Raw genomic sequence first — 72,089 nt, 5'->3', positions numbered from 1 at the left:
TGATTCAAAGTTCCTAGAGTACTTACCTGCAATACCTTTCAAAAGAGCTATTACATGTAAAATTTGAACCTGTGGTTCTTAAAATAAACTAAGAAAATATATTTTTCTATAACAAAACCTATTGGCTGGATTTGTCTCTGAGTGTGTGTACCTCATTTATTGTCTAGGTGTATGTACAACAAATGCTTAACACTACTCCTTGGATAAGCCTACTGCTCGACCACACTACCACAAAATAGAGCATTAGTATTATCTCTTTTTACCACTATTTTACCTCTAAGGGGAACTCTTGGACTCTGTGCATGCTATTCCTTACTTTGAAATAGCACATACAGAGCCAACTTCCTACATTGGTGGATCAGCTGTGGGGTACAACACTTTGCATTTGCTGGACTACTCAGCCAATACCTGATCACACGACAAATTCCAAAATTGTCATTAGAAATTGATTTTTGCAATTTGAAAAGTTTTCTAAATTCTTTAAAGTCCTGCTAGGGCCTTGTGTTAGTCCGTGTTAGCATTTCTTTTAGAGTTTAAAAGTTTGTAAAAGTTTGAATTAGATTCTAGAACTAGTTTTAGATTCTTAAAAGCATTCCAACTTTTAGAAGAATAATGTCTAGTACAGATTTGAATGTGGTGGAACTCGACACCACACCTTACCTCCATCTCCAGATGAAAGAGCTAAGGTCACTCTGTACAATAAGAAAAATAACAATGGGCTCCAGACCTTCCAAACTACAGCTCCAGGAGCTGTTGGCAGAGTATGATAGAGCCAACCCATCTGTAAGTGGCAACACAGATGATGATGATAGTGACTTGGAGGTTGATTCCCCACCACCAGTCCTATCTAGGGAGAACAGGGCCTCTCAAGCCCTGACTCCAAAAATAATAGTCAGAGATGCTGGCTCCCTCACAGGAGGGTCCAGCCTCTCTGAAATCACTGAGGATAACTCCAGTGAAGAGGACATCCAGTTAGCCAGGATGGCCAAAAGATTGGCTTTGGAAAAACAGATCCTAGCCATAGAAAGGGAAAGACAAGAGATGGGCCTAGGACCCATCAATGGTGGCAGCAACATAACTAGGGTCAGAGATTCTCCTGACATTTTGAAAATCCCCAAAGGGATTGTAACTAAATATGAAGATGGTGATGACATCACCAAATGGTTCACAGCTTTTGAGAGGGCTTGCAAAACCAGAAAAGTGAACAAATCTCACTGGGGTGCTCTCCTTTGGGAAATGTTCACAGGAAAGTGTAGGGATAGACTCCTCACACTCTCTAAAAAAGATGCAGAATCTTATGACCTCATGAAGGGTACCCTGATTGAGGGCTTTGGATTCTCCACTGAGGAGTATAGAATTAGATTCAGGGGGGCTCAAAAATCCTCGAGCCAGACCTGGGTTGATTATGTTGACTACTCAGTGAAAACACTGGATGGTTGGGTAACTGGAAATGAAGTGCATGACTATGTTGGGCTTTATAATTTGTTTATGAAAGAACACATTTTAAGTAACTGCTTCAATGAAAAGTTGCATCAGTATCTGGTAGACCTAGGTCCAATTTCTCCCCAAGAATTGGGAAAGAAGGCAGATCACTGGGTCAAGACTAGGGTAACCAAAACTTCCACTGGGGGTGACCAAAAGAAAGTGGTTACAAAGCCTTCCCAGGAGAAAGTGGGTGACACTAGAAACAAAGAAAAAGAGTCCTCTGTAGGCCCCCAAAAACCAGACCAGGTGGGTGGGCCCCGAGACACAACCCAAAACAAAGGTGGGTACCAGGGTAAGAGCTGGGATGCCACTAAGGCATGGTGCCATAACTGTAAACAGACAGGGCACCACACCAAGGACACTTCTTGTCCCAAAAACAAACCCCCTAGCAAAATCCCAGGGGTGACCAGTGTAGCCATTGGGGATGACTCCTCAGATGAGGAGGTCTTCATAGCCTTCAACTGGAAAAAGGGTCCAACAGGTGAGTTGGAGATTCCAGAGGGAAGTAGACACTTCCACCACCTACTGGTTAATGGAATCCCAGCCACTGCCCTGAGAGACACTTGTGCCAGTCACACTATTGTGCACGACAGGCTGGTGTTCTCAAACCAATACATCCCAGGTGAGATGGCCAGAGTAAGAGTTAGCCCAGACAGGGTCACTAATAGGCCTGTGGCTTTTGTGCCCATAGAAGTGGGTGGAACTTTTAGCTGGAGAAGGGTGGTAGTCAGTACAGACCTCCCCCTTGATTGTCTCCTTGGAAATGACTACCCAGAGGTTAGTCAGAGCCTAAGAGAAGAACTGGTCCAGGGCCAGTCCTCTCCCAAGGATTCTGGAGGTGCTACCCCTGCAGTAAATGCAAGTAAGCCCCAGAAGAAAAAGAAAAGAAAACAGAGTAGGAAGGGTGGACAACCTTTAGCCAAGGTTCCAGCAAGCCAGGGAGATTCTGCTCCAGTAGGGGAGAACTCCAAAAATGGCCCTGTTAAAGTCCAACCTGACCCACAAGAAGTCCTGGCTAGTCAGGCAACTGTTAAACCTGAGTGGGTGGCTCCTCAGCTAACAGAAGAAAGAGTGGAAGAAGGGTGTTTACTACAAGATGTGGTAACCCCCCACTCTAATACAGCAGACAGGCACCCTGAACCCAAAGAAGCCTGTAACTTAGCCCCTTCCCTTGTAGGTGAAGAGCTAAAGGTGTGGTTCTGGGCACTGACAGCTGTCAGTGGCCTCTGCTGGGTGTTAGCCTTTATGGCTGCACTATCCTTGGCATGGTGGTCAGACCCCATGCCAAATAGCAAGTTAGGCCCCCTGACCCTCTTGGTCATGGTGGGGTTACTCCAGCTCTGGGTAACCTCTTTGGGTAAGCTAGGGGTGACCCTGGCTAAAATAAGATTAGCAGAGGTGGATACCTCTAACCCCAAAATAGAGAGAAGGGGTGAAGACATAAAAAGCACAGACAAGAGGCAGTTCAGATTAGGTCCTATTACTGTGGAAGTGGGTCAGTTCCCCAGAGGGAATGACCTGAACAGGAGGATGTAAGGCAGAGTAGGCCCTGCAACAAACCAGCCTATTTCCTCTACTCTTCCTCGCCTGACAGACTAGGAAGACTCTCCCAGCTTTGGCTGAGTCTCCTGGCCTGTGGGCTGGGGGGGGGCTTGTGTAAAGAAATGGCTCCCTGTTGCAGTTACCCCCCACTTTTTGCCTGATACTGATGCTGACTTGACTGAGAAGTGTGCTGGGACCCTGCTAACCAGGCCCCAGCACCAGTGTTCTTTCACCTAAAATGTACCATTGTCTCCACAATTGCCACAACCGTGGCACACAGATAAGTCCCTTGTAACTGGTACCCCTGGTACCAAGGGCCCTGATGCCAGGGAAGGTCTCTAAGGGCTGCAGCATGTCTTATGCCACCCTATGGACCCCTCACTCAGCACAGACACACTGCTTGCCAGCTTGTGTGTGCTGGTGGGGAGAAAATGACTAAGTCGACATGGCACTCCCCTCAGGGTGCCATGCCAACCTCACACTGCCTGTGGCATAGGTAAGTCACCCCTCTAGTAGGCCTTACAGCCCTAAGGCAGGGTGCACTATACCACAGGTGAGGGCATATGTGCATGAGCACTATGCCCCTACAGTGTCTAAGCAAAACCTTAGACATTGTAAGTGCAGGGTAGCCATAAGAGCATATGGGCTGAGAGTCTGTCAAAAACGAACTCCACAGCTCCATAATGGCTACACTGAAAACTGGGAAGTTTGGTATCAAACTTCTCACAATAATAAACCCACACTGATGCCAGTGTTGGATTTATTAAAAAATGCACACAGAGGGCATCTTAGAGATGCCCCCTGTATTTTACCCAATTGTTCAGTGCAGGACTGACTGGTCTCTGCCAGCCTGCCGCTGAGAGACGAGTTTCTGACCCCATGTGGTGAGGCCCTTTGTGCTCTCTGGGGACAGAAACAAAAGCCTGCTCTGGGTGGAGGTGCTTCACACCTCCCCCCTGCAGGAACTGTAACACCTAGCAGTGAGCTTCAAAGGCTCAAGCTTCGTGTTACAATGCCCCAGGGCACTCCAGCTAGTGAAGATGCCCGCCCCCTGGACCCAGCCCCCACTTTTGGCGGTAAGTCCAGGAGAGATAATGAGAAAAACAAGGAGGAGTCACTGGCCAGTCAGGACAGCCCCTAAGGTGTCCTGAGCTGAGGTGACTCTGACTTTTAGAAATCCTCCATCTTGTAGAAGGAGGATTCCCCCAATAGGGATAGGAATGTGACCCCCCTCCCCTTGGGAGGAGGCACAAAGAGGGTGTACCCACCCTCAGGGCTAGTAGCCATTGGCTACTAACCCCCCAGACCTAAACACGCCCTTAAATTTAGTATTTAAGGGCTCCCCTGAACCTAAGAATTTAGATTCCTGCAACTACAAGAAGAAGGACTGCCGAGCTGAAAGACCCCTGCAGAGGAAGACCAGAAGACACCAACTGCCTTGGCCCCAGACTTACCGGCCTGTCTCCTGCCTTCCAAAGAACCCTGCTCCAGCGACGCTTTCCAAGGGACCAGCGACCTCTGAATCCTCTGAGGACTGCCCTGCTTCGAAAAAGACAAGAAACTCCCGAGGACAGCGGCACTGCTCCAAAAGAACTGCAACTTTGTTACAAGGAGCAGATTTAAAGACCCCTGCAATTCCCCGCAAGAAGCGTGAGACTTGCAACACTGCACCCGGCGACCCCGACTCGACTGGTGGAGAACAACCAACTCAGGGAGGACCCTCCGGCGACTCTACGACTGTGAGTAACCAAAGTTGTCCCCCCTGAGCCCCCACAGCGACGCCTGCAGAGGGAATCCCCAGGCTCCCCCTGACCGCGACTGTCTGAACTCCATTTCCCGACGGCTGGAAAAGACCCTGCACCCGCAGCCCCCAGCCCCTAAAGAAACGGAACTTCTGTGCGGGAGTGACCCCCAGGAGGCCCTCTCCCTTGCCCAGGTGGTGGCTACCCCGAGGAGCCCCCCCCCTTGCCTGCCTGCATCGCTGAAGAGACCCCTTGGTCTCCCATTGAAAACTGAAGGAAACCCGACGCATGTTTGCACACTGCACCCGGCCGCCCCCGCGCTGCTGAGGGTGTACTTTCTGTGCTACTTTGTGTCCCCCCCGGTGCCCTACAAAACCCCCCTGGTCTGCCCTCCGAAGACGCGGGTACTTACCTGCTGGCAGACTGGAACCGGGGCACCCCCTTCTCTCCATTATAGCCTATGTGTTTTGGGCACCTCTTTGACCTTTGCACCTGACCGGCCCTGAGCTGCTGGTGTGATAACTTTGGGGTTGCTCTGAACCCCCAACGGTGGGCTACCTTGGACCAAAAACTGAAACCTGTAAGTGCCTTACTTACCTGTTGAAACTAACAATAACTTACCTCCCCCAGGAACTGTGAAAATTGCACTGTGTCCACTTTTAAAACAGCTTATTGTGTTTTATGTGAAAAGTATACATGCTAAAGTAATGATTCAAAGTTCCTAGAGTACTTACCTGCAATACCTTTCAAAAGAGCTATTACATGTAAAATTTGAACCTGTGGTTCTTAAAATAAACTAAGAAAAGATATTTTTCTATAACAAAACCTATTGGCTGGATTTGTCTCTGAGTGTGTGTACCTCATTTATTGTCTAGGTGTATGTACAACAAATGCTTAACACTACTCCTTGGATAAGCCTACTGCTCGACCACACTACCACAAAATAGAGCATTAGTATTATCTCTTTTTACCACTATTTTACCTCTAAGGGGAACGCTTGGACTCTGTGCATGCTATTCCTTACTTTGAAATAGCACATACAGAGCCAACTTCCTACAGTGAGGAGCTGTACCTTTTCTTTTGTCTTTGCTTCTGACCTGGCAAAAAGGCGTATGATGGAAAAGCCCAACCTAAACTTCATAAGTTGACATAATGCAATGCCATGAATAGAGCACTACGTTACCTAATGTAGGGGCCCCTCTCACCGCCGTTGCATCACATTTTGTGAAGCAACTGTGGTGCGAACCTCTAAATCATGGTCTACATTTATGGGGAATTGGCATAGAGTAATGCCGCAAGTCTTTTTGCTGCGCTACCCTACGCCAATGAGAAAGGACAGGAATGCACCGTATTTATGAAATTTGGTGCAGTCCTTTCCTTTCCCACTGTGCTGATGCACAATTGGCTGCCTAGTGCCAATCCAGGCACTCTTGCACCTTGGCGGAAGGGCGCCTGAATTGCATGCAGGATTGTCTTTGTGCAGGAAGGCCACCTTCCTGCACAAAAACAATTCTGAGAGGTGATTTCCTCTTTCATTTGAAAGAGGAAAAAATGAAGAGAAATGAAAATATTTCTCCTCTTAACGCCTGCTCTGGGGAGCCATAAGTTTATGCGATTAAGTAAATCTGGAGGAGCGTCAAAATCAATGGCTATTGCGTGGGCAAACCCACCGCAATGTCCATGGAACGCCGCCCTGGTGCAGACTAAGGCCACACAGCGACTTACGCTGCTTTCTCTTCCTCCATATCGATGAGGCCATGGAAAGCCATGCAAAGTGGATTTGCGTGGCCTCACAATATGGTTGAGAGGCTTGTGCCACCAAAGTGTCAAGAAAAGTGAGTCACCTGTGGCGCAAGCCTCTCATAAGTATGCCGCCATATTTATGAGGCCACGTAATGCCACTTTGCTTGGCTTTGAATGCCCTCATAGATATGGAGTAAGGTAAGGCAACGCAATTCGCAGTGTTGCCTTACTCTGCATTAGGGAGGCGTTCCATGGGCATTACGGTTAGTGATTACACGCAACACCCATGGCTTTTGACACATCCCCAGATTACAAGACCATGTAAAACTGGGGATTCACTAAAACCTTACGCCTCCCCAGGGGAGGCGCAACGAGGAGAAATATCATTATTTCTGCTCAGTTTTTCCTTTTTCTATGTGTGCTGCATTCTGCAAACAGGAATGTGCTGTATGCCATAGATAGGCGCATCACTGCCTTTTGACGCAAGCTGCGCTAACCTGCGCCAAATCCCCAGAAATATGCCCAGTGGAGTGAAAGGGTGAGTGTGCGAAAGAGCCGCAGCCTGAAACTTGTGCATTGCACAACTCAAACAGTGGAGCCCTCGTCAGCTATCTATGTGTTAATGCAACCTTACATGTAAACAGCTTATCATACAGAATTGTTTGTTTTCAGGTAAAAGCCACCCCCTAAAACGTGCATTGCGCAAATCAACCAGTGGAGCCCTCTTCAGCTGTCTATATAATATTGCAACTTTATATGTAATAAAATGATCGTTTAGAATTGTTTGTTTTCAGGTAAAAACAGTAATACTTCAAGGCAATAAATCAAGGGTGAAGCAGGTTATTTTCATCGGCCGACCCCCTTGCGTCCATATTGATGAGGCGCCCCTGCTGCAGGCTCCCACATATAAGGATATTGCAAGTAACCTTGGATTTGCAAGATCTTAAAGAATTCGACTCTGGCCTTGGTTCTTTCCATGATCATGGAAGTCCTTCGTGATTCCCAATATCCTTATAATTTTTAACATGCAGCGATTTTACTGGGACTTTGTCGGATAAACCCACAGCACATGTTAGTAGAATTGCAGGGGCATATTTATACTCTGTTTGCGCCGGATTTGCATCGTTTTTTTTTACGCAAATCCGACGCGAAACTAACTCCATATTTATACTTTGGCGTTAGACCCGTCTAGCGCCAAAGATCTTGGAGTTTGCGCCATTTTTTAGCGTGGACGCCTTCCTTGCGTTAATGATATGCAAGGTAGGCGTTCCCTTCTAAAAAATGACTCCGAGGCATGTGCGCCGTATTTACACTCCCGGGCAAAAATGACGCCCGGGAGTGGGCGGGTCAAAAAAAATTACGTCCAACCACTTTAGCGTCATTTTTTAACGCCTGGTCAGGGCAGGCGTTAGGGGACCTGTGGGCTCGGAAGGAGCCCAGAGGTGCCCTCCCATGCCCCCAGGGATACCCCCTGCCACCCTTGCCCACCCCAGGGGGACGCCCGAGGATGGAGGGACCCATCCCAGCGAACTTAAGGTAAGTTCAGGTAAGTATTATTTTTTTTTTTTTTGGGTGGCATAGGGGAGCCTGATTTGTGCCCCCCTACATGCCACTATGCCCAATGACCATGCCCAGGGGACATAAGTCCCCTGGGCATGGCCATTGGGCAAGGGGGCATGACTCCTGTCTTTGCTAAGACAGGAGTCATTTAAATGGGGGTTGGGAGTAAAAATAAATGGCGCAAATCGGGTTGAGGCGAAAATTTTGCCTTAGCCTGACTTGCCCCATTTTTTTACGCCAAAGCTCCATTTTCCCCTACGCCGGCGCTGCCTGGTGTAAGTAATTTTTTTTTACGCACACCAGGCAGCTCCGCCGGCTAACATCATTCCATAAATAAGGCGCCCGCATGGCGCTTTGGAATGGCGTTAGCCGGCGTTACATTTTTTGATGCACAACTGCGTTGGCGCAGTTGTGTGCCAAAAAGTATAAATACGGCCCGCAGTCTTTAATCTTTCAGCGTTCCCCAGGCAGGCCACCGTAAAGAAGCGTTGGCAAAGCCATCATACCCATAATGCACCGCTTGGAGGCAAAACCCCACTAATTACAGCAAAAGACAGTTACCACGAATCTATGAATATTAAGGGGCATATTTATACTCTGTTTGCGCCGGAATTGCGTTGTTTTTTTTTTACGCAATTCCGACGCAAAACTAACTCCATATTTAAACTTTGGCGTTAGATGCGTCTAGCGCCAAAGTCCATGGAGTTTTCGTCATTTTTTAGCGCGGACACCTACTTTGCGTTAATGATATGCAAAAATTGACTCCGAGGCATGTGCGCCGTATTTAGACTCCTGGGCAAAATTCACGCCCAGGAGTGGGCGGGTCAAATAAAATGACGTCCGGCCGCTTTTGTGCCGTTTTTTAGCGCCTGGTCAGGGCAGGCGTTAAGGGACCTGTGGGCTCGGAAGGAGCCCAGAGGTGCCCTCCCAAGCCCCCAGGGACACCCCCTGCCACCCTTGCCAACCCCAGGAGGACACCCAAGGCTGGAGGGACCCATCCCAGGGACATTAAGGTAAGTTCAGGTAAGTTTTTTATTTTTATTTTTTTGTGGCATAGGGGGGCCTGATTTGTGCCCCCCTACATGCCACTATGCCCAATGACCATGCCCAGGGGACACAAGTCCCCTGGGCATGGCCATTGGGCAAGGGGGCATGACTCCTGTCTTTGCTAAGACAGGAGTCATTTCAATGGGGGTTGGGAGTCGAAAACAATGGCGCAAATCGGGTTGAGGCGAAAAATTTGCCTCAGCCTGACTTGCCCCATTTTTTGGCGCCCAAGCTCCATATCCCCCTACGCCGGCGCTGCCTGGTGTACGTCGGTTTTTTTCACGCACACCAGGCAGCGCCGGCGGCTAACGTCATTGAATAAATACGGCGCCCGCATGGCTCTTCAGAATGGCGTTAGCCGGCGCTAATTTTTTTGACGCAAAACTGCGTTAGCGCAGTTTTGCGGCAAAAAGTATAAATATGGCCCTCATTTTGTCCTTCCCTTTAAAAACCTGTGCTAACATTCATTCACCTTTATTAGCCTCACAGCTCAAGATCACAAATCGTCGCCCAAATCGTCTCGTGTCAATCAATATGGAGCATTCTAGGAACGAGCTACGCACCTTTTGAGTTGTTTTTGTTTTGTTTCTTCACTTTTAGTTTCTCTTTGTATAGTACTAATGATAAACCAGAGAGACAGATTTATTATTTTTTGAATGATTTCGTTTGCTACTGAGAACGAGAGGTGCGGGACTCAATTGTACAAGAGTATGTCATTGTTTTTTGGATGAAAATCGTACGTTTTCTAACCATCCCACAATATTAGGGCCACTGACCCGATACAGTCCACTTCCGCCAGCGGCTGTCGGCGCGACCTTAGCCTTTCGAGGTCGAGTGTGTAAGTTCTTTGTCCTGGTGTGAGCTCTCAGTGGCTTTTAACCACGCCCACCGCACGCTCCTCACTATCACTCATTCATGGGCTTCCCTTTAAAAATTCTTTATCTACTTGGGGCGGTTTTGTTGCCGCCTTGCAGACAGCTGGTTACATGGATAATTAAAGGAGCAGAAATGACCATAGAAAATGTCTTGCTGGCTTTCCTGTCACGTGACCTGCGACTAAATTTGCATACCCATAATTCCTCTCACTGCTGGGCTCTCCGCTTGTTTCTTTCTGTGGCAACAAGTGTTTTATCGGTGTAAAGTATTACAACTATTATTATAACTTGGTTCTATTTCGAAGGGTTTTCTATGATGACCTTAGTAAACCTAGTCGCCCTGATAGTCTGTGGAACGGCGTTTCCCGGCGCAATAGTCGGCGGCTGCCGTTAGCATACTCTGGTTTCTCTTCAAATCGAATAAATCTTTCGCCTTTTACTAAAGATTTCCGTGGAGAGGAACATTTAAGAGTTTCATTCAATTTTTGAAAGCCCTACCAAGTGTAGGGTTACCCTTATACAGTTAGAAAAAAGTATTGTGTGATAGAAATTCTTTTTTAAACTTTCTATGAAAACAGATAAGGGAAAGTCAGTTAAGAAATAAAACATTTAACTGTCCAATTTGTGTTTTATTTCTGGATCAGCTCTTTATTTTTTCTCATTGATTATTGACATATTATTCAAATATCTTCTTTGACTTAATTGTAAAGGTCTGTTAAAATATATATTATAAACATATATGTGTGTGTGTCAAATGTATGTATATTTATTTAGATCATCCCACGACTTTGAAACTGATGAATAAAGATTGAGGGGCATATTTATACTCTGTTTGCGCTGAATTATCTTGACGCACATTCGGTGCAAACCTTGCCCCATATTTAAACTCTGACGCCCGACCCTGCGGACCATGTGCGTCATTTATTGGATGCTTGAAACTGCCTTGCATTAATGACATGCAAGGTAGGCGTTCCCGCCCCAAAAATGACTTTATGGCCTGTGAGCCTTATTTATACTCCAGCGTCATTTTGACGCACAGGAGGGGGTGGGCCTTAAAAAATGGCGCACAGCCTGATGTGCGCCGTTTTTTAACGCCTGGGTCAGGGCAGGTGTTAAGGGACCTGTGGGCTCCAAAGGAGTCCAGAGGTGCCCTCCCCCGTCTGCCCTCAGGGACACCCCCTGCCACCCTCGCCCACCCCTGGAGGACACCCATGGATGGGGGTACCCATCCCAGGTAAGTACAGGTAAGTTGAGGTAAGTATTTAAAAAATGTTTTATAGTGGCATTGGGGGGCCTAATTTGGGACCCCCTACATGCCACTGTGCCCAACGACCATGCTCAGGGGACAGAAGTCCCCTGGGCATGGCCATTGGGCAAGGGGGCATGACTCCTGTCTTTGCTAAGACAGGAGTCATTTCAATGAGGGTTGTGCTTCAAAAAATGGCGCAAGTCGGTTTGAGGCATGATTTTTGCTGGCGCTGGTTTGCGTCAAAAAGTATAAATATGGGCCTGAATCTAGCATAATTTACCTCCTGTGATCCTGGGAAAATCACTTAATCAACCCTTGCCTAAAACCCACAAGCAATAGCAAAACCAGTAGGTAGTACTTATGCAAGAGCCATGTACAGCAGCGTGGCTGCTATGCAATATTGCTGAAAGTAAAAAAAAAGGTACTATGGCGCAGTCAACACTTACTCCATCACAGCGCTTTTTTATTTTATTTTATTATGAACCATGCTGTACAGCAGCCGCACAGCCGTACAACATGGCAAAAAAGATTGACAAAGCCAATAGGTCTTGCATCGGTGAGACCTATTGGCTTCATCAATGCTTTTGGAAAAAAGTGATATGATGAACCTAGCGCTGGACGTGCCTAACTTATTCATTAGGTCGAGCGCACAAGTGCTTTGACCTGTTGTAATCTATCTGTGGGCTTTTAACCACGCCCACCGCACGCCCATCACTATTACTCGTTAATGAGCTTGCCTTTCAAAAATCCTTTGTTATCATTGGTAAATGCTTTTCGTTTGTCCCTCCGTGGGGCGGTTTTGTTACTGCCTTGGACACCAACCCTGTTATATGTATAATTGCACGTTTGCCGATACGTTTGACTGCGAGCAAACATCTTTTTCCTTTTGTGTCTCTCCCTCGTGCTCATGCTCATGGGGGCTGTGGCGCTTTGAATTGGCTCGCTTATACATCTGTTTTAATTTTCATTTTCAATTGATGTGTCAAGAAAAGTCCAGTTAAGAATTTACAATACCAATAGCTCTAACTCGTTCCTCTTTGTCAATACTTGATTTGTTACAGCAGCTGATGCAGCCTTATAGGCTTCAAGTACAAGACACACTGGTTCATTCATTGTCTCGGAAAGAATAGCAATGAGCCAGCAAGCATGCTTTGACGTAGGCATATAAAAGTCCTCTTCTTGGGTGCCACTAGTCCTCACAAAAGCCCATGTGAGGCACCATTCAAAATGTGCAGAGTTAAAGGAGCCGACATTATGACTTGAGCAGGGAAACTATTGTGGTGCAGCCTTTCATGTCACGTGACTTATGACTTAGTGCCAGATTTATACTTTTTGACGCAAAACTGTGCAAACGCAGTTCTGCGTCAAAAAGACTAGTGCTGGATAGCACCATATTTTAACGCCACCTGGGGTTCATATTTATATTATGACGGTGGGTGGTGCTAATAATAGGTTAGAGTCAACATTTGTGAAGTTAACCATTGCGCCTTGTGGTAATGCAAAATTATGTTAACATCAGAAAAATGACTCTAACCTGTTTTAAGACACATAAACATGTTGCAAAATGGAAATGCACCATTTTTTACAGCGATAGCGTCAACTTTAGACACCAATGCACAAAACAGTGCAAAGGAGAGGCAAAATGGAGCCAGAAAGCCAGGAGAGACCCCAGGGTGACCCAAATTAACCAGGAACCAGCCAGAAGGACAAACAACCCAGGGGAGGAAGAAGAAAAAGAGAAAGTGTTGTTTCAGTGCGGAGGAGTATGAAATACTGATGAGAGAGGTGACGGAGCATCAACATCAACTCTTCGTCACCTCAAAATTGGCAATTGGAAGGAGAGAGGCAATCTGGCAGCAGATAGTAGACAAGATTAACAGTGTGACAGAGGTGAGGAGAACCGTAACTGAGTGCAAGAAACGCTCGCAGGACTGCAAGCGAAGGAGAAAGACAAAAATGGCATCGCACAGGAAGGCAGCACTGCAAACTGGAGGTGGTAGTCCAGCACCACAAGAGGACCTGGACGAGATGGAGGAGATGGTTGCAGAAGTCATCCCGGAGGAACTGGTCATTGGAATCGCAGGACAGGGCAGACTACCAGGAAACACCACAAATGCAGGGTAAGTCGGATATGGGGAAATTAATGTTAAATTGTTAAGTGCAAGAAGGGGGAGCCACATAGGACACACTCAATGCATGTCAAAGGAGAGCAGAGGGACACATTGCACATGAAGCAAGTAGCACCATGCTGACGTAAGCTATACATGTACCTACGCCTTAGTAGTGCCATGCACCACAACACGTACACAACCTGGACATATGTCAATCACCAGGGCTAAATACCTACATGTACATATGCAGTACATGGGATGGATGGCATGTCTAATGACTGTGCCTCTGGTTGTCTCCTAACAACATCCCTCGCATATAGTCAAATTAACTCTACCAACACGACCAAGACATCAGAGACTAGGAAGTCAGTCAATACCATTCCTGGGGTTACGTCATGGTGGTGTCCCTTGCAGTAACACCTTGCAACTGCCCTGCCTCATTGCCCAAACACATGTGTGCTGCATCTTACAGCGCACAATATCATTGCAACCATCCCAACAGTACCCAGACATGTGCCGGTACCACTGTTAGCGCGCCTGACCTTAATAAGTAAACTTACAAGGGGACGCGAATAGGTCGATGAACCTTTTGACTCGCAATTAAGAAGTTCTTACCATAGCTCCAGTATATAATCAATAATCAATACACAATAATCGACAATCACTAGTAATCAATAAAATCAATAATCATTGGAGTCAGTAATTGTCACGCACCATGACCTTTCAGTCATGAATAACTACACCTTTAGTAAAAGTTTAGAATGTTTATTTCCCTATATTAATAATGCTAAGGTCATGTAGATTAATCTCAACATCAAACGAAACACATACAGAAACAACACTGGTTGTCCAAAGTGGCAGAAGAAATGCAATCTAATCAAAGCTTGAACTACAACACATTCTAAAGCTACGGTGCAAATCAATAGCAAAGTCAGCTGCGTCAACGTAATGAAGTACATGAAGTTCAGCAGAGAAGGTCACCAAGCATTAGTCCCTGTTATCATAATTCAATTAGTGAGAATCCTTAACTAACATCAGATTAGCATCGGCATGTTTGGCTTCATGCTAAACAATTTAGTACCGTAAATTTGGAAAATCATCTAACTATGGTTCTATCAAAACAGCGCAGTTGGTACGTAGAAAGAAAAAGCAAATATGCATAATAATCACATTTCGATGTATACCTATGCTCGGTATGGGTCATCAAAGCAGAATCATTCTTCGTCCTCAGGACATCAGTCGATCAGCAAGGCATCAGGCTCTCAGTCAGGAAAATATGAGCCCAAGGAGCCAGAATGTCGGAATGACCCAAATGGCAGAATAATCTGTCTTCTCTAAAAATGTCGAAATGAATGTCTCTCCCAGAATTAGCGTTGTTATATTAAAGTCACTTAAACTATCCCCTAGTTCCCTATTGGTCAGTTAATCGTATGTTCACACTTTCTCCAATAAAAGTACTATACCATATCTATGAATTCTAATATTTCTCCATTCTCATATTGTTGATTGGTTCCTCTTGCAATGTCCTCATCATCCGGCTTGTGGGGTAACAATATTGTTGCAGCTTCTACTCAAGTCAGAATTCCATTGTTCTTGTCCTTCGAAAGTCAGTCTCACACACAAAAAAACTAAAATGTTGCATTAGCAAGAACATCATCTCCTAGCAGTCTGTTCTCACGAAAAGCTTCCGTTATATGCACATTTAAACAATACAATAGACTTTTACCAGTTTAATTCTCTTGGTCAGCAATTTTACTAAACACTAAGAAATACAGCTTTTACACGAAGCCTGGCAAAATAGGCCAAGACACTCACTACGTTAAGGCCTACAATTAATAAAGCTAGAACATACTTCATAACTCTCAATATGGCATATTACTGCATTGGTCTAACATATATGCAATATTTCATAAGTAATAATTATTGATTAGTACATTTCATTAACATTGGTTAATGATATCTTATTGAGTTTAAGGTTGGTTCTTGATATGTGTGTGTCAATCCAAAAGCAGCCTCTGGCATTCATCATGGCCAATAAATTGTGAACCATGGTAAGGTGTAAGAGCAAGCTGGTTATTTGAGGCACTAGGAAACATCAAAAACGCAGTAGCGGATGATATATAAAACACGATATTATATATTGTTAATGCATGATATTATTATTATTGTTGATGCGTTTTCCCAGGGTTGAGAATAGGAATGCAAAGTATATTTCTTTACCAAATTTGTAGGTGGGCCTGTGTGTGCTTGATAAGGGCTCTGTCGTGAGACAACAAGTGGATTCTGCACAGATTTGAGTCTGAAAGCTGTAGGGACACAGGACAACACTGTGCTTCTGCTGAAAATAATTTATATGAAGCGAGCATGCTTCCACCACTCTGATACCAATTTAATCCTGTGCATTGCATATTATGGAGGTACATTTACTCTGTTTAACATATTTAATTTTGTATCTTGATTCACAGGCTTCCTTTGCTGTACCAGCTGCCAGTCACTTCTTAATTTGGAATTGGAAAAAAACGAATAATATTTGCAGGGATTGAAGAGTTCTCATGCATGCAAATATTCATTCCCATACACAGATTCACATTTGTGCATGCATGCAGACAGACATACAAATACAGCACTCATTCATGCATACACATGAGAGTTGAAAATATAACTTAACTGAAGTTGATCGGAAAAGGCATCTTTGCTCTGTACCTCAAGGGCCCACAGTTTCAAACTTCCAGAAATCGGAGTGAGAGTGCCAGCTTCACGAGCTTTGGCTTAACCAGAAGCGAGGTTAGTACGTGAGGAGCTGTACCTTTTCTTTTGTCTTTGCTTCTGACCTGGCAAAAGGGCGTATGATGGAAAAGCCCAACCTAAACTTCATAAGTTGACATAATGCAATGCCATGAATAGAGCACTACGTTACCTAATGTAGGGGCCCCTCTCACTGTCGTTGCATCACATTTTGTGAAGCAACTGTGGTGCGAACCTCTAAATCATGGTCTACATTTATGGGGAATTGGCATAGAGTAATGCCGCAAGTCTTTTTTGCTGTGCTACCCTACGCCAATGTGAAAGGACAGGAATGCACCGTATTTATGAAATTTGGTGCAGTCCTTTCCTTTCCCACTGTGCTGATGCACAATTGGCTGCCTAGTGCCAATCCAGGCACTCTTGCACCATGGTGGAAGGGCGCCTGAATTGCATGCAGGATTGTCTTTGTGCAGGAAGGCCACCTTCCTGCACAAAAACAATTCTGAGAGGTGATTTCCTCTTTCATTTGAAAGAGGAAAAAATGAAGAGAAATGAAAATATTTCTCCTCTTCACGCCTGCTCTGGGGAGCCATAAGTTTATGCGATTAAGTAAATCTGGAGGAGCGTCAAAATCAATGGCTATTGCGTGGGCAAACCCACCGCAATGTCCATGGAACGCCGCCCTGGTGCAGAGTAAGGCCACACAGCGACTTGCGCTGCTTTCTCTTCCTCCATATCGATGAGGCCATGGAAAGCCATGCAAAGTGGATTTGCGTGGCCTCACAATATGGTTGAGAGGCTTGTGCCACCAAACTGTCAAGAAAAGTGAGTCACCTGTGGCGCAAGCCTCTCATAAGTATGCCCCCATATTTATGAGGCCACGTAATGCCACTTTGCTTGGCTTTGAATGCCCTCATAGATATGGAGTAAGGTAAGGCAACGCAATTCGCAGTGTTGCCTTACTCTGCATTAGGGAGGCGTTCCATGGGCATTACGGTTAGTGATTCCACGCAACACCCATGGCTTTTGACACATCCCCAGATTACAAGACCCTGCAAAACTGGGGATTCACTAAAACCTTACGCCTCCCCAGGGGAGGCGCAACGAGGAGAAATATCATTATTTCTGCTCAGTTTTTCCTTTTTCTATGTGTGCTGCATTCTGCAAACAGGAATGTGCTGTATGCCATAGATAGGCGCCTCACTGCCTTTTGATGCAAGCTGCGCTAACCTGCGCCAAACCCCCAGAAATATGCCCAGTGGAGTAAAAGGGTGAGTGTGCGAAAGAGCCGCAGCCTGAAACTTGTGCATTGCACAACTCAAACAGTGGAGCCCTCGTCAGCTATCTATGTGTTAATGCAACCTTACATGTAAACAGCTTATTATACAGAATTGTTTGTTTTCAGGGAAAAGCCACCCCCTAAAACGTGCATTGAGCAAATCAACCAGTGGAGCCCTCTTCAGCTGTCTATATAATATTGCAACTTTATATGTAATCAAATGATCGTTTAGAATTGTTTGTTTTCAGGTAAAAACAGTAATACTTCAATACAATAAATCAAGGGTGAAGCAGGTTATTTTAATCGGCCGACCCCCTTGCGTCCATATTGATGAGGCGCACCTGCTGCAGGCTCCCACATATAAGGATATTGCAAGTAACCTTGGATTTGCAAGATCTTAAAGAATTCGACTCTGGCCTTGGTTCTTTCCATGATCATGGAAGTCCTTCGTGATTCCCAATATCCTTATAATTTTTAACATGCAGCGATTTTACTGGGACTTTGTCAGATAAACCCACAGCATATGTCAGTAGAATTGCAGTCTTTAATCTTTCAGCGTTCCCCAGGCAGGCCACCGTAAAGAAGCGTTGGCAAAGCCACCATACCCATAATGCACCGCTTGGAGGCAAAACCCCACTAATTACAGCAAAAGACAGTGACCACGAATCTATGAATATTAATTTTGTCTTTCCCTTTAAAAACCTGTGCTAACATTCATTCACCTTTATTAGCCTCACAGCTCAAGATCACAAATCGTCTTGTGTCAATCAATATGGAGCATTCTAGGAACGAGCTACGCACCTTTCGAGTTGTTTTTGTTTTGTTTCTTCACTTTTAGGCCCATATTTATACTTTTTGACGCAAAACTGCGCTAACGCAGTTTTGCGTAAAAAAATTTTGCGCCGTCTAACGCCATTTGGATGCGCCGTGAGGGTCAAATTTATACTTTGACGTACGGCGGCGCAACCAACAGGTGGGCGTCAGGATATTGTGACGCACACAGCGGCGTCAAGTCGTAAGGAAAAACCACGTAAAGGCGACGCACATCACCGTGGGCCGATTTACGACAGCGCAATCGTGAAAGCGCTGGTTTTTCTCACGCAATTGCGTCAAATTCTAGCGTGAAAACTGCAGTGTTACCAGAGAGCCAACATGGATCCCAGTGGACACAACAGAGCCCAGGATGATGACAGCAGACCAGGAACCAGCCAAGAGGTCCCACAAACAAACCAGGATAACCAAAAAAAGAAAAGAAAGTGTCGCTTCAGTGAAGAGGAGCAGGAAATCCTGGTGAGAGAGGTGACGGAACACCAGCACCAACTTTTCATTACATCCAAATTGCCACTCAGTAGGAGAGAGGCCATATGGAAGCAAATAGTGGACAAGATCAACAGTGTGGCTGAAGAACGCCGCACAGTCACTGAGTGTAAGAAACGCTGGCATGACTGTAAACGCAGGACCAAAGAGAAAATGGCCAGGAACAGGAAGGCAGCAATGCAGACTGGAGGTGGGAGTCCAGCACAACAGGAGGCCCTGGACCACATGGAGGAGATGGTTGCAGCCGCCATCCCCGAGGAGATCGTCACAGGGATTCAAGGGCAGGACAGTGCAGACTACCAAGACACAATGCACATGCAGGGTAAGTCGCATGGGGAATTATAATGCACTAATGTTAACTGCAACCAGGGGGGGAATACCTACTACACAATGCATGTAAGTCAGCATATACATAGAGTGGCATGGGTAAAGGAGCACAGTAGGGGGGCATGCCTAGCACACACTGAAGCTGGGGCACCACCAAACACAGCAACAAGTACAGCCCCATGGGGACATCCTGTAAGTACAACAATAGAGCCAAGGGAAAGCAGCGACAGGTAGGAAGGCCACTACAGCAAACTCACATCCAGGCACTTGTTTGGTAAAATCTATCCTACAGCAACTAGGTCCCTATCAGTAACCCAGTAGGCAAAGCAACAACTGCAATGTAACTGCCACAACACCTTACAATAACGCCTCTCATCTCTGTGCAGCTACAGTACCAAATGGCAGCAACCTCCCCATGGAATATACATACACAAATTAGGGGGTGACATTGACATCCGCAACAAGTCAGTGTAAAAATACAAACGCACCAGTACACTCAAATGCCCAATGTCCATACCTGACACATACATAAGCCAAAGTAAACAGCAATAGGACCCACACAGCACCAACCACACACACATGCTGCATACGTCAGGGTCCCTCACATGCCTGGATAACAAGGCTACATCACTAATGTCATACTGCTCAGACAACATCTGAGGAGGAGACATAGGCAACTGGTCACTCAAAAACACCTGCAAAGTCTGACAAACAAATCGGACCTTCATACGATAAACAGGCTTATACAATCAAACACACATGACCCACCTTCATCTTCAAACATCAACAATGTTTACATCCACACCACATCCAAACATGAACATGCATAGGAAATGGCACGGAACATGTACACTGCATGCAATGTGAATCAAAAGTGAATGGGGCAGGTCCTGAGAGGCAAGTGTGTTGGCAGGGCACTCACAACACCCACAGTCAGTCAATGTGTATTCTGGCAAGTGTAATGTATACTTTGCGCATTAGCCTCAGGCTGTAGGCCTTTCTGCACCTTACCCTGAATGTACTCTTACGCATATGCTCACATCTAAGAGCCTCTGAGCACTTTGCACTACATGCTTCTCATTGGCCTTCCTATCAGGAAATATACCAAATAGCCAGTCCTAGGGTGTTGTTAATAAGTCCAATCACACTGTTTTGCCTACATCTGCACTGGAGTGTGCCAGAACAGATACACTCTGTGCCCCAGTCAAGGATACAGTCTGGTACTTTGCGGATAGATGGGGTAGGGGTTCTGATTTGCCATTCCTGCGTAGGGAAACTATCTCATCACCATGACTTATGACTTATAAAATCACTTCCTTGTCCCAAGACACACAAGAGGGAGTCTCCAAACAGAGAAACACCAGACGCTGCCTGCCTTGCTGCAGATGCAAAACCAGATCACAGGCCATTGCTCAGATATGACGGATGAAGTCTCCCCAGTGATTCAGACAGGCAGGCTAGAAGCTTAACATGCTGTGCTATAAATAGAACAAGCAGAGGGAGAGTACAAACTGTTAGGCACCATGATAGCTTTCGACCAATGTCTTACTCTCCTGCTGACTATTTCAAGTCTACCATGTTGAAGTATTTGGGTTATTGTGGCTCACACCTAAATATAGACAAGTCAGTTGTTCAAAGAGATCATCATATGAAACAAATACTGTCTTTGACTTTTGTGTATGAGTTCATACTGGAAAAGAGTGAAGATGTTGGGATCTGAGTGACCACAACTTCCCTGAAAAGTTCCAAAGATGTCATGCGCTCGGATGTATAATCATTCCTTTGCTGTGGGAGACATGAGCCAATGCTAGTTAGCTAGAGCAAAATGAAAGAATCAGGGTGACAGAGTCAATTAAAAGTGGGTCAGACTCAGTCCATCACACCATTAGCTATCCTGCTGCCTCGTAAGCAAGTCAGCTCAGGTCGGATAATGAGAACACACCCTCGAAAATGTCTCTACATAAGAATAGTTAATCACGGAGGGACTAGTAGGACACAAAGATGCCTATTCACAAAATGTTACAAAGCAACACCTAGCGGCAATTAGGCAGACAAGTCTGGTAGCTCCACATCACACATGTGACACACAGGTGGGCCATAGGCCTACAACAATGCCCATATGAAGGACAGCAGATACCCAGAAAAAAACAGACACCAAAGATAAGGCATCCAAACGCCTGTAACTGTTTGCAAACTTGTTACAACACAGACACACTAATTGTACCCTGTTTCATTGCAGAGGAACATGGATCTCCTGCCGATATGCCTGACCCTGATTTCCCTGATGACATCGATGACGACCCCATCAACCTCTCCCCACAAACCCTCAACATGGTCTTAGGAAGCCTCCAAACCCCACCTTCAGTCCCAAGGAGGAGCCCAGAAGAAGCAGCCACCCCAGTAGACCCACCTGCCACCCCAAATGTAATACCTGCCAGCTCCAACACAGCTGAGGACTCCGACGACACTGGAACCAGCTTTGAAAGAACCGTCGTTGGGGTCCAGCGGGAGCTGGCCAAGGAGGTGCGGGTGGGGATGCAAACTATGGCAGCCAGCCTTGAGAGGGTGCGTTCGTGCATGATCCCTCCTGCTGATCAGACAGCTGTGATGCAAGCACTAACATCGCACATGCAGGAACTTGTAGAAACACAAAAGCAAATCGCCACAGCTGTCATCCAGTTGACGGAACAACTAAGAATGCAAGCCAGTCAACGGGTGCACGAATGCAACATCGAACCCCTCAGGGCTGACCTGGCTGCCTACCATCGGGATGTGGCTGCCATTCTGAGAAACCAGCAGGCCCTCCTTGCTGCAGTATTGCCCTTCCTAAGTCCACAGGGACTAGCCCCCGGGATGTCTGCCTCCATGTCTTCTAACACTGAGGTGTGTGTTGCCCCTTCACAACCAACAACAACAAGGACAGAGGAGGCAACACACACATCAGAAGAAGAAGACGTGGAACAGATAACCTTCACACGGAGGAGTACCCGGAAGCCCTAGTCCCTGCACCATGGCCTACTCTGACCAAGGTCCTGCGTTTAGTCAAAGCCCAGTTTCTGAACACCTACACTCAATGACTGTTTGGCAATCCACTGTTTGACTTGTCCACATTGCCAGTGAATGTCTCTCTCCTACAATTTGGTAATCCTGTCCCTCTGCACTGACACCTTCTATAGGCTCACCAAGAAATGATGCCCCAGAACGGACTCAGCCAAAATGTTGAATGGACAATTTGCACTACAACACCTGTAAATAAATCGCACTTGCTCACCTATTGTGTCTCTGTGTCATTTCACACTTCAACTGTGCAGTACCTAACTCCAAAGTGGCTGTGTGGCAACCCTGTTGAATCTCTATACTACTGTCCTGATGTCATATATTCAGATCCATCTGTGCATTGGCCAGGATTGCATCATAGCCCTACCATACTGAGGGAAATAACTGAGGAAGGAACTAAGCACACACAATCATGCTGTGTTGGTCAGAATGATGCACCATCTATCGCTATTCCAGAGAGCAAATGGTGTCTGGGAAATGTAGGCTCCATGCAAGACTTAAATAAGAATGGATGCCGCTTAATGTAATGAATCGTGTACAAATCACACTGCATTAACTTCCCTTACAGAGTAGGCTTCCATGAAGGAAATTCATGCTGCTTCAGTACACACATGATGTAGCTCAGCAATGAAAGCAGCAATACATGAGTGTGAACAACTCCTCATCTACAAAGATCTCCCTGAGCTTCACACTGCTGTCCGACCTAACAATTAACCCACATTGACATGTAATGAAGCACTCTTTGTGAAGTTGGACACATATCATAACAAAAGCTTGGTGTACAATGCACACTACCAATGGGGAGTCTCCCAATTTGAGGATACTTAACAAGTGAGCACACGGGTAGATGGGATGTTAAACATCCATTCCCAGGGGATGCTGAGCATAGGACACAAATGTCACACTAAATCATTCTGCAACATGGATGTCAAGGCCATGATAAAGTAGCACCTAACGCATCAAGTAAAGGGTTAACAAAATATTTATTTATATCTAGTACTACAAGAGGCAACTAAGGGAAAGGTACACCTACACTAATCTAACCTGACTACTAATAACCCACAACTGTCCCTATCTAACCTAAGCTAAACTTACTCTACACATGTAACGAAACGATCTAAACATCAACCCCCCACCCACCATTATGAGACAGGACACATGCAGGACAAAACATACTAACCTACACACATACTACACTATCCTAAACAAGCAGATATTTGTTTTTGTTTTACAATTTTTTTTTTTTTTTTTTGTTTTATTAAACATGAATCCCAACATTGCCCCCCACCCACCCACCCACACACAAATATTTGAGAAAAATAACAAGGACCCCCCACCCTCTTCCCTAACACTAACTAAGCTACATACCTATCCTAATCCTAATACTAATCCCCAAAGCCCAACTAACAGGAGAAAAAAAGGAAAGAGGTGAGAGGGGAGGGATAAAAGTTTAAGAGGGCAAACGAACTAGACGTTTGCACTCCTTAGTGTGCGCCTGATGTCGCGGACCCGGGTCTTTACATAGTTCATGTCATAAGTCAGGTTGTCCACCTTCCTCAAAAGTTTGTCCACTTTCTCGGACAATGCCTGGAAGGCTGCAGGGTCCACGGGAGGGTCTGTGGGGAGGGTTTGTGTGCCAGCAGAGGTCGAGCTAGTGGCAGCTGTTGGTGGGACATGTGACTGTCCTGCTGCCAGCACACGGCTGGGTCCAGGTCGTGCTGCATGCGGCGGGTCCATGGCAGCCGAAGTAGATGGGACCACTGGGCCAGACCTGGTGGCTGTGTCGTTGGTGGCTGTAGGTGGCACACTTGTTGGAGGCTGTGGTGTGGCCCACCACGCCCCGGAGGCCCTTTCGGAGTGATACCTGCGGCCCATCCGCCGATACCCAGACTGCACCTGCAGGATGTGCCTGTAACGGATGGCACGCCGCTCAAAATGGATGCGATCGGCCGCCCTCATGTTAGCAGCTGTGAAGAGAAAAGGCAGATATTTACCTTTGGCTTTGCATTGGGTGGGATAGCACAATGGGTTATTTGTACATTACTAGAAATGTATAGGTTGCAGCAATTGTCACAACATAGTTCACAGAAGGGCTCAGAGGAAGTACATGTGAAGCATGCATACATAAGGGCATATCACACCTAGAATATCCAGGTCTCTACATGATGGATGACATCACCCTACACTACTCATCCTAATCATCCCTACGGTTTTGTACATCATGGCTGCACCTCTTCCGCATACTTACTTCACTACATATGTCACTATATGTGATAACTATCACACTCCTCACTCTAAGCCATCTGGAATTGGTTGTGTGCTAAGATTGAACCAATGGGCTATAACCCAATGTCTACACTAGGGACCAGATGTAGGAAGATGGGAAATGGGACGAACAATCTGCAATGCAGAATGGGGTATCTGACACCGTCTGTGAGTTGCTATGGGGTTGCTAAGAGCCACCTCATTTACATCAATGATGTGGGTTGCAAGTTGCTCCACCTTTGCAACTATGGGCACTCACGGGGATGGAGGGCTGCTGGGAACAGCAGACCTCCATGTCCGTGACCGCTTGGAAATAACGCAGAACATGTTCCCCAAGTGTAGGCCGTTTACCTCAACGGGAAATGAGCAGCACTTAGAAATAAATTACGACAATTTCAATATTGAATAATTTAAGGCACTTAGGCCCGTATTTATATTTGTTGTTGCGCCGCATTTGCGTCACTTGTTGACGCAAAAGCCGCGCAAACTTGCAAATTCCAATTGTAATTTGTAAGTTTGCGCCGTTTTGGCGTCAAAAAGCTGGGCAAATGTGGTGCAAAAAAATTATAAATACGGGCCGCAGTGGTCCCAAGGACCACTGCCTGTTTTGTACAGGATTATTTTGGTACACTCGGAAAGGTGATGGGTTACAATGGGGACCCCTTACAGCTAGCAAGTGGGTTACCATCCACTTAAAGTGGATGATAACTGCGACTCACTTAGCAACCACAAACTCCATTGCAAATGGACTTGCATACCACTGTCAGTTGCAAATAGGACTGGAAAAAGCCTTCATATTTAGGATTAGGAATAAAATCTCCCATATATTTTCATGATCACCTAATACATTTTGGAATAGGAAACAGATGTTTGCAACTCACACACAATAATTATGAGTTTATCAACTTGTACACAGTTTGGCACATCTGGCCCTAGGTTCTGACTCACGACACAAAAGGTGTCAAGTAAGTGTGAGATACTGGTTGCTACAGTCCAAGGTAGCCTGTTTCACATTAACATCCCAGTCGTTGAGGGTGGTGTGGGAAGAACAACCACCAATCCCATGTGAAATGCACACCCAGGAGTGTATTGAACGTTCACCAAGTATGTGCCTTCACACACAAGACCTATGAATGGCTAGCAACACGTTGGACTTAGGCAAACATTGTGACATCCATGGACCACACATGTCACAATGATATGACTTTTGCCAACATGACATACTATCAGTGAGGCATGTTTTACTACACACACAGAGGAGGTGGAACACCCATTCTCATGATTCAACAGAACACATAGGCCATTGCACTCAAGTCACACACACTCCTAGTTCAGCTTGTGTAAGTACATGCCCCCGGAAGATCCAACCTACAGTGTGCACAGTCCATCCTCAACTAGGAAGATGCACTTTTCATCACAGCCATGTGCCTAAGCTATATGGGAGAATGTCAGTCTGATATGCAGACTCAGTTCATGTCAAGTCCCCGACCAAGTCTTACTTTGACCAGTGTATTCTAAGTAACTCATCCCATTCCCCATTGCGGCCCAACTGTAATGTCCTACAGCCCCTCAATCTCAGAGATGGCTAGGTGTTGCTTAACAGAAACATAAGTCCAATTTGATATCACACTAACACGACAATGGCAATGAACGGCCAGCGCATCACATCATGATTTCTCTTGAACACACAGTAGTCCATTTTGCGTCATTGGCAAATAAATATATCAAATAGCACTCAGGCAACACTCACTGTAGGTATCGGGGTCGTCGAAGTGTGCCACCTCTCCCACGGTGTAAGGCTCTGGTCCACCTGTAAAGCATGACAGGAAGAATGTACTCAGACTGGGTGTACTGACAAAATAATTCTGTTACAATGACACTGTGAGAATATGACATGGTAATGATACACTTTCACACATGCTCATACTGCATGGATGAGTTTGTATTCAACATTAACATTGGATGATTCTCCTGCTACAGTTACACACCCTACTACACACATGCAGTGGCCAGGACAGTCAGGTGTCGTCCAAGTTTACTCACAATAATTATGCCCCGACAATATTGTTATCCAAACATCTCAGCATGTGCATTCCAGAGAGACATCCAGACACTTGTTCCATGAGGACTGCATGACCACTCACAGTCAAAGAGCCTATGTGGACATGTTCAACACACAGCAACCACACACACATGTGACATATCTGTGGAAAACATATCTGACTTCATGTGACGTGTATAAAACACACATGTATATCATCATCATGGGATTCAAATCAGATTTCGAGCGATGGGGTCTACATATGTAGGTATGTTGTTTCAACATGACTTACTCATTGCCCATTATGACATGTAGAGTACAAATAGAGCCATTAACGTGTTGCTTGTCTGACACAAATGCTACACTACATTACATACAGCTACAGCCATCTGGTATGTGTAGAACAACTGAGCCATCTGACTGCTAGCATAGGTCTTCATACACATTGTGCAACACGTACACATTAGGGCACATATGTAAACATTAGTAAGGCAGCATTTGCATCATTGCATCATGCAGAGATGGGCCACACCTGCCAAATACAGATATATGTATTAAGTTTCTGCTGTTTGAGGGAGAAAAAGTGTAGCCAATTTGGGGATATCAATATATATTGACAAGGGCCTAGGTTTCCCTAGCATTACACATAGGCAGCTCCTTATCTAGCAGATTGGGTAACATTCATCACATGTTCACACACAGATTACTATCATGTCCATGTAATTGATTGCTACTCACCAACAGGGCCACCAATCCTGACTCCCAGGTGGTCCAGCAGGTCCTGTTCCCTCGTGATCAGATCGGCCCAGCGGTGTTTCAACTGATGGACATTCCGCATGGTCCCATGGACCCGGACCATGTGATGGCGCACCTTCTCCCAGCGAATTTTCCGGGCCTCCGTGTGATACCCCTGTATCACACGGCCCCCAGCCTCCAGCATCAGCGGGAGGAAATGGCACACTAGCCAGATAAATCCCCCCAATTCATCTTCGCCCATCCTGGACAGGCGAGGCCTCCCTGACATTATGACTGATGACTAACAGAAAAAATAAAGTAGGAAATGGGGAAAGGTAGAGGTGTGAAGTTAAGAAAAGGAGAAAATAGCCCAACTAACCCCAATAACTACCCTAGCCACAACAGACTCCCACAGACAATACAAACAAATACAGGAATGGACAAAACTAGACTTAACAGACTGAGACAATGATACACAACAATATTAGACTGAACAAAGTACAAAAGACAAGCTACACAGGACAACAAAGCAGTAATTCACAGGACAACACTCTTCACTGAACCACACAGTCTAGAAAAATCTGAGACTGAAAAGTGAAAGTGAAAGTCAACTTCCAATACAGATTTGGCAAACAGGATATCCTATTACATCACTTCCTGCATAAAATGGCCGCCGTTTTTTAATCGCGGTTTGCGTCGTATTTTCACGCATACATAATTTCGCGTCATTTTTTATGACGCATAATATTGCACATGCTGCTGAGTGTAAAAATATGATATGAATATTAATATTTATTTACTGTACGAGATGTCCAAAAATATGTGCATGTTGCGTCATTTTTTCCGACGCATACATGATGGGCGTCATATTTTATCCACCTACAGGAGTGCTAATGCTGCTGAGTGAAAAAATATGATATGATTATTAATATTCATTTACTGTACGAGATGTCCGAAAATATGTGCATGTTGCGTCATTTTTTCCGACGCATACATGATGGGCGTCATATTTTATCCACCTACAGGAGTGCTAATGCTGCTGAGTGAAAAAATATGATATGAATATTAATATTCATTTACTGTACGAGATGTACGAAAATATGTGCATGTTGCGTCATTTTTTCCCACGCATACATGATGGGCGTCATATTTTTGAAACGTACAGGAATGCACATGCTGCTGAGTCAAATCTGAAATATGATGTAACTTATATTTTCCTGTCTAAATCTGTGAAATTTTTGTATACATTCAGATTTGACTCTGCATTCTGTGCACTCATGTACGTGACCAAAATATGACACCCATGCTGTATGCGTAGAATTATGATCAAATCTTTTTGTTACGTCTTCATGTTTTTAACTTGGGGAAGGTGATTTGTCAGGGTCAAACGGGGCAATGTGATACACATTTGTGTTTGGATATGCCACATGTCCATTGTTGTATGTATGGCAGGCATTCACACAGTAATGGTGTGGATACGTTACATAATGTCTTTTCCATATTTGTCAACATATTTGTGGCAATTGCTGATGGCTGTTTGGAAATGATGGATGGGATACCATGATGTATTCCTTCTCCAAATTTGGTCCACACTTATGATGGTGATGCTTTTATCTGGAGTCCTAACAGGGAGTGCAATGGTCACTTACAGTTATTATGGGGCTAACCATGTCCTAGCCTCATTTTGTGTTTGTGCTTTGTGTTCTACTCTTGACATGTAGGCCACACATGTACCTTATGCATGTGTTTGGCTCACAAGTACAGGATTTGTGTATGTTTGTGGGACCGTAGAAGTGGACTTAGGCCCCCAGCACCCTAGGATTTGACCATCCTGATTAGTTACAGTATCCATGGCTTGGCTTAATATTTTATGGGAAACCTGCAGCAGCAGGCTAATGTAAGGCCATATGGTATGTATGACTGTTGACCATTCATTCATCTCATTAGCCCATTAGAAGTTTGCAGTAATGATGATTTTGAGCTGACATGCCTACCATTTCCCAATGACTATGTTTGGAAGACTCTGAGCGTTCCTGATGTTCTGGGGAATATTCTTTAGTGGGTGTCTGTGTCCCTTTCTGCATTAACTGGTTAAGTGGCATGTCACATTCTTCCTGCTAGGTTCAAACTGGGACCCGACTGTGATGGTCTACTTTCAATAATTTGGTTGATTGTATGACATATGTGTACATGTGTGTTGGTATGTGGATCCACTATCACCTGTCTGAGTGTATGTTGTCACTGTGACATCCAGGTCTCCTCCTGAGTTAGTGGCAGCTAATGTTGTCCCAATTGTGTTTTGCTCATATCACCCACTGGAGAGAAGCCATTGATGACATGGTGACGTACACATGGATGGTCCCACCCTGTCTCTGACCACATGTGATGTGACTTTCACATGATCTACTTTTTTTGTCTGGGTGCAAGACTGTCTCAGGTGTTTTGATGTAGCATGTGGATTTGCCACATTTGTACTCATGTGGGCCTCTGTGTATGGCAATGTATCATGTCACATCCTACCCTCTGTGCATACAATTGAAATGTTCTTTTTTGTTGTGATGATTGTTATGGCATTGTTGGTCAAGGAGACCACATTCTTTGTCAGCATTTTATAAGTAAAGGTGCTCAGTAATGCATGGACCAAAGCATGATGTGGTGTTTGATATCTGTGTTTATTTACAATAGTGTAATACAGGTGATTATTATACATTAAGCAAAAAAATTATTTACAAGCTGCTGGCGCCTACGCTGTCCTGCTGCCGTGTTGGGTTGTCCCCCCTCCTGTTGCGGCCCAGCATCCTCCTCTTCGTCATCCTCAGGCATGCCTGGGTCCAGTTCAAGGAGGGGAATGTTCCTCTGGACACATATATTGTGCAATATGGCACAAGTGAGGATGATTTTGCACACCATCTCTGGGGAATAGAGTAGGCTCCCGCCAGTGATGTCAAGGCAGCGGAACCTAGACTTTAGGATCCCAAAGGTCCTCTCCACAATGCTGCGGGTCCTCTTGTGGGCGTCATTGTATGCCCGCTCTGCAGCAGTGATTGGGTTCCCGAATGGTGTCATCACCCAAGGCTGGATGCCATACCCCTGATCAGCTGAAAGAGAAAGAGAATGGATTGAATTAGATGTAGGAGGCAGTGTTGTACGGATCTTTGATGGCTGTAGTTGTCTTGTGTTGTCTGTGACTCTTTTGTGTACTAATGTTCCAACCTATGGTTGTTATTGAAAACTTTGCTTTGATATATTTTCCCTTGGCTGAGCAAGTGTTTGTTGGCTAACCGTTTGTCAGAAGGACTGTTTTTGTTGTTGCAGTAGAGTGTTCCCTCCCTAGCATTGTGACTAGTGATACAGTTGTCTGTGTGTCCTCACTGGGGGTGTGATGTTAGTTCCATGCCGAGTTAAAACGTGAAAGTGTATTTGACACCTTCATGTGTATGAGCCCAGGCCATCCCATACCTTTTGACTTATGCATTGTATTAGTGTACAGGTTATTTTGAGACTTCCAATCTGTAAAGTGACATTTGGCCAACCACACTCATTGATGTCTTCACATTAGGCTGTGGATTAAATTCCAATGTGTGACAGGTTAAATGTTGACTTCAGACACATGGCTAGTGATGTGAGTACCTCAGTGTGTTCCTGGCTAGGTGTTGCTATTGTGGTGTATGTGTTGTTTGTCCTAGAGGGTTTGTGTGCGGTGTGTGTATGGGTTTGTTTTTTGTCCTTACCAACAAGTAGTCCATTGCCATAGCGTCCATCCTGGAAGTGTTGGTTGATGGTGGAGTGACGGAAGATGAATGCGTCATGTACACTCCCAGGATATTTGGCCACGATGTTGGTGATCAGTCCTTGGTGATCGACTATGGCCTGCACGTTGATTGAATGTGTGTGCTTCCTGTTGCGGTAGAGGTGTTCTGAATCAGCAGGTGGCACAAGGCGTACGTGTGTGCAGTCGATTGCACCAAGGACGTGCGGGAAGCCACTGATGGCGTAGAACCCCTGTTTAATTTCCTGCTGCTTCTGCAGTGTGTTAGGGAAGCAGATGTGGCGGGGTGTCAGGCGAATGATGGCATCCAGGACTTTAGGCAGGAATGCAGAGAATGATGGTTGGGATATTCCACCAACCAGGGCACCAGTTGTCTGAAAGGAGCCACTTGCCAGCAGGTGTAGTACGGCAAGCAGCTTTGTTTCAGTTGGGATAGTGCGGGGTGTCACTAAAGTGGGGGCCAACTGTTGTTCGATATTTGCCAGCAGCTGCTGAATGGCCTGCCAGTTCAACCGGTACCTCTGGATGATGTCCCGTTCCCTGAGGCCATGCAGGGTTGTTCTTGGGCGGAATATCCTGTCCTGCCTTCTGCGCTGTCTTTGGGGTCCCTGCTGTTGTTGTTGTAGCTGCTGTTGTTGCTGCAGGGCTCTGCGTCTACGTGCACGTTGAAGAAAAAGCACCTCCATAGCTCCCTGTTGCTGCTCTGCTGCTCTGTTGTTTGTTCTGTGTGTTCTGCTTAAGTACAGGTGTGTTTGACCCATTTTAACGCCTGCCCTGACCCAGGCGTTAAAATTTAACGCTATTCGTGCTTTGCGTCATTTTTTTGCGCCGCCTACGGCCCGGGAGACATTTTTGCCCGGAAGCATAAATACGACGCACCGCTGTATGCGTGGGTTTTTGGACGGGAACGCCTACCCTGCATGTCATTAACGCAGGGCGGGGTGCCGCTTCCAAAAACTCACGCACATAGCGCCATTCCCCTTGTGCGCCGCATCGGGCGTCAGGGTATAAATATGGGGCATCGTTTGCGCTGAATGTGCGTCAAAATTTTTGACGCACATTCGGCGCAAGCGGAGTATAAATATGGCCCTTAGGCCCATATTTATACTTTTTGACGCTAAACTGCGCTAACGCAGTTTAGCGTCAAAAAGTTTTGCGCCGGCTAACGCCATTCTGAAGCGCCATGCGGGCGCCGTATCTATTGAATGGCGTTAGCCAGCGCAAGCAGACCGGCGCTGCCTGGTGTGCGCGAGAAAAACCACGTACACCAGGCAGCGCCGGCGTAGGGGGAAAATGGCGCATGGGCGTCTTAAAATGGGGCAAGTCAGGTTACGTCGAAAAAATCATCGTAACCCGACTTGCGCCATTTATTTTCGACGCCCATCCCCCATCAACATGACTCCTATCATTGTAAAGATAGGAGTCATGCCCCCTTGCCCAATGGCCATGCCCAGGGGACTTCCGTCCCCTGGGCATGGTCATTGGGCATAGTGGCATGTAGGGGGGCACAAATCAGGCCCCCCTATGCCACAAAAAAAAAAAAAAAAAAATACTTACCTGAACTTACCTTAATGTCCATGGGATGGGTCCCTCCGTCCTTGGGTGTCCTCCTGGGGTGGGCAAGGGTGGCAGGGGGGGTCCCTGGGGGCAGGGGAGGGCACTCTGGGCTCATTTTGAGCCCACTTGTCCCTTAACGCCATCCCTGACCCAGGCGTTAAAAAGCGGCGCAAAAGCGCCGTTTTTGGCCACGCCCACTCCCGGGCGTCATTTTTGCCCGGGAGTATAAATACCACGTAAAGGCCTGGGAGTCATTTTTTAAGACGGGAACGCCTCCCTTGCATATCATTAACGCAAGGAAGGGGTTCACGCTAAAAAATGACGCACACTCCGGGCACTTTGGCGCCCGAAGCGTCTAACGCCAGAGTATAAATATGGCGTTAGTTGGCGTTAGTTCTGCGTCGAATTTGCGTCGAAAAAAACGACGCAAATTCGTCGCAAACGGAGTATAAATACGGGCCCTAGGCCCATATTTATACTTTTTGACGCTAAACTGCGCTAACGCAGTTTAGCGTCAAAAAGTTTTGCGCCGGCTAACGCCATTCTGAAGCGCCATGCGGGCGCCGTATTTATTGAATGGCGTTAGCCGGCGCAAGCAGACCGGCGCTGCCTGGTGTGCGCGAGAAAAACCACGTACACCAGGCAGCGCCGGCGTAGGGGGAAAATGGCGCATGGGCGTCTTAAAATGGGGCAAGTCAGGTTACGTCGAAAAAATCATCGTAACCCGACTTGCGCCATTTATTTTCGACGCCCATCCCCCATCAACATGACTCCTATCATTGTAAAGATAGGAGTCATGCCCCCTTGCCCAATGGCCATGCCCAGGGGACTTCTGTCCCCTGGGCATGGTCATTGGGCATAGTGGCATGTAGGGGGGCACAAATCAGGCCCCCCTATGCCACAAAAAAAAAAAAAAAAAATACTTACCTGAACTTACCTTAATGTCCATGGGATGGGTCCCTCCGTCCTTGGGTGTCCTCCTGGGGTGGGCAAGGGTGGCAGGGGGGGTCCCTGGGGGCAGGGGAGGGCACTCTGGGCTCATTTTGAGCCCACTTGTCCCTTAACGCCATCCCTGACCCAGGCGTTAAAAAGCGGCGCAAAAGCGCCGTTTTTGGCCACGCCCACTCCCGGGCGTCATTTTTGCCCGGGAGTATAAATACCACGTAAAGGCCTGGGAGTCATTTTTTAAGACGGGAACGCCTCCCTTGCATATCATTAACGCAAGGAAGGGGTTCACGCTAAAAAATGACGCACACTCCGGGCACTTTGGCGCCCGAAGCGTCTAACGCCAGAGTATAAATATGGCGTTAGTTGGCGTTAGTTCTGCGTCGAATTTGCGTCGAAAAAAACGACGCAAATTCGGCGCAAACGGAGTATAAATACGGGCCCTAGTTTCTCTTTGTATAGTCCTAATGATAAACCAGAGAGACAGATTTATTATTTTTTGAATGATTTCGTTTGCTACTGAGAACGAGAGGTGCGGGTCTCAATTGTACAAGAGTATGTCATTGTTTTTTGGATGAAAATCGTACGTTTTCTAACCATCCCACAATATTAGGGCCACTGACCCGATACAGTCCACTTCCGCCAGCGGCTGTCGGCGCGACCTTAGCCTTTCGAGGTCGAGTGTGTAAGTTCTTTGTCCTGGTGTGAGCTCTCAGTGGCTTTTAACCACGCCCACCGCACGCTCCTCACTATCACTCATTCATGGGCTTCCCTTTAAAAATTCTTTATCTACTTGGGGCGGTTTTGTTGCCGCCTTGCAGACAGCTGGTTACATGGATAATTAAAGGAGCAGAAATGACCATAGAAAATGTCTTGCTGGCTTTCCTGTCACGTGACCTGCGACAAAATTTGCATACCCATAATTCCTCTCACTGCTGGGCTCTCCGCTTGTTTCTTTCTGTGGCAACAAGTGTTTTATCGGTGTAAAGTATTACAACTATTATTATAACTTGGTTCTATTTCGAAGGGTTTTCTATGAGGACCTTAGTAAACCTAGTCGCCCTGATAGTCTGTGGAACGGCGTTTCCTGGGGCAATTGTCGGCGGCTACCATTAGCATACTCTGGTTTCTCTTCAAATTGAATAAATCTTTCGCCTTTTACTAAAGATTTCCGTGGAGAGGAACATTTAAGAGTTTCATTCAATTTTTGAAAACCCTACCAAGAGTAGGGTTACCCTTATCCGGTGAAAAAGAAGTATTGTGAGATAAAGGGCCATATTTATACTCCGTTTGCGCCAACTAACGCCATATTTATACTATGGCGTTAGAGGCGAATAGCGCCAAAGTTCCCGGAATGTGCGTCATTTTTTAGCGTGAACCCCTTCCTTGCGTTAATGATATGCAAGGGAGGCGTTCCCGTCTAAAAAATGACTCCCAGGCCTTTACGTGGTATTATATACTCCCGGGCAAAAGAGACGCCCGGGAGTTGGCGTGGCTAAAAACGGCGCATTTGCGCCACTTTTTAACGCCTGCTCAGGGCAGGCGTTAAGGGGCCTGTGGGCTCAAAATGAGCCCACAGGTGCCCTCCCATGCCCCCAGGGACCCCCCCTGCCACCCTTGCCCACCCCAGGAGGACCCCCAAGGATGGAGGGATCCACCCCAGGGACATTCAGGTAAGTTCAGGTAAGTATAATTTTTTTTTTTTTATATATTTTTTTGGTGGCATAGGGGGGCCTTATTTGTGCCCCCCTACATGCCACTATGCCCAATGACCATGCCCAGGGGACAGAAGTCCCCTGGGCATGGCCATTGGGCAAGGGGGCATGACTCCTATCTTTACAATGATAGGAGTCATGTTGATGGGGGATGGGCGTCGAAAATAAATGGCGCAAGTCGGGTTAAGACGATTTTTTCGACGTAACCTGACTTGCCCCATTTTAAGACGCCCATGCGCCATTTTCCCCCTACGCCGGCGCTGTCTGGTCTACGTGGTTTTTTCCCACGCAAACCAGGCAGCGCCGGTCTGATTGCGCCGTCTAACGCCATTCCATAAATACGGCGCCCGCATGGCGCTTCAGAATGGCGTTAGACGGCGCAAAACTTTTTGACGCTAAACTGCGTTAGCGCAGTTTAGCGTCAAAAAGTATAAATATGGGCCAAAATTTCTTATTTGAGTTTTAAGTTTAATCTATCTATGGAAACAGATGAGGGAAAGTCAGTTGAAAAGTAAAACATGTAACTGTCCAATTTGTGTTTTATTTCTGGATCAGCTCTTTATTTTTCTCATTGATTATTGAAATATTATTCAAATATCTTCTTTGACTTAATTGTAAAGGTCTGTTAAAATATATATTATAAACATATATATATATGTGTGTGTGTGTCAAATGTATGTATATTTATTTAGATCATGCCACAACTTTGAAACTGATGAATAAAGATTGATATACTCTGTTTGCGCACCTTGCCCCATATTTAAACTCTGACGCCCGACCCCGCGGACATCAAAATTCCACCGTGTGCGTCATTTCTTGGATGCTGGAAACTGCCTTGCATTAATGACATGCAAGGTAGGCGTTCCCGCCCAAAAAATAACTTTATGGCCTGTGCGCCTTATTTATACTCCAGCGTCATTTTGACGCACAGGATGGGGTGGGCCTTAAAAAATGGCGCACAGCCTGATGTGCGCCGTTTTTTAACACCTGGGTCAGGGCAGGCGTTAAGGGACCTGTGTGCTCCAAAGGAGTCCAGAGGTTCCCTCCCCTGCCCTCAGGGACACCCCCTGCCACCCTCGCCCACCCCTGGAGGACACCCATGGATGGGGGGACCCATCCCAGGTAAGTACAGGTAAGTTGAGGTAAGTATTTAATTTTTTTTTTTATAGTGGCATGGGGAGGCCTAATTTGGGACCCCCTACATGCCACTGTGCCCAACGACCATGCTCAGGGGACAGAAGTCCCCTGGGCATGGCCCTTGGGCAAGGGGGCATGACTCCTGTCTTTGATAAGACAGGAGTCATTTCAATGAGGGTTGTGCTTCAAAAAATGGCGTAAGTCGGTTTGAGGCATGATTTTTGCTGGCGCTGGTTTGCGTCAAAAAGTATAAATATGGGCCTGAATCTAGCATAATTGACCTCCTGTGATCCTGGGAAAATCACTTAATCAACCCTTGCCTAAAAACCACAAGTAATAGCAAAACCAGTAGGTAGTACTTATGCAAGAGCCATGTACAGCAGCGTGGCTGCTATGCAATATTGCTGAAAGTAAAAAAAAATTGCTATGGCGCAATCAACACTTGCTCCATCACAGCGCTTTTTTATTTTATTTTATTATGAACCATGCTGTACAGCAGACGCACAACATGGCAAAAAAGATTGACAAAGCCAATAGGTCTTGCATCGGTGAGACCTATTGGCTTCATCAATGCTTTTGGAAAAAAGTGATATGATTAACCTAGCGCTGGACGTGCCTAGCTTATTCATTAGGTAGAGCGCACAAGTGCTTTGACCTGTTGTAATCTATCTGTGGGCTTTTAACCACGCCCACCGCACGCCCATCACTATTACTCGTTAATGAGCTTGCCTTTCAAAAATCCTTTGTTATCATTGGTAAATGCTTTTCGTTTGTCCCTCCGTGGGGCGGTTTTGTTACTGCCTTGGACACCGACCCTGTTATATGTATAATTGCACGTTTGCCGATACGTTTGACTGCGAGCAAACATCTTTTTCCTTTTGTGTCTCTCCCTCGTGCTCATGCTCATGGGGGCTGTAGCGCTTTGAATTGGCTCGCTTATGCATCTGTTTTAATTTTCATTTTCAATTGATGTGTCAAGAAAAGTCCAGTTAAGAATTTACAATACCAATAGCTCTAACTCGTTCCTCTTTGTCAATACTTGATTTGTTACAGCAGCTGATGCAGCCTTATAGGCTTCAAGTACAAGACACACTGGTTCATTCATTGTCTCGGAAAGAATAGCAATGAGCCAGCAAGCATGCTTTGACGTAGGCATATAAAAGTCCTCTTCTTGGGTGCCACTAGTCCTCACAAAAGCCCATGTGAGGCACCATTCAAAATGTGCAGAGTTAAAGGAGCCGACATTATGACTTGAGCAGGGAAACTATTGTGGTGCAGCCTTTCCTGTCACGTGACCCATGACTTAGTGCCAGATTTATACTTTTTGACGCAAAACTGTGCAAACGCAGTTCTGCGTCAAAAAGACTAGTGCTGGATAGCACCATATTTTAACGCCACCTGGGGTTCATATTTATATTATGACGGTGGGTGGTGCTAATAATAGGTTAGAGTCAACATTTGTGAAGTTAACCATTGCGCCTTGTGGTAATGCAAAATTATGTTAACGTCGGAAAAATGACTCTAACCTGTTTTAAGACACATAAACATGTTGCAAAATGGAAATGCACCATTTTTTACAGCGATAGCGTCAACTTTAGACACCAATGCACAAAACAGTGCAAAGGAGAGGCAAAATGGAGCCAGAAAGCCAGGAGAGACCCCAGGGTGACCTAAATTAACCAGGAACCAGCCAGAAGGACAAACAACCCAGGGGAGGAAGAAGAAAAAGAGAAAGTGTTGTTTCAGTGCGGAGGAGTATGAAATACTGATGAGAGAGGTGACGGAGCATCAACATCAACTCTTCGTCACCTCAAAATTGGCAATTGGAAGGAGAGAGGCAATCTGGCAGCAGATAGTAGACAAGATTAACAGTGTGACAGAGGTGAGGAGAACCGTAACTGAGTGCAAGAAACGCTCGCAGGACTGCAAGCGAAGGAGAAAGACAAAAATGGCATCGCACAGGAAGGCAGCACTGCAAACTGGAGGTGGTAGTCCAGCACCACAAGAGGACCTGGACGAGATGGAGGAGATGGTTGCAGAAGTCATCCCGGAGGAACTGGTCATTGGAATCGCAGGACAGGGCAGACTACCAGGAAACACCACAAATGCAGGGTAAGTCGGATATGGGGAAATTAATGTTAAATTGTTAAGTGCAAGAAGGGGGAGCCACATAGGACACACTCAATGCATGTCAAAGGAGAGCAGAGGGACACATTGCACATGAAGCAAGTAGCATCATGCTGACGTAAGCTATACATGTACCTACGCCTTAGTAGTGCCATGCACCACAACACGTACACAACCTGGACATATGTCAATCACCAGGGCTAAATACCTACATGTACATATGCAGTACATGGGATGGATGGCATGTCTAATGACTGTGCCTCTGGTTGTCTCCTAACAACATCCCTCGCATATAGTCAAATTAACTCTACCAACACGACCAAGACATCAGAGACTAGGAAGTCAGTCAATACCATTCCTGGGGTTACGTCATGGTGGTGTCCCTTGCAGTAACACCTTGCAACTGCCCTGCCTCATTGCCCAAACACATGTGTGCTGCATCTTACAGCGCACAATATCATTGCAACCATCCCAACAGTACCCAGACATGTGCCGGTACCACTGTTAGTGCGCCTGACCTTAATAAGTAAACTTACAAGGGGACACGAATAGGTCGATGAACCTTTTGACTCGCAATTAAGAAGTTCTTACCATAGCTCCAGTATATAATCAATAATCAATACACAATAATCGACAATCACTAGTAATCAATAAAATCAATAATCATTGGAGTCAGTAATTGTCACGCACCATGACCTTTCAGTCATGAATAACTACACCTTTAGTAAAAGTTTAGAATGTTTATTTCCCTATATTAATAATGCTAAGGTCATGTAGATTAATCTCAACATCAAACGAAACACACACAGAAACAACACTGGTTGTCCAAAGTGGCGGAAGAAATGCAATCTAATCAAAGCTTGAACTACAACACATTCTAAAGCTACGGTGCAAATCAATAGCAAAGTCAGCTGCGTCAACGTAATGAAGTACATGAAGTTCAGCAGAGAAGGTCACCAAGCATTAGTCCCTGTTATCATAATTCAATTAGTGAGAATCCTTAACTAACATCAGATTAGCATCAGCATGTTGGGCTTCATGCTAAACAATTTAGTACCGTAAATTTGGAAAATCATCTAACTATGGTTCTATCAAAACAGCGCAGTTGGTACTTAGAAAGAAAAAGCAAATATGCATAATAATCACATTTCGATGTATACCTATGCTCGGTATGGGTCATCAAAGCAGAATCATTCTTCGTCCTCAGGATATCAGTCGATCAGCAAGGCATCAGGCTCTCAGTCAGGAAAATATGAGCCCAAGGAGCCAGAATGTCGTACTGATCCAAATGGCAGAATAATCTGTCTTCTCTAAAAATGTCGAAATGAATGTCTCTCCCGGAATTAGTCACTTAAACTATCCCCTAATTCCCTATTGGTCAGTTAATCGTATGTTCACACTTTCTCCAATAAAAGTACTATACCATATCTATGAATTCTAATATTTCTCCATTCTCATATTGTTGATTGGTTCCTCTTGCAATGTCCTCATCATCCGGCTTGTGGGGTAACAATATTGTTGCAGCTTCTACTCAAGTCAGAATTCCATTGTTCTTGTCCTTCGAAAGTCAGTCTCACACACAAAAAAACTAAAATGTTGCATTAGCAAGAACATCATCTCCTAGCAGTCTGTTCTCACGAAAAGCTTCCGTTATATGCACATTTAAACAATACAATAGACTTTTACCAGTTTAATTCTCTTGGTCAGCATTTTTACTAAACACTAAGAAATACAGCTTTTACACGAAGCCTGGCAAAATAGGCCAAGACACTCACTACGTTAAGGCCTACAATTAATAAAGCTAGAACATACTTCATAACTCTCAATATGGCATATTACTGCATTGGTCTAACATATATTCAATATTTCATAAGTAATAATTATTGATTAGTACATTTCATTAACATTGGTTAATGATATCTTATTGAGTTTAAGGTTGGTTCTTGATATGTGTGTGTCAATCCAAAAGCAGCCTCTGGCATTCATCATGGCAAATAAATTGTGAACCATGGTAAGGTGTAAGAGCAAGCTGGTTATTTGAGGCACTAGGAAACATCAAAAACGCAGTAGCGGATGATATATAAAACACGATATTATATATTGTTAATGCATGATATTATTATTATTGTTGATGCGTTTTCCCAGGGTTGAGAATAGGAATGCAAAGTATATTTCTTTACCAAATTTGTAGGTGGGCCTGTGTGTGCTTGATAAGGGCTCTGTCGTGAGACAACAAGTGGATTCTGCACAGATTTGAGTCTGAAAGCTGTAGGGACACAGGACAACACTGTGCTTCTGCTGAAAATAATTTATATGAAGCGAGCATGCTTCCACCATTCTGATACCAATTTAATCCTGTGCATTGCATATTATGGAGGTACATTTACTCTGTTTAACATATTTAATTTTGTATCTTGATTCACAGGCTTTCTTTGCTGTACCAGCTGCCAGTCACTTCTTAATTTGGAATTGGAAAAAAACGAATAATATTTGCAGGGATTGAAGAGTTCTCATGCATGCAAATATTCATTCCCATACACAGATTCACATTTGTGCATGCATGCAGACAGACATACAAATACAGCACTCATTCATGCATACACATGAGAGTTGAAAATATAACTTAACTGAAGTTGATCGGAAAAGGCATCTTTGCTCTGTACCTCAAGGGCCCACAGTTTCAAACTTCCAGAAATCGGAGTGAGAGTGCCAGCTTCACGAGCTTTGGCTTAACCAGAAGCGAGGTTAGTACGTGAGGAGCTGTACCTTTTCTTTTGTCTTTGCTTCTGACCTGGCAAAAGGGCGTATGATGGAAAAGCCCAACCTAAACTTCATAAGTTGACATAATGCAATGCCATGAATAGAGCACTACGTTACCTAATGTAGGGGCCCCTCTCACTGTCGTTGCATCACATTTTGTGAAGCAACTGTGGTGCGAACCTCTAAATCATGGTCTACATTTATGGGGAATTGGCATAGAGTAATGCCGCAAGTCTTTTTTGCTGTGCTACCCTACGCCAATGTGAAAGGACAGGAATGCACCGTATTTATGAAATTTGGTGCAGTCCTTTCCTTTCCCACTGTGCTGATGCACAATTGGCTGCCTAGTGCCAATCCAGGCACTCTTGCACCATGGTGGAAGGGCGCCTGAATTGCATGCAGGATTGTCTTTGTGCAGGAAGGCCACCTTCCTGCACAAAAACAATTCTGAGAGGTGATTTCCTCTTTCATTTGAAAGAGGAAAAAATGAAGAGAAATGAAAATATTTCTCCTCTTCACGCCTGCTCTGGGGAGCCATAAGTTTATGCGATTAAGTAAATCTGGAGGAGCGTCAAAATCAATGGCTATTGCGTGGGCAAACCCACCGCAATGTCCATGGAACGCCGCCCTGGTGCAGAGTAAGGCCACACAGCGACTTGCGCTGCTTTCTCTTCCTCCATATCAATGAGGCCATGGAAAGCCATGCAAAGTGGATTTGCGTGGCCTCACAATATGGTTGAGAGGCTTGTGCCACCAAACTGTCAAGAAAAGTGAGTCACCTGTGGCGCAAGCCTCTCATAAGTATGCCCCCATATTTATGAGGCCACGTAATGCCACTTTGCTTGGCTTTGAATGCCCTCATAGATATGGAGTAAGGTAAGGCAACGCAATTCGCAGTGTTGCCTTACTCTGCATTAGGGAGGCGTTCCATGGGCATTACGGTTAGTGATTCCACGCAACACCCATGGCTTTTGACACATCCCCAGATTACAAGACCCTGCAAAACTGGGGATTCACTAAAACCTTACGCCTCCCCAGGGGAGGCGCAACGAGGAGAAATATCATTATTTCTGCTCAGTTTTTCCTTTTTCTATGTGTGCTGCATTCTGCAAACAGGAATGTGCTGTATGCCATAGATAGGCGCCTCACTGCCTTTTGACGCAAGCTGCGCTAACCTGCGCCAAACCCCCAGAAATATGCCCAGTGGAGTAAAAGGGTGAGTGTGCGAAAGAGCCGCAGCCTGAAACTTGTGCATTGCACAACTCAAACAGTGGAGCCCTCGTCAGCTATCTATGTGTTAATGCAACCTTACATGTAAACAGCTTATTATACAGAATTGTTTGTTTTCAGGGAAAAGCCACCCCCTAAAACGTGCATTGAGCAAATCAACCAGTGGAGCCCTCTTCAGCTGTCTATATAATATTGCAACTTTATATGTAATCAAATGATCGTTTAGAATTGTTTGTTTTCAGGTAAAAACAGTAATACTTCAATACAATAAATCAAGGGTGAAGCAGGTTATTTTCATCGGCCGACCCCCTTGCGTCCATATTGATGAGGCGCACCTGCTGCAGGCTCCCACATATAAGGATATTGCAAGTAACCTTGGATTTGCAAGATCTTAAAGAATTCGACTCTGGCCTTGGTTCTTTCCATGATCATGGAAGTCCTTCGTGATTCCCAATATCCTTATAATTTTTAACATGCAGCGATTTTACTGGGACTTTGTCGGATAAACCCACAGCACATGTCAGTAGAATTGCAGTCTTTAATCTTTCAGCGTTCCCCAGGCAGGCCACCGTAAAGAAGCGTTGGCAAAGCCACCATACCCATAATGCACCGCTTGGAGGCAAAACCCCACTAATTACAGCAAAAGACAGTGACCACGAATCTATGAATATTAATTTTGTCTTTCCCTTTAAAAACCTGTGCTAACATTCATTCACCTTTATTAGCCTCACAGCTCAAGATCACAAATCGTCTTGTGTCAATCAATATGGAGCATTCTAGGAACGAGCTACGCACCTTTCGAGTTGTTTTTGTTTTGTTTCTTCACTTTTAGTTTCTCTTTGTATAGTCCTAATGATAAACCAGAGAGACAGATTTATTATTTTTTGAATGATTTCGTTTGCTACTGAGAACGAGAGGTGCGGGTCTCAATTGTACAAGAGTATGTCATTGTTTTTTGGATGAAAATCGTACGTTTTCTAACCATCCCACAATATTAGGGCCACTGACCCGATACAGTCCACTTCCGCCAGCGGCTGTCGGCGCGACCTTAGCCTTTCGAGGTCGAGTGTGTAAGTTCTTTGTCCTGGTGTGAGCTCTCAGTGGCTTTTAACCACGCCCACCGCACGCTCCTCACTATCACTCATTCATGGGCTTCCCTTTAAAAATTCTTTATCTACTTGGGGCGGTTTTGTTGCCGCCTTGCAGACAGCTGGTTACATGGATAATTAAAGGAGCAGAAATGACCATAGAAAATGTCTTGCTGGCTTTCCTGTCACGTGACCTGCGGCAAAATTTGCATACCCATAATTCCTCTCACTGCTGGGCTCTCCGCTTGTTTCTTTCTGTGGCAACAAGTGTTTTATCGGTGTAAAGTATTACAACTATTATTATAACTTGGTTCTATTTCGAAGGGTTTTCTATGAGGACCTTAGTAAACCTAGTCGCCCTGATAGTCTGTGGAACGGCGTTTCCTGGGGCAATTGTCGGCGGCTACCATTAGCATACTCTGGTTTCTCTTCAAATCGAATAAATCTTTCGCCTTTTACTAAAGATTTCCGTGGAGAGGAACATTTAAGAGTTTCATTCAATTTTTGAAAACCCTACCAAGAGTAGGGTTACCCTTATCCTGTGAAAAAGAACTATTGTGAGATTAAATTTCTTATTTGAGTTTTAAGTTTAATCTATCTATGGAAACAGATGAGGGAAAGTCAGTTGAAAATTAAACATGTAACTGTCCAATTTGTGTTTTATTTCTGGATCAGCTCTTTATTTTTCTCATTGATTATTGAAATATTATTCAAATATCTTCTTTGACTTAATTGTAAAGGTCTGTTAAAATATATATTATAAACATATATATATATATATGTGTGTCAAATGTATGTATATTTATTTAGATCATGCCACAACTTTGAAACTGATGAATAAAGATTGATATACTCTGTTTGCGCACCTTGCCCCATATTTAAACTCTGACGCCCGACCCCGCGGACATCAAAATTCCACCGTGTGCGTGTGCGTCATTTCTTGGATGCTGGAAACTGCCTTGCATTAATGACATGCAAGGTAGGCGTTCCCGCCCAAAAAATAACTTTATGGCCTGTGCGCCTTATTTATACTCCAGCGTCATTTTGACGCACAGGATGGGGTGGGCCTTAAAAAATGGCGCACAGCCTGATGTGCGCCGTTTTTTAACACCTGGGTCAGGGCAGGCGTTAAGGGACCTGTGTGCTCCAAAGGAGTCCAGAGGTTCCCTCCCCTGCCCTCAGGGACACCCCTGCCACCCTCGCCCACCCCTGGAGGACACCCATGGATGGGGGGACCCATCCCAGGTAAGTACAGGTAAGTTGAGGTAAGTATTTAATTTTTTTTTTTATAGTGGCATGGGGAGGCCTAATTTGGGACCCCCTACATGCCACTGTGCCCAACGACCATGCTCAGGGGACAGAAGTCCCCTGGGCATGGCCCTTGGGCAAGGGGGCATGACTCCTGTCTTTGCTAAGACAGGAGTCATTTCAATGAGGGTTGTGCTTCAAAAAATGGCGTAAGTCGGTTTGAGGCATGATTTTTGCTGGCGCTGGTTTGCGTCAAAAAGTATAAATATGGGCCTGAATCTAGCATAATTGACCTCCTGTGATCCTGGGAAAATCACTTAATCAACCCTTGCCTAAAAACCACAAGTAATAGCAAAACCAGTAGGTAGTACTTATGCAAGAGCCATGTACAGCAGCGTGGCTGCTATGCAATATTGCTGAAAGTAAAAAAAATTTGCTATGGCGCAGTCAACACTTGCTCCATCACAGCGCTTTTTTATTTTATTTTATTATGAACCATGCTGTACAGCAGACGCACAACATGGCAAAAAAGATTGACAAAGCCAATAGGTCTTGCATCGGTGAGACCTATTGGCTTCATCAATGCTTTTGGAAAAAAGTGATATGATTAACCTAGCGCTGGACGTGCCTAGCTTATTCATTAGGTAGAGCGCACAAGTGCTTTGACCTGTTGTAATCTATCTGTGGGCTTTTAACCACGCCCACCGCACGCCCATCACTATTACTCGTTAATGAGCTTGCCTTTCAAAAATCCTTTGTTATCATTGGTAAATGCTTTTCGTTTGTCCCTCCGTGGGGCGGTTTTGTTACTGCCTTGGACACCGACCCTGTTATATGTATAATTGCACGTTTGCCGATACGTTTGACTGCGAGCAAACATCTTTTTCCTTTTGTGTCTCTCCCTCGTGCTCATGCTCATGGGGGCTGTAGCGCTTTGAATTGGCTCGCTTATGCATCTGTTTTAATTTTCATTTTCAATTGATGTGTCAAGAAAAGTCCAGTTAAGAATTTACAATACCAATAGCTCTAACTCGTTCCTCTTTGTCAATACTTGATTTGTTACAGCAGCTGATGCAGCCTTATAGGCTTCAAGTACAAGACACACTGGTTCATTCATTGTCTCGGAAAGAATAGCAATGAGCCAGCAAGCATGCTTTGACGTAGGCATATAAAAGTCCTCTTCTTGGGTGCCACTAGTCCTCACAAAAGCCCATGTGAGGCACCATTCAAAATGTGCAGAGTTAAAGGAGCCGACATTATGACTTGAGCAGGGAAACTATTGTGGTGCAGCCTTTCCTGTCACGTGACCCATGACTTAGTGCCAGATTTATACTTTTTGATGCAAAACTGTGCAAACGCAGTTCTGCGTCAAAAAGACTAGTGCTGGATAGCACCATATTTTAACGCCACCTGGGGTTCATATTTATATTATGACGGTGGGTGGTGCTAATAATAGGTTAGAGTCAACATTTGTGAAGTTAACCATTGCGCCTTGTGGTAATGCAAAATTATGTTAACGTCGGAAAAATGACTCTAACCTGTTTTAAGACACATAAACATGTTGCAAAATGGAAATGCACCATTTTTTACAGCGATAGCGTCAACTTTAGACACCAATGCACAAAACAGTGCAAAGGAGAGGCAAAATGGAGCCAGAAAGCCAGGAGAGACCCCAGGGTGACCTAAATTAACCAGGAACCAGCCAGAAGGACAAACAACCCAGGGGAGGAAGAAGAAAAAGAGAAAGTGTTGTTTCAGTGCGGAGGAGTATGAAATACTGATGAGAGAGGTGACGGAGCATCAACATCAACTCTTCGTCACCTCAAAATTGGCAATTGGAAGGAGAGAGGCAATCTGGCAGCAGATAGTAGACAAGATTAACAGTGTGACAGAGGTGAGGAGAACCGTAACTGAGTGCAAGAAACGCTCGCAGGCCTGCAAGCGAAGGAGAAAGACAAAAATGGCATCGCACAGGAAGGCAGCACTGCAAACTGGAGGTGGTAGTCCAGCACCACAAGAGGACCTGGACGAGATGGAGGAGATGGTTGCAGAAGTCATCCCGGAGGAACTGGTCATTGGAATCGCAGGACAGGGCAGACTACCAGGAAACACCACAAATGCAGGGTAAGTCGGATATGGGGAAATTAATGTTAAATTGTTAAGTGCAAGAAGGGGGAGCCACATAGGACACACTCAATGCATGTCAAAGGAGAGCAGAGGGACACATTGCACATGAAGCAAGTAGCACCATGCTGACGTAAGCTATACATGTACCTACGCCTTAGTAGTGCCATGCACCACAACACGTACACAACCTGGACATATGTCAATCACCAGGGCTAAATACCTACATGTACATATGCAGTACATGGGATGGATGGCATGTCTAATGACTGTGCCTCTGGTTGTCTCCTAACAACATCCCTCGCATATAGTCAAATTAACTCTACCAACACGACCAAGACATCAGAGACTAGGAAGTCAGTCAATACCATTCCTGGGGTTACGTCATGGTGGTGTCCCTTGCAGTAACACCTTGCAACTGCCCTGCCTCATTGCCCAAACACATGTGTGCTGCATCTTACAGCGCACAATATCATTGCAACCATCCCAACAGTACCCAGACATGTGCCGGTACCACTGTTAGCGCGCCTGACCTTAATAAGTAAACTTACAAGGGGACGCGAATAGGTCGATGAACCTTTTGACTCGCAATTAAGAAGTTCTTACCATAGCTCCAGTATATAATCAATAATCAATACACAATAATCGACAATCACTAGTAATCAATAAAATCAATAATCATTGGAGTCAGTAATTGTCACGCACCATGACCTTTCAGTCATGAATAACTACACCTTTAGTAAAAGTTTAGAATGTTTATTTCCCTATATTAATAATGCTAAGGTCATGTAGATTAATCTCAACATCAAACGAAACACATACAGAAACAACACTGGTTGTCCAAAGTGGCAGAAGAAATGCAATCTAATCAAAGCTTGAACTACAACACATTCTAAAGCTACGGTGCAAATCAATAGCAAAGTCAGCTGCGTCAACGTAATGAAGTACATGAAGTTCAGCAGAGAAGGTCACCAAGCATTAGTCCCTGTTATCATAATTCAATTAGTGAGAATCCTTAACTAACATCAGATTAGCATCGGCATGTTTGGCTTCATGCTAAACAATTTAGTACCGTAAATTTGGAAAATCATCTAACTATGGTTCTATCAAAACAGCGCAGTTGGTACGTAGAAAGAAAAAGCAAATATGCATAATAATCACATTTCGATGTATACCTATGCTCGGTATGGGTCATCAAAGCAGAATCATTCTTCGTCCTCAGGACATCAGTCGATCAGCAAGGCATCAGGCTCTCAGTCAGGAAAATATGAGCCCAAGGAGCCAGAATGTCGGAATGACCCAAATGGCAGAATAATCTGTCTTCTCTAAAAATGTCGAAATGAATGTCTCTCCCAGAATTAGCGTTGTTATATTAAAGTCACTTAAACTATCCCCTAGTTCCCTATTGGTCAGTTAATCGTATGTTCACACTTTCTCCAATAAAAGTACTATACCATATCTATGAATTCTAATATTTCTCCATTCTCATATTGTTGATTGGTTCCTCTTGCAATGTCCTCATCATCCGGCTTGTGGGGTAACAATATTGTTGCAGCTTCTACTCAAGTCAGAATTCCATTGTTCTTGTCCTTCGAAAGTCAGTCTCACACACAAAAAAACTAAAATGTTGCATTAGCAAGAACATCATCTCCTAGCAGTCTGTTCTCACGAAAAGCTTCCGTTATATGCACATTTAAACAATACAATAGACTTTTACCAGTTTAATTCTCTTGGTCAGCATTTTTACTAAACACTAAGAAATACAGCTTTTACACGAAGCCTGGCAAAATAGGCCAAGACACTCACTACGTTAAGGCCTACAATTAATAAAGCTAGAACATACTTCATAACTCTCAATATGGCATATTACTGCATTGGTCTAACATATGTTCAATATTTCATAAGTAATAATTATTGATTAGTACATTTCATTAACATTGGTTAATGATATCTTATTGAGTTTAAGGTTGGTTCTTGATATGTGTGTGTCAATCCAAAAGCAGCCTCTGGCATTCATCATGTCATGGCCAATAAATTGTGAACCATGGTAAGGTGTAAGAGCAAGCTGGTTATTTGAGGCACTAGGAAACATCAAAAACGCAGTAGCGGATGATATATAAAACACGATATTATATATTGTTAATGCATGATATTATTATTATTGTTGATGCGTTTTCCCAGGGTTGAGAATAGGAATGCAAAGTATATTTCTTTACCAAATTTGTAGGTGGGCCTGTGTGTGCTTGATAAGGGCTCTGTCGTGAGACAACAAGTGGATTCTGCACAGATTTGAGTCTGAAAGCTGTAGGGACACAGGACAACACTGTGCTTCTGCTGAAAATAATTTATATGAAGCGAGCATGCTTCCACCATTCTGATACCAATTTAATCCTGTGCATTGCATATTATGGAGGTACATTTACTCTGTTTAACATATTTAATTTTGTATCTTGATTCACAGGCTTCCTTTGCTGTACCAGCTGCCAGTCACTTCTTAATTTGGAATTGGAAAAAAACGAATAATATTTGCAGGGATTGAAGAGTTCTCATGCATGCAAATATTCATTCCCATACACAGATTCACATTTGTGCATGCATGCAGACAGACATACAAATACAGCACTCATTCATGCATACACATGAGAGTTGAAAATATAACTTAACTGAAGTTGATCGGAAAAGGCATCTTTGCTCTGTACCTCAAGGGCCCACAGTTTCAAACTTCCAGAAATCGGAGTGAGAGTGCCAGCTTCACGAGCTTTGGCTTAACCAGAAGCGAGGTTAGTACGTGAGGAGCTGTACCTTTTCTTTTGTCTTTGCTTCTGACCTGGCAAAAGGGCGTATGATGGAAAAGCCCAACCTAAACTTCATAAGTTGACATAATGCAATGCCATGAATAGAGCACTACGTTACCTAATGTAGGGGCCCCTCTCACTGTCGTTGCATCACATTTTGTGAAGCAACTGTGGTGCGAACCTCTAAATCATGGTCTACATTTATGGGGAATTGGCATAGAGTAATGCCGCAAGTCTTTTTTGCTGTGCTACCCTACGCCAATGTGAAAGGACAGGAATGCACCGTATTTATGAAATTTGGTGCAGTCCTTTCCTTTCCCACTGTGCTGATGCACAATTGGCTGCCTAGTGCCAATCCAGGCACTCTTGCACCATGGTGGAAGGGCGCCTGAATTGCATGCAGGATTGTCTTTGTGCAGGAAGGCCACCTTCCTGCACAAAAACAATTCTGAGAGGTGATTTCCTCTTTCATTTGAAAGAGGAAAAAATGAAGAGAAATGAAAATATTTCTCCTCTTCACGCCTGCTCTGGGGAGCCATAAGTTTATGCGATTAAGTAAATCTGGAGGAGCGTCAAAATCAATGGCTATTGCGTGGGCAAACCCACCGCAATGTCCATGGAACGCCGCCCTGGTGCAGAGTAAGGCCACACAGCGACTTGCGCTGCTTTCTCTTCCTCCATATCAATGAGGCCATGGAAAGCCATGCAAAGTGGATTTGCGTGGCCTCACAATATGGTTGAGAGGCTTGTGCCACCAAACTGTCAAGAAAAGTGAGTCACCTGTGGCGCAAGCCTCTCATAAGTATGCCCCCATATTTATGAGGCCACGTAATGCCACTTTGCTTGGCTTTGAATGCCCTCATAGATATGGAGTAAGGTAAGGCAACGCAATTCGCAGTGTTGCCTTACTCTGCATTAGGGAGGCGTTCCATGGGCATTACGGTTAGTGATTCCACGCAACACCCATGGCTTTTGACACATCCCCAGATTACAAGACCCTGCAAAACTGGGGATTCACTAAAACCTTACGCCTCCCCAGGGGAGGCGCAACGAGGAGAAATATCATTATTTCTGCTCAGTTTTTCCTTTTTCTATGTGTGCTGCATTCTGCAAACAGGAATGTGCTGTATGCCATAGATAGGCGCCTCACTGCCTTTTGACGCAAGCTGCGCTAACCTGCGCCAAACCCCCAGAAATATGCCCAGTGGAGTAAAAGGGTGAGTGTGCGAAAGAGCCGCAGCCTGAAACTTGTGCATTGCACAACTCAAACAGTGGAGCCCTCGTCAGCTATCTATGTGTTAATGCAACCTTACATGTAAACAGCTTATTATACAGAATTGTTTGTTTTCAGGGAAAAGCCACCCCCTAAAACGTGCATTGAGCAAATCAACCAGTGGAGCCCTCTTCAGCTGTCTATATAATATTGCAACTTTATATGTAATCAAATGATCGTTTAGAATTGTTTGTTTTCAGGTAAAAACAGTAATACTTCAATACAATAAATCAAGGGTGAAGCAGGTTATTTTCATCGGCCGACCCCCTTGCGTCCATATTGATGAGGCGCACCTGCTGCAGGCTCCCACATATAAGGATATTGCAAGTAACCTTGGATTTGCAAGATCTTAAAGAATTCGACTCTGGCCTTGGTTCTTTCCATGATCATGGAAGTCCTTCGTGATTCCCAATATCCTTATAATTTTTAACATGCAGCGATTTTACTGGGACTTTGTCGGATAAACCCACAGCACATGTCAGTAGAATTGCAGTCTTTAATCTTTCAGCGTTCCCCAGGCAGGCCACCGTAAAGAAGCGTTGGCAAAGCCACCATACCCATAATGCACCGCTTGGAGGCAAAACCCCACTAATTATAGCAAAAGACAGTGACCACGAATCTATGAATATTAATTTTGTCTTTCCCTTTAAAAACCTGTGCTAACATTCATTCACCTTTATTAGCCTCACAGCTCAAGATCACAAATCGTCTTGTGTCAATCAATATGGAGCATTCTAGGAACGAGCTACGCACCTTTCGAGTTGTTTTTGTTTTGTTTCTTCACTTTTAGTTTCTCTTTGTATAGTCCTAATGATAAACCAGAGAGACAGATTTATTATTTTTTGAATGATTTCGTTTGCTACTGAGAACGAGAGGTGCGGGTCTCAATTGTACAAGAGTATGTCATTGTTTTTTGGATGAAAATCGTACGTTTTCTAACCATCCCACAAAATTAGGGCCACTGACCCGATACAGTCCACTTCCGCCAGCGGCTGTCGGCGCGACCTTAGCCTTTCGAGGTCGAGTGTGTAAGTTCTTTGTCCTGGTGTGAGCTCTCAGTGGCTTTTAACCACGCCCACCGCACGCTCCTCACTATCACTCATTCATGGGCTTCCCTTTAAAAATTCTTTATCTACTTGGGGCGGTTTTGTTGCCGCCTTGCAGACAGCTGGTTACATGGATAATTAAAGGAGCAGAAATGACCATAGAAAATGTCTTGCTGGCTTTCCTGTCACGTGACCTGCAACAAAATTTGCATACCCATAATTCCTCTCACTGCTGGGCTCTCCGCTTGTTTCTTTCTGTGGCAACAAGTGTTTTATCGGTGTAAAGTATTACAACTATTATTATAACTTGGTTCTATTTCGAAGGGTTTTCTATGAGGACCTTAGTAAACCTAGTCGCCCTGATAGTCTGTGGAACGGCGTTTCCTGGGGCAATAGTCGGCGGCTACCATTAGCATACTCTGGTTTCTCTTCAAATCGAATAAATCTTTCGCCTTTTACTAAAGATTTCCGTGGAGAGGAACATTTAAGAGTTTCATTCAATTTTTGAAAACCCTACCAAGAGTAGGGTTACCCTTATCCTGTGAAAAAGAACTATTGTGAGATTAAATTTCTTATTTGAGTTTTAAGTTTAATCTATCTAGGGAAACAGATGAGGGAAAGTCAGTTGAAAAGTAAAACATGTATCTGTCCAATTTGTGTTTTATTTCTGGATCAGCTCTTTATTTTTCTCATTGATTATTGAAATATTATTCAAATATCTTCTTTGACATAATTGTAAAGGTCTGTTAAAATATATATTATAAACATATATATATATGTGTGTGTGTCAAATGTATGTATATTTATTTAGATCATGCCACAACTTTGAAACTGATGAATAAAGATTGATATACTCTGTTTGCGCACCTTGCCCCATATTTAAACTCTGACGCCCGACCCCGCGGACATCAAAATTCCACAGTGTGCGTCATTTCTTGGATGCTGGAAACTGCCTTGCATTAATGACATGCAAGGTAGGCGTTCCCGCCCAAAAAATAACTTTATGGCCTGTGCGCCTTATTTATACTCCAGCGTCATTTTGACGCACAGGATGGGGTGGGCCTTAAAAAATGGCGCACAGCCTGATGTGCGCCGTTTTTTAACACCTGGGTCAGGGCAGGCGTTAAGGGACCTGTGTGCTCCAAAGGAGTCCAGAGGTTCCCTCCCCTGCCCTCAGGGACACCCCCTGCCACCCTCGCCCACCCCTGGAGGACACCCATGGATGGGGGGACCCATCCCAGGTAAGTACAGGTAAGTTGAGGTAAGTATTTAATTTTTTTTTTTATAGTGGCATGGGGAGGCCTAATTTGGGACCCCCTACATGCCACTGTGCCCAACGACCATGCTCAGGGGACAGAAGTCCCCTGGGCATGGCCCTTGGGCAAGGGGGCATGACTCCTGTCTTTGCTAAGACAGGAGTCATTTCAATGAGGGTTGTGCTTCAAAAAATGGCGTAAGTCGGTTTGAGGCATGATTTTTGCTGGCGCTGGTTTGCGTCAAAAAGTATAAATATGGGCCTGAATCTAGCATAATTGACCTCCTGTGATCCTGGGAAAATCACTTAATCAACCCTTGCCTAAAAACCACAAGTAATAGCAAAACCAGTAGGTAGTACTTATGCAAGAGCCATGTACAGCAGCGTGGCTGCTATGCAATATTGCTGAAAGTAAAAAAAATTTGCTATGGCGCAGTCAACACTTGCTCCATCACAGCGCTTTTTTATTTTATTTTATTATGAACCATGCTGTACAGCAGACGCACAACATGGCAAAAAAGATTGACAAAGCCAATAGGTCTTGCATCGGTGAGACCTATTGGCTTCATCAATGCTTTTGGAAAAAAGTGATATGATTAACATAGCGCTGGACGTGCCTAGCTTATTCATTAGGTAGAGCGCACAAGTGCTTTGACCTGTTGTAATCTATCTGTGGGCTTTTAACCACGCCCACCGCACGCCCATCACTATTACTCGTTAATGAGCTTGCCTTTCAAAAATCCTTTGTTATCATTGGTAAATGCTTTTCGTTTGTCCCTCCGTGGGGCGGTTTTGTTACTGCCTTGGACACCGACCCTGTTATATGTATAATTGCACGTTTGCCGATACGTTTGACTGCGAGCAAACATCTTTTTCCTTTTGTGTCTCTCCCTCGTGCTCATGCTCATGGGGGCTGTAGCGCTTTGAATTGGCTCGCTTATGCATCTGTTTTAATTTTCATTTTCAATTGATGTGTCAAGAAAAGTCCAGTTAAGAATTTACAATACCAATAGCTCTAACTCGTTCCTCTTTGTCAATACTTGATTTGTTACAGCAGCTGATGCAGCCTTATAGGCTTCAAGTACAAGACACACTGGTTCATTCATTGTCTCGGAAAGAATAGCAATGAGCCAGCAAGCATGCTTTGACGTAGGCATATAAAAGTCCTCTTCTTGGGTGCCACTAGTCCTCACAAAAGCCCATGTGAGGCACCATTCAAAATGTGCAGAGTTAAAGGAGCCGACATTATGACTTGAGCAGGGAAACTATTGTGGTGCAGCCTTTCCTGTCACGTGACCCATGACTTAGTGCCAGATTTATACTTTTTGACGCAAAACTGTGCAAACGCAGTTCTGCGTCAAAAAGACTAGTGCTGGATAGCACCATATTTTAACGCCACCTGGGGTTCATATTTATATTATGACGGTGGGTGGTGCTAATAATAGGTTAGAGTCAACATTTGTGAAGTTAACCATTGCGCCTTGTGGTAATGCAAAATTATGTTAACGTCGGAAAAATGACTCTAACCTGTTTTAAGACACATAAACATGTTGCAAAATGGAAATGCACCATTTTTTACAGCGATAGCGTCAACTTTAGACACCAATGCACAAAACAGTGCAAAGGAGAGGCAAAATGGAGCCAGAAAGCCAGGAGAGACCCCAGGGTGACCTAAATTAACCAGGAACCAGCCAGAAGGACAAACAACCCAGGGGAGGAAGAAGAAAAAGAGAAAGTGTTGTTTCAGTGCGGAGGAGTATGAAATACTGATGAGAGAGGTGACGGAGCATCAACATCAACTCTTCGTCACCTCAAAATTGGCAATTGGAAGGAGAGAGGCAATCTGGCAGTAGATAGTAGACAAGATTAACAGTGTGACAGAGGTGAGGAGAACCGTAACTGAGTGCAAGAAACGCTCGCAGGACTGCAAGCGAAGGAGAAAGACAAAAATGGCATCGCACAGGAAGGCAGCACTGCAAACTGGAGGTGGTAGTCCAGCACCACAAGAGGACCTGGACGAGATGGAGGAGATGGTTGCAGAAGTCATCCCGGAGGAACTGGTCATTGGAATCGCAGGACAGGGCAGACTACCAGGAAACACCACAAATGCAGGGTAAGTCGGATATGGGGAAATTAATGTTAAATTGTTAAGTGCAAGAAGGGGGAGCCACATAGGACACACTCAATGCATGTCAAAGGAGAGCAGAGGGACACATTGCACATGAAGCAAGTAGCACCATGCTGACGTAAGCTATACATGTACCTACGCCTTAGTAGTGCCATGCACCACAACACGTACACAACCTGGACATATGTCAATCACCAGGGCTAAATACCTACATGTACATATGCAGTACATGGGATGGATGGCATGTCTAATGACTGTGCCTCTGGTTGTCTCCTAACAACATCCCTCGCATATAGTCAAATTAACTCTACCAACACGACCAAGACATCAGAGACTAGGAAGTCAGTCAATACCATTCCTGGGGTTACGTCATGGTGGTGTCCCTTGCAGTAACACCTTGCAACTGCCCTGCCTCATTGCCCAAACACATGTGTGCTGCATCTTACAGCGCACAATATCATTGCAACCATCCCAACAGTACCCAGACATGTGCCGGTACCACTGTTAGCGCGCCTGACCTTAATAAGTAAACTTACAAGGGGACGCGAATAGGTCGATGAACCTTTTGACTCGCAATTAAGAAGTTCTTACCATAGCTCCAGTATATAATCAATAATCAATACACAATAATCGACAATCACTAGTAATCAATAAAATCAATAATCATTGGAGTCAGTAATTGTCACGCACCATGACCTTTCAGTCATGAATAACTACACCTTTAGTAAAAGTTTAGAATGTTTATTTCCCTATATTAATAATGCTAAGGTCATGTAGATTAATCTCAACATCAAACGAAACACATACAGAAACAACACTGGTTGTCCAAAGTGGCAGAAGAAATGCAATCTAATCAAAGCTTGAACTACAACACATTCTAAAGCTACGGTGCAAATCAATAGCAAAGTCAGCTGCGTCAACGTAATGAAGTACATGAAGTTCAGCAGAGAAGGTCACCAAGCATTAGTCCCTGTTATCATAATTCAATTAGTGAGAATCCTTAACTAACATCAGATTAGCATCGGCATGTTTGGCTTCATGCTAAACAATTTAGGGCCATATTTATACTCCGTTTGCGCCGAAATTGCGTCGTTTTTTTTGACGCAATTTAGACGCAAAACTAACGCCAACTAACGCCATATTTATACTATGGCGTTAGAGGCGAATAGCCAAAGTTCCCGGAATGTGCGTCATTTTTTAGCGTGAACCCCTTCCTTGCGTTAATGATATGCAAGGGAGGCGTTCCCGTCTAAAAAATGACTCCCAGGCCTTTACGTGGTATTTATACTCCCGGGCAAAAGAGACGCCCGGGAGTTGGCGTGGCTAAAAACGGCGCATTTGCGCCACTTTTTAACGCCTGCTCAGGGCAGGCGTTAAGGGGCCTGTGGGCTCAAAATGAGCCCACAGGTGCCCTCCCATGCCCCCAGGGACCCCCCCTGCCACCCTTGCCCACCCCAGGAGGACCCCCAAGGATGGAGGGACCCACCCCAGGGACATTCAGGTAAGTTCAGGTAAGTATAATTTTTTATTTTTTATATTTTATTTTGGTGGCATAGGGGGGCCTTATTTGTGCCCCCCTACATGCCACTATGCCCAATGACCATGCCCAGGGGACAGAAGTCCCCTGGGCATGGCCATTGGGCAAGGGGGCATGACTCCTATCTTTACAATGATAGGAGTCATGTTGATGGGGGATGGGCGTCGTTAAAAAATGGCGCAAGTCGGGTTAAGACGATTTTTTCGACGTAACCTGACTTGCCCCATTTTAAGACGCCCATGCGCCATTTTCCCCCTACGCCGGCGCTGTCTGGTCTACGTGGTTTTTTCCCACGCAAACCAGGCAGCGCCGGTCTGATTGCGCCGTCTAACGCCATTCCATAAATACGGCGCCCGCTTGGCGCTTCAGAATGGCGTTAGACGGCGCAAAACTTTTTGACGCTAAACTGCGTTAGCGCAGTTTAGCGTCAAAAAGTATAAATATGGGCCTAAGTACCGTAAATTTGGAAAATCATCTAACTATGGTTCTATCAAAACAGCGCAGTTGGTACGTAGAAAGAAAAAGCAAATATGCATAATAATCACATTTCGATGTATACCTATGCTCGGTATGGGTCATCAAAGCAGAATCATTCTTCGTCCTCAGGACATCAGTCGATCAGCAAGGCATCAGGCTCTCAGTCAGGAAAATATGAGCCCAAGGAGCCAGAATGTCGGAATGACCCAAATGGCAGAATAATCTGTCTTCTCTAAAAATGTCGAAATGAATGTCTCTCCCAGAATTAGCGTTGTTATATTAAAGTCACTTAAACTATCCCCTAGTTCCCTATTGGTCAGTTAATCGTATGTTCACACTTTCTCCAATAAAAGTACTATACCATATCTATGAATTCTAATATTTCTCCATTCTCATATTGTTGATTGGTTCCTCTTGCAATGTCCTCATCATCCGGCTTGTGGGGTAACAATATTGTTGCAGCTTCTACTCAAGTCAGAATTCCATTGTTCTTGTCCTTCGAAAGTCAGTCTCACACACAAAAAAACTAAAATGTTGCATTAGCAAGAACATCATCTCCTAGCAGTCTGTTCTCACGAAAAGCTTCCGTTATATGCACATTTAAACAATACAATAGACTTTTACCAGTTTAATTCTCTTGGTCAGCATTTTTACTAAACACTAAGAAATACAGCTTTTACACGAAGCCTGGCAAAATAGGCCAAGACACTCACTACGTTAAGGCCTACAATTAATAAAGCTAGAACATACTTCATAACTCTCAATATGGCATATTACTGCATTGGTCTAACATATATTCAATATTTCATAAGTAATAATTATTGATTAGTACATTTCATTAACATTGGTTAATGATATCTTATTGAGTTTAAGGTTGGTTCTTGATATGTGTGTGTCAATCCAAAAGCAGCCTCTGGCATTCATCATGGCCAATAAATTGTGAACCATGGTAAGGTGTAAGAGCAAGCTGGTTATTTGAGGCACTAGGAAACATCAAAAACGCAGTAGCGGATGATATATAAAACACGATATTATATATTGTTAATGCATGATATTATTATTATTGTTGATGCGTTTTCCCAGGGTTGAGAATAGGAATGCAAAGTATATTTCTTTACCAAATTTGTAGGTGGGCCTGTGTGTGCTTGATAAGGGCTCTGTCGTGAGACAACAAGTGGATTCTGCACAGATTTGAGTCTGAAAGCTGTAGGGACACAGGACAACACTGTGCTTCTGCTGAAAATAATTTATATGAAGCGAGCATGCTTCCACCACTCTGATACCAATTTAATCCTGTGCATTGCATATTATGGAGGTACATTTACTCTGTTTAACATATTTAATTTTGTATCTTGATTCACAGGCTTCCTTTGCTGTACCAGCTGCCAGTCACTTCTTAATTTGGAATTGGAAAAAAACGAATAATATTTGCAGGGATTGAAGAGTTCTCATGCATGCAAATATTCATTCCCATACACAGATTCACATTTGTGCATGCATGCAGACAGACATACAAATACAGCACTCATTCATGCATACACATGAGAGTTGAAAATATAACTTAACTGAAGTTGATCGGAAAAGGCATCTTTGCTCTGTACCTCAAGGGCCCACAGTTTCAAACTTCCAGAAATCGGAGTGAGAGTGCCAGCTTCACGAGCTTTGGCTTAACCAGAAGCGAGGTTAGTACGTGAGGAGCTGTACCTTTTCTTTTGTCTTTGCTTCTGACCTGCAAAAGGGCGTATGATGGAAAAGCCCAACCTAAACTTCATAAGTTGACATAATGCAATGCCATGAATAGAGCACTACGTTACCTAATGTAGGGGCCCCTCTCACTGTCGTTGCATCACATTTTGTGAAGCAACTGTGGTGCGAACCTCTAAATCATGGTCTACATTTATGGGGAATTGGCATAGAGTAATGCCGCAAGTCTTTTTTGCTGTGCTACCCTACGCCAATGTGAAAGGACAGGAATGCACCGTATTTATGAAATTTGGTGCAGTCCTTTCCTTTCCCACTGTGCTGATGCACAATTGGCTGCCTAGTGCCAATCCAGGCACTCTTGCACCATGGTGGAAGGGCGCCTGAATTGCATGCAGGATTGTCTTTGTGCAGGAAGGCCACCTTCCTGCACAAAAACAATTCTGAGAGGTGATTTCCTCTTTCATTTGAAAGAGGAAAAAATGAAGAGAAATGAAAATATTTCTCCTCTTCACGCCTGCTCTGGGGAGCCATAAGTTTATGCGATTAAGTAAATCTGGAGGAGCGTCAAAATCAATGGCTATTGCGTGGGCAAACCCACCGCAATGTCCATGGAACGCCGCCCTGGTGCAGAGTAAGGCCACACAGCGACTTGCGCTGCTTTCTCTTCCTCCATATCGATGAGGCCATGGAAAGCCATGCAAAGTGGATTTGCGTGGCCTCACAATATGGTTGAGAGGCTTGTGCCACCAAACTGTCAAGAAAAGTGAGTCACCTGTGGCGCAAGCCTCTCATAAGTATGCCCCCATATTTATGAGGCCACGTAATGCCACTTTGCTTGGCTTTGAATGCCCTCATAGATATGGAGTAAGGTAAGGCAACGCAATTCGCAGTGTTGCCTTACTCTGCATTAGGGAGGCGTTCCATGGGCATTACGGTTAGTGATTCCACGCAACACCCATGGCTTTTGACACATCCCCAGATTACAAGACCCTGCAAAACTGGGGATTCACTAAAACCTTACGCCTCCCCAGGGGAGGCGCAACGAGGAGAAATATCATTATTTCTGCTCAGTTTTTCCTTTTTCTATGTGTGCTGCATTCTGCAAACAGGAATGTGCTGTATGCCATAGATAGGCGCCTCACTGCCTTTTGACGCAAGCTGCGCTAACCTGCGCCAAACCCCCAGAAATATGCCCAGTGGAGTAAAAGGGTGAGTGTGCGAAAGAGCCGCAGCCTGAAACTTGTGCATTGCACAACTCAAACAGTGGAGCCCTCGTCAGCTATCTATGTGTTAATGCAACCTTACATGTAAACAGCTTATTATACAGAATTGTTTGTTTTCAGGGAAAAGCCACCCCCTAAAACGTGCATTGAGCAAATCAACCAGTGGAGCCCTCTTCAGCTGTCTATATAATATTGCAACTTTATATGTAATCAAATGATCGTTTAGAATTGTTTGTTTTCAGGTAAAAACAGTAATACTTCAATACAATAAATCAAGGGTGAAGCAGGTTATTTTCATCGGCCGACCCCCTTGCGTCCATATTGATGAGGCGCACCTGCTGCAGGCTCCCACATATAAGGATATTGCAAGTAACCTTGGATTTGCAAGATCTTAAAGAATTCGACTCTGGCCTTGGTTCTTTCCATGATCATGGAAGTCCTTCGTGATTCCCAATATCCTTATAATTTTTAACATGCAGCGATTTTACTGGGACTTTGTCGGATAAACCCACAGCACATGTCAGTAGAATTGCAGTCTTTAGGGCCGTATTTATACTCCGTTTGCGCCGAATTTGCGTCGTTTTTTTCGACGCAAATTCGACGCTAAACTAACGCCAACTAACGCCATATTTATACTATGGCGTTAGAGGCGAATAGCGCCAAAGTTCCCGGAATGTGCGTCATTTTTTAGCGTGAACCCCTTCCTTGCGTTAATGATATGCAAGGGAGGCGTTCCCGTCTAAAAAATGACTCCCAGGCCTTTACGTGGTATTTATACTCCCGGGCAAAAGAGACGCCCGGGAGTGGGCGTGGCTAAAAACGGCGCATTTGCGCCGCTTTTTAACGCCTGGGTCAGGCATGGCGTTAAGGGACAAGTGGGCTCAAAATGAGCCCAGAGTGCCCTCCCCTGCCCCCAGGGACCCCCCCTGCCACCCTTGCCCACCCCAGGAGGACACCCAAGGCTGGAGGGACCCACCCCAGGGACATTCAGGTAAGTATTTTTTTATTGTTTTTTAATAATTTTTTTTGGCATAGGGGGGCCTGATTTGTGCCCCCCTACATGCCACTATGCCCAATGGCCATGCCCAGGGGACAGAAGTCCCCTGGGCATGGCCATTGGGCAAGGGGGCATGACTCCTATCTTTACAATGATAGGAGTCATGTTGATGGGGGATGGGCGTCGAAAATAAATGGCGCAAGTCGGGTTACGACGATTTTTTCGACGTAACCTGACTTGCCCCATTTTAAGACGCCCATGCGCCATTTTCCCCCTACGCCGGCGCTGCCTGGTGTACGTGGTTTTTCTCGCGCACACCAGGCAGCGCCGGTCTGCTTGCGCCGGCTAACGCCATTCAATAAATACGGCGCCCGCATGGCGCTTCAGAATGGCGTTAGCCGGCGCAAAACTTTTTGACGCTAAACTGCGTTAGCGCAGTTTAGCGTCAAAAAGTATAAATATGGGCCTTAATCTTTCAGCGTTCCCCAGGCAGGCCACCGTAAAGAAGCGTTGGCAAAGCCACCATACCCATAATGCACCGCTTGGAGGCAAAACCCCACTAATTACAGCAAAAGACAGTGACCACGAATCTATGAATATTAATTTTGTCTTTCCCTTTAAAAACCTGTGCTAACATTCATTCACCTTTATTAGCCTCACAGCTCAAGATCACAAATCGTCTTGTGTCAATCAATATGGAGCATTCTAGGAACGAGCTACGCACCTTTTGAGTTGTTTTTGTTTTGTTTCTTCACTTTTAGTTTCTCTTTGTATAGTCCTAATGATAAACCAGAGAGACAGATTTATTATTTTTTGAATGATTTCGTTTGCTACTGAGAACGAGAGGTGCGGGTCTCAATTGTACAAGAGTATGTCATTGTTTTTTGGATGAAAATCGTACGTTTTCTAACCATCCCACAATATTAGGGCCACTGACCCGATACAGTCCACTTCCGCCAGCGGCTGTCGGCGCGACCTTAGCCTTTCGAGGTCGAGTGTGTAAGTTCTTTGTCCTGGTGTGAGCTCTCAGTGGCTTTTAACCACGCCCACCGCACGCTCCTCACTATCACTCATTCATGGGCTTCCCTTTAAAAATTCTTTATCTACTTGGGGCGGTTTTGTTGCCGCCTTGCAGACAGCTGGTTACATGGATAATTAAAGGAGCAGAAATGACCATAGAAAATGTCTTGCTGGCTTTCCTGTCACGTGACCTGCGACAAAATTTGCATACCCATAATTCCTCTCACTGCTGGGCTCTCCGCTTGTTTCTTTCTGTGGCAACAAGTGTTTTATCGGTGTAAAGTATTACAACTATTATTATAACTTGGTTCTATTTCGAAGGGTTTTCTATGAGGACCTTAGTAAACCTAGTCGCCCTGATAGTCTGTGGAACGGCGTTTCCTGGGGCAATTGTCGGCGGCTACCATTAGCATACTCTGGTTTCTCTTCAAATCGAATAAATCTTTCGCCTTTTACTAAAGATTTCCGTGGAGAGGAACATTTAAGAGTTTCATTCAATTTTTGAAAACCCTACCAAGAGTAGGGTTACCCTTATCCTGTGTAAAAGAAGTATTGTGAGATTAAATTTCTTATTTGAGTTTTAAGTTTAATCTATCTATGGAAACAGATGAGGGAAAGTCAGTTGAAAAGTAAAACATGTAACTGTCCAATTTGTGTTTTATTTCTGGATCAGCTCTTTATTTTTCTCATTGATTATTGAAATATTATTCAAATATCTTCTTTGACTTAATTGTAAAGGTCTGTTAAAATATATATTATAAACATATATATATATGTGTGTGTGTCAAATGTATGTATATTTATTTAGATCATGCCACAACTTTGAAACTGATGAATAAAGATTGATATACTCTGTTTGCGCACCTTGCCCCATATTTAAACTCTGACGCCCGACCCCGCGGACATCAAAATTCCACCGTGTGCGTCATTTCTTGGATGCTGGAAACTGCCTTGCATTAATGACATGCAAGGTAGGCGTTCCCGCCCAAAAAATAACTTTATGGCCTGTGCTCCAGTGTCATTTTGACGCACAGGATGGGGTGGGCCTTAAAAAATGGCGCACAGCCTGATGTGCGCCGTTTTTTAACACCTGGGTCAGGGCAGGCGTTAAGGGACCTGTGTGCTCCAAAGGAGTCCAGAGGTTCCCTCCCCTGCCCTCAGGGACACCCCCTGCCACCCTCGCCCACCCCTGGAGGACACCCATGGATGGGGGGACCCATCCCAGGTAAGTACAGGTAAGTTGAGGTAAGTATTTAGGCCCATATTTATACTTTTTGACGCTAAACTGCGCTAACGCAGTTTAGCGTCAAAAAGTTTTGCGCCGGCTAACGCCATTCTGAAGCGCCATGCGGGCGCCGTATTTATTGAATGGCGTTAGCCGGCGCAAGCAGACCGGCGCTGCCTGGTGTGCGCGAGAAAAACCACGTACACCAGGCAGCGCCGGCGTAGGGGGAAAATGGCGCATGGGCGTCTTAAAATGGGGCAAGTCAGGTTACGTCGAAAAAATCGTCGTAACCCGACTTGCGCCATTTATTTTCGACGCCCATCCCCCATCAACATGACTCCTATCATTGTAAAGATAGGAGTCATGCCCCCTTGCCCAATGGCCATGCCCAGGGGACTTCTGTCCCCTGGGCATGGTCATTGGGCATAGTGGCATGTAGGGGGGCACAAATCAGGCCCCCCTATGCCAAAAAAAATTATTAAAAAATAAAATAAAAATACTTACCTGAATGTCCCTGGGGTGGGTCCCTCCAGCCTTGGGTGTCCTCCTGGGGTGGGCAAGGGTGGCAGGGGGGGTCCCTGGGGGCAGGGGAGGGCACTCTGGGCTCATTTTGAGCCCACTTGTCCCTTAACGCCATGCCTGACCCAGGCGTTAAAAAGCGGCGCAAATGCGCCGTTTTTAGCCACGCCCACTCCCGGGCGTCTCTTTTGCCCGGGAGTATAAATACCACGTAAAGGCCTGGGAGTCATTTTTTAGACGGGAACGCCTCCCTTGCATATCATTAACGCAAGGAAGGGGTTCACGCTGAAAAATGACGCACATTCCGGGAACTTTGGCGCTATTCGCCTCTAACGCCATAGTATAAATATGGCGTTAGTTGGCGTTAGTTTAGCGTCGAATTTGCGTCGAAAAAAACGACGCAAATTCGGCGCAAACGGAGTATAAATACGGCCCTTAATTTTTTTTTTTATAGTGGCATGGGGAGGCCTAATTTGGGACCCCCTACATGCCACTGTGCCCAACGACCATGCTCAGGGGACAGAAGTCCCCTGGGCATGGCCCTTGGGCAAGGGGGCATGACTCCTGTCTTTGCTAAGACAGGAGTCATTTCAATGAGGGTTGTGCTTCAAAAAATGGCGTAAGTCGGTTTGAGGCATGATTTTTGCTGGCGCTGGTTTGCGTCAAAAAGTATAAATATGGGCCTGAATCTAGCATAATTGACCTCCTGTGATCCTGGGAAAATCACTTAATCAACCCTTGCCTAAAAACCACAAGTAATAGCAAAACCAGTAGGTAGTACTTATGCAAGAGCCATGTACAGCAGCGTGGCTGCTATGCAATATTGCTGAAAGTAAAAAAAAATTGCTATGGCGCAATCAACACTTGCTCCATCACAGCGCTTTTTTATTTTATTTTATTATGAACCATGCTGTACAGCAGACGCACAACATGGCAAAAAAGATTGACAAAGCCAATAGGTCTTGCATCGGTGAGACCTATTGGCTTCATCAATGCTTTTGGAAAAAAGTGATATGATGAACCTAGCGCTGGACGTGCCTAGCTTATTCATTAGGTAGAGCGCACAAGTGCTTTGACCTGTTGTAATCTATCTGTGGGCTTTTAACCACGCCCACCGCACGCCCATCACTATTACTCGTTAATGAGCTTGCCTTTCAAAAATCCTTTGTTATCATTGGTAAATGCTTTTCGTTTGTCCCTCCGTGGGGCGGTTTTGTTACTGCCTTGGACACCGACCCTGTTATATGTATAATTGCACGTTTGCCGATACGTTTGACTGCGAGCAAACATCTTTTTCCTTTTGTGTCTCTCCCTCGTGCTCATGCTCATGGGGGCTGTAGCGCTTTGAATTGGCTCGCTTATGCATCTGTTTTAATTTTCATTTTCAATTGATGTGTCAAGAAAAGTCCAGTTAAGAATTTACAATACCAATAGCTCTAACTCGTTCCTCTTTGTCAATACTTGATTTGTTACAGCAGCTGATGCAGCCTTATAGGCTTCAAGTACAAGACACACTGGTTCATTCATTGTCTCGGAAAGAATAGCAATGAGCCAGCAAGCATGCTTTGACGTAGGCATATAAAAGTCCTCTTCTTGGGTGCCACTAGTCCTCACAAAAGCCCATGTGAGGCACCATTCAAAATGTGCAGAGTTAAAGGAGCCGACATTATGACTTGAGCAGGGAAACTATTGTGGTGCAGCCTTTCCTGTCACGTGACCCATGACTTAGTGCCAGATTTATACTTTTTGACGCAAAACTGTGCAAACGCAGTTCTGCGTCAAAAAGACTAGTGCTGGATAGCACCATATTTTAACGCCACCTGGGGTTCATATTTATATTATGACGGTGGGTGGTGCTAATAATAGGTTAGAGTCAACATTTGTGAAGTTAACCATTGCGCCTTGTGGTAATGCAAAATTATGTTAACGTCGGAAAAATGACTCTAACCTGTTTTAAGACACATAAACATGTTGCAAAATGGAAATGCACCATTTTTTACAGCGATAGCGTCAACTTTAGACACCAATGCACAAAACAGTGCAAAGGAGAGGCAAAATGGAGCCAGAAAGCCAGGAGAGACCCCAGGGTGACCTAAATTAACCAGGAACCAGCCAGAAGGACAAACAACCCAGGGGAGGAAGAAGAAAAAGAGAAAGTGTTGTTTCAGTGCGGAGGAGTATGAAATACTGATGAGAGAGGTGACGGAGCATCAACATCAACTCTTCGTCACCTCAAAATTGGCAATTGGAAGGAGAGAGGCAATCTGGCAGCAGATAGTAGACAAGATTAACAGTGTGACAGAGGTGAGGAGAACCGTAACTGAGTGCAAGAAATGCTCGCAGGACTGCAAGCGAAGGAGAAAGACAAAAATGGCATCGCACAGGAAGGCAGCACTGCAAACTGGAGGTGGTAGTCCAGCACCACAAGAGGACCTGGACGAGATGGAGGAGATGGTTGCAGAAGTCATCCCGGAGGAACTGGTCATTGGAATCGCAGGACAGGGCAGACTACCAGGAAACACCACAAATGCAGGGTAAGTCGGATATGGGGAAATTAATGTTAAATTGTTAAGTGCAAGAAGGGGGAGCCACATAGGACACACTCAATGCATGTCAAAGGAGAGCAGAGGGACACATTGCACATGAAGCAAGTAGCACCATGCTGACGTAAGCTATACATGTACCTACGCCTTAGTAGTGCCATGCACCACAACACGTACACAACCTGGACATATGTCAATCACCAGGGCTAAATACCTACATGTACATATGCAGTACATGGGATGGATGGCATGTCTAATGACTGTGCCTCTGGTTGTCTCCTAACAACATCCCTCGCATATAGTCAAATTAACTCTACCAACACGACCAAGACATCAGAGACTAGGAAGTCAGTCAATACCATTCCTGGGGTTACGTCATGGTGGTGTCCCTTGCAGTAACACCTTGCAACTGCCCTGCCTCATTGCCCAAACACATGTGTGCTGCATCTTACAGCGCACAATATCATTGCAACCATCCCAACAGTACCCAGACATGTGCCGGTACCACTGTTAGTGCGCCTGACCTTAATAAGTAAACTTACAAGGGGACACGAATAGGTCGATGAACCTTTTGACTCGCAATTAAGAAGTTCTTACCATAGCTCCAGTATATAATCAATAATCAATACACAATAATCGACAATCACTAGTAATCAATAAAATCAATAATCATTGGAGTCAGTAATTGTCACGCACCATGACCTTTCAGTCATGAATAACTACACCTTTAGTAAAAGTTTAGAATGTTTATTTCCCTATATTAATAATGCTAAGGTCATGTAGATTAATCTCAACATCAAACGAAACACACACAGAAACAACACTGGTTGTCCAAAGTGGCGGAAGAAATGCAATCTAATCAAAGCTTGAACTACAACACATTCTAAAGCTACGGTGCAAATCAATAGCAAAGTCAGCTGCGTCAACGTAATGAAGTACATGAAGTTCAGCAGAGAAGGTCACCAAGCATTAGTCCCTGTTATCATAATTCATTTAGTGAGAATCCTTAACTAACATCAGATTAGCATCAGCATGTTGGGCTTCATGCTAAACAATTTAGTACCGTAAATTTGGAAAATCATCTAACTATGGTTCTATCAAAACAGCGCAGTTGGTACTTAGAAAGAAAAAGCAAATATGCATAATAATCACATTTCGATGTATACCTATGCTCGGTATGGGTCATCAAAGCAGAATCATTCTTCGTCCTCAGGATATCAGTCGATCAGCAAGGCATCAGGCTCTCAGTCAGGAAAATATGAGCCCAAGGAGCCAGAATGTCGGACTGACCCAAATGGCAGAATAATCTGTCTTCTCTAAAAATGTCGAAATGAATGTCTCTCCCGGAATTAGTCACTTAAACTATCCCCTAATTCCCTATTGGTCAGTTAATCGTATGTTCACACTTTCTCCAATAAAAGTACTATACCATATCTATGAATTCTAATATTTCTCCATTCTCATATTGTTGATTGGTTCCTCTTGCAATGTCCTCATCATCCGGCTTGTGGGGTAACAATATTGTTGCAGCTTCTACTCAAGTCAGAATTCCATTGTTCTTGTCCTTCGAAAGTCAGTCTCACACACAAAAAAACTAAAATGTTGCATTAGCAAGAACATCATCTCCTAGCAGTCTGTTCTCACGAAAAGCTTCCGTTATATGCACATTTAAACAATACAATAGACTTTTACCAGTTTAATTCTCTTGGTCAGCATTTTTACTAAACACTAAGAAATACAGCTTTTACACGAAGCCTGGCAAAATAGGCCAAGACACTCACTACGTTAAGGCCTACAATTAATAAAGCTAGAACATACTTCATAACTCTCAATATGGCATATTACTGCATTGGTCTAACATATATTCAATATTTCATAAGTAATAATTATTGATTAGTACATTTCATTAACATTGGTTAATGATATCTTATTGAGTTTAAGGTTGGTTCTTGATATGTGTGTGTCAATCCAAAAGCAGCCTCTGGCATTCATCATGGCCAATAAATTGTGAACCATAGTAAGGTGTAAGAGCAAGCTGGTTATTTGAGGCACTAGGAAACATCAAAAACGCAGTAGCGAATGATATATAAAACACGATATTATATATTGTTAATGCATGATATTATTATTATTGTTGATGCGTTTTCCCAGGGTTGAGAATAGGAATGCAAAGTATATTTCTTTACCAAATTTGTAGGTGGGCCTGTGTGTGCTTGATAAGGGCTCTGTCGTGAGACAACAAGTGGATTCTGCACAGATTTGAGTCTGAAAGCTGTAGGGACACATGTCAACACTGTGCTTCTGCTGAAAATAATTTATATGAAGCGAGCATGCTTCCACCATTCTGTGATACCAATTTAATCCTGTGCATTGCATATTATGGAGGTACATTTACTCTGTTTAACATATTTAATTTTGTATCTTGATTCACAGGCTTCCTTTGCTGTACCAGCTGCCAGTCACTTCTTAATTTGGAATTGGAAAAAAACGAATAATATTTGCAGGGATTGAAGAGTTCTCATGCATGCAAATATTCATTCCCATACACAGATTCACATTTGTGCATGCATGCAGACAGACATACAAATACAGCACTCATTCATGCATACACATGAGAGTTGAAAATATAACGTAACTGAAGTTGATCGGAAAAGGCATCTTTGCTCTGTACCTCAAGGGCCCACAGTTTCAAACTTCCAGAAATCGGAGTGAGAGTGCCAGCTTCACGAGCTTTGGCTTAACCAGAAGCGAGGTTAGTACGTGAGGAGCTGTACCTTTTCTTTTGTCTTTGCTTCTGACCTGGCAAAAGGGCGCATGATGGAAAAGCCCAACCTAAACTTCATAAGTTGACATAATGCAATGCCATGAATAGAGCACTACGTTACCTAATGTAGGGGCCCCTCTCACTGTCGTTGCATCACATTTTGTGAAGCAACTGTGGTGCGAACCTCTAAATCATGGTCTACATTTATGGGGAATTGGCATAGAGTAATGCCGCAAGTCTTTTTTGCTGTGCTACCCTACGCCAATGTGAAAGGACAGGAATGCACCGTATTTATGAAATTTGGTGCAGTCCTTTCCTTTCCCACTGTGCTGATGCACAATTGGCTGCCTAGTGCCAATCCAGGCACTCTTGCACCATGGTGGAAGGGCGCCTGAATTGCATGCAGGATTGTCTTTGTGCAGGAAGGCCACCTTCCTGCACAAAAACAATTCTGAGAGGTGATTTCCTCTTTCATTTGAAAGAGGAAAAAATGAAGAGAAATGAAAATATTTCTCCTCTTCACGCCTGCTCTGGGGAGCCATAAGTTTATGCGATTAAGTAAATCTGGAGGAGCGTCAAAATCAATGGCTATTGCGTGGGCAAACCCACCGCAATGTCCATGGAACGCCGCCCTGGTGCAGAGTAAGGCCACACAGCGACTTGCGCTGCTTTCTCTTCCTCCATATCGATGAGGCCATGGAAAGCCATGCAAAGTGGATTTGCGTGGCCTCACAATATGGTTGAGAGGCTTGTGCCACCAAACTGTCAAGAAAAGTGAGTCACCTGTGGCGCAAGCCTCTCATAAGTATGCCCCCATATTTATGAGGCCACGTAATGCCACTTTGCTTGGCTTTGAATGCCCTCATAGATATGGAGTAAGGTAAGGCAACGCAATTCGCAGTGTTGCCTTACTCTGCATTAGGGAGGCGTTCCATGGGCATTACGGTTAGTGATTCCACGCAACACCCATGGCTTTTGACACATCCCCAGATTACAAGACCCTGCAAAACTGGGGATTCACTAAAACCTTACGCCTCCCCAGGGGAGGCGCAACGAGGAGAAATATCATTATTTCTGCTCAGTTTTTCCTTTTTCTATGTGTGCTGCATTCTGCAAACAGGAATGTGCTGTATGCCATAGATAGGCGCCTCACTGCCTTTTGACGCAAGCTGCGCTAACCTGCGCCAAACCCCCAGAAATATGCCCAGTGGAGTAAAAGGGTGAGTGTGCGAAAGAGCCGCAGCCTGAAACTTGTGCATTGCACAACTCAAACAGTGGAGCCCTCGTCAGCTATCTATGTGTTAATGCAACCTTACATGTAAACAGCTTATTATACAGAATTGTTTGTTTTCAGGGAAAAGCCACCCCCTAAAACGTGCATTGAGCAAATCAACCAGTGGAGCCCTCTTCAGCTGTCTATATAATATTGCAACTTTATATGTAATCAAATGATCGTTTAGAATTGTTTGTTTTCAGGTAAAAACAGTAATACTTCAATACAATAAATCAAGGGTGAAGCAGGTTATTTTCATCGGCCGACCCCCTTGCGTCCATATTGATGAGGCGCACCTGCTGCAGGCTCCCACATATAAGGATATTGCAAGTAACCTTGGATTTGCAAGATCTTAAAGAATTCGACTCTGGCCTTGGTTCTTTCCATGATCATGGAAGTCCTTCGTGATTCCCAATATCCTTATAATTTTTAACATGCAGCGATTTTACTGGGACTTTGTCGGATAAACCCACAGCACATGTCAGTAGAATTGCAGTCTTTATTCTTTCAGCGTTCCCCAGGCAGGCCGCCGTAAAGAAGCGTTGGCAAAGCCACCATACCCATAATGCACCGCTTGGAGGCAAAACCCCACTAATTACAGCAAAAGACAGTGACCACGAATCTATGAATATTAATTTTGTCTTTCCCTTTAAAAACCTGTGCTAACATTCATTCACCTTTATTAGCCTCACAGCTCAAGATCACAAATCGTCTTGTGTCAATCAATATGGAGCATTCTAGGAACGAGCTACGCACCTTTCGAGTTGTTTTTGTTTTGTTTCTTCACTTTTAGTTTCTCTTTGTATAGTCCTAATGATAAACCAGAGAGACAGATTTATTATTTTTTGAATGATTTCGTTTGCTACTGAGAACGAGAGGTGCGGGACTCAATTGTACAAGAGTATGTCATTGTTTTTTGGATGAAAATCGTAGGTTTTCTAACCATCCCACAATATTAGGGCCACTGACCCGATACAGTCCACTTCCGCCAGCGGCTGTCGGCGCGACCTTAGCCTTTCGAGGTCGAGTGTGTAAGTTCTTTGTCCTGGTGTGAGCTCTCAGTGGCTTTTAACCACGCCCACCGCACGCTCCTCACTATCACTCATTCATGGGCTTCCCTTTAAAAATTCTTTATCTACTTGGGGCGGTTTTGTTGCCGCCTTGCAGACAGCTGGTTACATGGATAATTAAAGGAGCAGAAATGACCATAGAAAATGTCTTGCTGGCTTTCCTGTCACGTGACCTGCGGCAAAATTTGCATACCCATAATTCCTCTCACTGCTGGGATCTCCGCTTGTTTCTTTCTGTGGCAACAAGTGTTTTATCGGTGTAAAGTATTACAACTATTATTATAACTTGGTTCTATTTCGAAGGGTTTTCTATGAGGACCTTAGTAAACCTAGTCGCCCTGATAGTCTGTGCAACGGCGTTTCCTGGGGCAATTGTCGGCGGCTGCCATTAGCATACTCTGGTTTCTCTTCAAATCGAAT

The 72,089-nt window shown here is 44.7% G+C and overlaps 6 non-coding genes across 6 annotated transcripts in view; all 6 read left to right on the top strand.

The window, feature by feature from the left end:
- The first annotated feature begins 10,389 nt into the window (after positions 1-10,389).
- Positions 10,390-10,505, top strand: LOC138286880 (U5 spliceosomal RNA). The gene has a single exon (XR_011202147.1). It is a non-coding gene; the product is annotated as a U5 spliceosomal RNA (small nuclear RNA).
- Positions 10,506-34,508: 24,003 nt separating this feature from the next.
- LOC138286896 (U5 spliceosomal RNA) lies at positions 34,509-34,624 on the top strand. Its single transcript, XR_011202163.1, has one exon. It is a non-coding gene; the product is annotated as a U5 spliceosomal RNA (small nuclear RNA).
- A 9,238-nt stretch (positions 34,625-43,862) lies between these two features.
- Positions 43,863-43,978, top strand: LOC138286874 (U5 spliceosomal RNA). The gene has a single exon (XR_011202141.1). It is a non-coding gene; the product is annotated as a U5 spliceosomal RNA (small nuclear RNA).
- An 8,370-nt stretch (positions 43,979-52,348) lies between these two features.
- On the top strand, positions 52,349-52,464 carry LOC138286873 (U5 spliceosomal RNA). The gene has a single exon (XR_011202140.1). It is a non-coding gene; the product is annotated as a U5 spliceosomal RNA (small nuclear RNA).
- Positions 52,465-62,686: 10,222 nt separating this feature from the next.
- LOC138286872 (U5 spliceosomal RNA) lies at positions 62,687-62,802 on the top strand. The gene has a single exon (XR_011202139.1). It is a non-coding gene; the product is annotated as a U5 spliceosomal RNA (small nuclear RNA).
- Positions 62,803-72,062: 9,260 nt separating this feature from the next.
- Positions 72,063-72,089, top strand: part of LOC138286887 (U5 spliceosomal RNA) — a 116-nt gene continuing 89 nt past the window's right edge. The window contains exon 1 of the small nuclear RNA XR_011202154.1: positions 72,063-72,089. This exon is cut by the window's right edge and continues 89 nt beyond it. This is a non-coding gene — a small nuclear RNA (U5 spliceosomal RNA).

The sequence above is a fragment of the Pleurodeles waltl genome, chromosome 3_2 (genome assembly GCF_031143425.1).
Source record: "Pleurodeles waltl isolate 20211129_DDA chromosome 3_2, aPleWal1.hap1.20221129, whole genome shotgun sequence".
NCBI classification, from domain to species: Eukaryota; Metazoa; Chordata; class Amphibia; order Caudata; family Salamandridae; genus Pleurodeles; species Pleurodeles waltl.
This window is presented reverse-complemented; position numbering and strand designations above follow the sequence as displayed.